This window comes from Dioscorea cayenensis, chromosome 12, assembly GCF_009730915.1.
Source record: "Dioscorea cayenensis subsp. rotundata cultivar TDr96_F1 chromosome 12, TDr96_F1_v2_PseudoChromosome.rev07_lg8_w22 25.fasta, whole genome shotgun sequence".
Taxonomy (NCBI): Eukaryota; Viridiplantae; Streptophyta; class Magnoliopsida; order Dioscoreales; family Dioscoreaceae; genus Dioscorea; species Dioscorea cayenensis.
Genome location: NC_052482.1, coordinates 16,800,372 through 16,872,460, shown reverse-complemented (window position 1 = coordinate 16,872,460; position 72,089 = coordinate 16,800,372). Strand labels below are relative to the sequence as shown.

The following is a 72,089-nucleotide window of genomic DNA, read 5'->3' as shown; positions in this document are numbered from 1 at the left end:
GACCAACCGAGATTTATGGATTGTGATAAAATAAGATGCCCTTGTTGTAAGTGTCAAAATCGAAGGTATGAAATGGTTGATAATGTGAAGTTGCACCTTCTGAGGAATGGGTTTACTCAAGATTATCGTCAGTGGGAAAATCATATAGGCTGAATTTATATTAAAGTTTACCTCTCAAATATTACAGAAATTTCTTCGATAATCCAATTCATGTTTTCCGCTCTAATTGTTTAACAAGTAAGGTCTTTGAAAAATAACCTTAGCTCTGTCAAAGTTTTCCATATCGACAATGGTAATAATTCACGAAAGGCTATAGGGATTAACCTTTGTATGAATACATGGCAATCATGACTTTTCATTCCATACATCTTATACTTCCACATATTAACACACCTTGCCATATTTGAAACTTACCCATCCGAAAACCGAAGTTGACTTACCCATTCACAAACATCTTTTTTTCCTCCCTACTTAAGCTATAGCAAGCTATAGGATATTTCCCTGTCACTTCATTTTTCTCCAATTCTTTATGCTTGCAATATATTTTCACATCCTCTCTTCCTTTTGCATTATCATTGGTTTACCTTCCACATCCATCACAATGTCAAATACATTTTCAAAAATATTTTTTTCAATATACATAACATCAAGATTGTGGCGGATGAGATTAGTACTCTAATAAGGCAAATCCCAAAAAATACTATGCTTGTGCCATCCACTTGACTTATAAATAGGAACATTCCACTGTTCAGCACCAACTGTTATTTTCTTCAACTTTAAGTCTTCGATTTGTTTCAAAATTTGATGCCCAAAAAAAAAATAGATGGAGGTGGTGTAGGTAGGAATTGCTGATAAAAATCAAACCACAAAACTTTACCACCATTAATAAGGCTAAAAGACTTTCATTTATCCATACGATATGGACAAGCTTTTTTGCCTGCTGTACTACATCCTGATAGCATTGCAAAAGCTAGGAAGTCACTAATGGTCCACATAAGTGCAGCTCTCATATGAAAATTTTGTTTCTTAGATACATCATATGTCTGTACTCCAACATTCCACAAATGTTTTAACTATGCTATTAATGGTTGCAAGTACACATCTAACTTTTGCTTTGGATTTTTTTGGTCAGGTACAATAACAGTTAAAAATATATAAGGGTTCTTCATACACATCCACGGGGGTAAATTGTACGGTGTGATAATAACAAGCCAACAAGAATATTGCTTGCCTAATTGTCCAAATTGTTGAAACTTATTAGTAGACAACCCAAGTCTTACATTTCGAGCCTCTGATGTAAAAAGAGGATGTATGGGATTAAATTGCTTCCATGCTTCAGCCTCAGAAAGATGGCAAATCACACCATCTTTTTTTATCATGCTCTTTGCGCCACCTCATATCCTTCATCGTCACCTTTGAAGCATACAATTTTTGTAGCCTAAGTGTCAGGGGAAAATAATACATCTTTTGATTCGGTGAATAATCTTTGTGATTCTCTTTACCTCTCTTCCTGCTTTTATATCGAGGATGGTCACAAACCTTGCAACTTCTTCTGCCACTATCCTCACCCCAATATAACATGCATCCATTTATGCAACAATGGATTTTTTCGCATGGAAGACCCAAGGTAGCAACAAACTTCTTTGTCTTATAGAAGTTATCAACCAACTTATTATTAGCTAGTAATGCCTCTTTCATAAATTGCAATACAGCATCATAACACATCTTTGACATTTGAAACTCAGATTTTGTTGTTAATAATCTTGCTACGGCAAATAATTGAGTGTGCGCTTCACATCCAAGCCATAAAGGTTCTTCTATTGTATCAAGCATGTCATACAATTTTTGAGTTGTAGGGTTTGGCATTTCCTCTTCATTTGCATCATAATATGGATCAAAGTTAGGACCAATTGCATCAATAATCATGTCCCTATATGAACTTGATCCTTCCACATCTTGTAATTTCAAAGGGTTGCACAAAGTTTTACTACAATTTGCATATACCAAAGGTTCCCCATGACATAATGTCTATTTTTTCAATTTGATATAACTATTCTTATTTATAATTTAAATTCTTGCATCATTTAAAGAAGAAAGTAATTAACAAAGCCAAGGTTGAAGGTTCAATATGTAATGCGTACTTAGTTGAAGAAGCATCAACTTTTTGTTCATATTACTTTGAGCCTCATGTGAACACGAAGATAAGAAAAGTACCTCGTAATGATGATGGAGGAGAGACTGAAACATCTGAAAGTCTTTTATCAATATTCAGTTTTCCTGGTCGACCATATGGCAAGCAAAATCAAGAAGTTTGATTGATAAAGAGTACCATCAAGCTCAAACTTACATCTTATACTAAATGGTGATGAGGTTGTTCAACAATATGTCAAGTATGCTTCTCTACTTCAATTTAATTAGAAAGAAAACTTTTAGTTTCTTTTTTTTAACCCAAACGTTTTCGCCTTTAAGGGATTTTTGTGGAAGAGGTGGTGGGAAATACACCTAATATAACTAATGCACAAGTTTATGATAAATTGGAAAAATGAATTTGCTAACTAGTTTAAGATTTATGTAAGTCCTAACCTTTATATATTCTTCTTATTTATCAATCTTATTATATTGATTTCATGTCTATTAATATTAACAGTACATCTTATTATGTAGGAATGAGATCCTAATAATAATGTGACCAATCAAATGATGAAGGATCTCGCAACTGGGCCTTTAAAAGTTATGATGACTTATCCATTGTATTTCACAAAGGGTATAAATTCCACACAACTGAGCGTGGTACGAGAAGAATGACAATAAATAGTGGAGTTTGTGTAAAGGGTTCCAATTACAATGCAACATAATATGATTATTATGGTCATTTGAGGGAGATTATAAAATTAGAGTATCCAACACTCCCAATAAAATTAGAGAATCTCTTTCCTTAACGAAATCTAACATAACTGTATATTTGAATTTTGACACAATATTTTTTATCATTTTTGTGGTTATATTTTTGGCCTTTTGTTTTTTTGAAAATTCTATGTATATAAATAAATTAAAAATATTTTACAAATTAAAAAAACTTTGATGAAATCTTTGATAAAATTTTAAATTAAATATATAAACCATGTAATAAATGGATATAGTGAGGAAAGAGAACTTTAAAAATAATATAATGTTTGGGTCCAAAAGTGGATGAAAAAAAAAGAAACAAAATGAGAGAAAAAGAAATAAAAAAATTGAATCTTTGTTTGGATGATTAAATTTTAGTGAGAGAAAGAAAATTAAAGGTTATTTAATAAATTTTGTTTGGTTAAAGAAGAGAATGAAAATGATATATCATAATACCCTTGTTAGAAAGTGTGGTTCTATGATTAATAATACTTAAGGGCATTATAGTATTTTTAAAGTTATAAAAATTTTTGGATGTTTTTTCTCCTACTAGCACCCCAAATAGGGGCCAAAATTTTGAAAGGTTTTGGAATGTTAGATTTTTTCTTTATTAAATTAAAAATATTTCTTCAAACAAGAGGAATTAGTGGGACGAATGAGTCTGCTGGGGGAGTTGTGGGCAGGTGGGGTTTCGCCGGGGCAGGAGGCCACGGCGACCGCGGGGAAGACGGTGAAGACTGGTAAGTTGCAAGTGTCTTCTGGCAGTGTTGCGGACACCAAGTACACGAGGAAGAGTATGACCTACTCTGAAGCTCTCAGCTCGTCGTCGGAGGATCAGGACAGTAAGCAGGTGGTGCCAGGTGAAGCGCAGAGACAGATTCAATTTCGCACGGGTGCTAAGCGACCCAGGTCACCGACAGATAACTCGTGTGGACGTTGCTTTCGGATGACCCACAAGACCGCTGACTGTAGGCACCAAGTCGTTTGCCTTCGCTGCTCGGGGGTGGGCCACATGGCCACGAATTGTAGGGTGGATCTTCGTCGGAGTCCCAAGAGGAAGAGGCTCCATGTTCGGTCTAAGCATGCGGTAGAGGAACCTGTCTTGAGCCGGCCTGATTCCCAGCACGCTCTTGCTCATACATCTCTTAGATCTCGGCATGCCGGACCGTGGAGAACCTCGTTGTCGATCCCTCTTTCTCCGGAGATCTCAGAGGTCAGGGAGGAGCTGTCCAAGGTGGTGGTGGTGACGCTGCTCTCGGGGTTTGTCACTGACAAGGCTTTGGAAGAAGTGTTGCCGTCGATCATTAATTGCTCTCTCGCCGGTCCATTAACTCCGGTGAACGATATCACCTATCTGATCCCTCTCTCTTGTAGGGTGGAGGTGAAGGAGGCTTGTAAGTTGGATATGGTGTCGTTCGCGACTAAGGATGGTCGATGTTCGGCGAGACTTACACCTTGGTCGGCAGAACTTGGCGCGACCGAGCGCGGATCCGGGAAGGTCAATGGATCCGAGTGTGGAACCTACCTCTCCATGGGTGGTGCTGGAGTGTAGTTCTGGAGGTGTTGAAGACCGTGGGGGAGCTGGTCTCGCTGTCGCAGGAGTTTAAAACCAATAAAACCTTCATCTAGCCCTTGGTCCGACGGAGAAAGGGAGTTATCCTTCCTATCGAACTCGACCTCAGTTTGGGCATGTGCAGGTACCAGGTTCTCCTTACTGACGACAACGGCCACCACCCCAAATTCCGGCCGGAGTTAGGCCGTTTTGTTCTTCTGAAGGAGCGACGTGGTGAGGAGCTGGGTGACCATGTTCCGCAGAAGAATGATCAAGGCATCAACTTAGCGGACAAAGGTAAGCGACCTGCGATGATGCCAGACCTACGCCAATCAGAGGGGTTGGTTGAGCGTTGCTCCCACCCTAGGACTGGACCTAATACTACGCAGACGGTGAAGGAGGGCCGGGAGTCGAGGCCGAGCGATGAAGAGGTTGATGGGAGGGCAGTTGCGGCATGCGTTGCTGCTGCGAATGATTCTCAGAGGTTGGTTGAGCATGGCTCCCATCTCAAACCTAAGGTTGGATCTCGGGTGGACTCGACGGTGGTGGTAGAGCCGAGCTCCCACAGCACCGGTGAAACGGCGGTGCCACGACTGTTGGTACGCGAACCGAAAGTCCAACGGGACTCTATAGCTCGGACCGGCGGTCGTTCGAACGCGGGTACGGGGACGGTTCGAATGGACAGGAGGTCGCTGGGGAGTGGCTCGAGACGCTGCGGTGTCGATAAGTGGGTGGTGCGCAACAATAGGGGACTAGTCAGGGGTCCGAGGTTGTCCAAGACACGTGGAAAGTTAAAAATGGGGATCTCGTGATTAAGGATGCTGGTGTGCATGGGGGTCTCGTGCATGGAAGTCTCGTGCATGGGGATGACGTTGGACGGAGGTTCATGGATCCGTTAGCCATGGAGATCAGGCCTAGAAGGGAGCTGGGCTTGGATTCTTTTGAGAATGTGAGAAGCTTGGACCCAATCTTTTTGTGTGAGTTGGGCCGCACGATGGATCATTCCCAGATGGTGGCGCCCTCTATTGAAAACAATGTCAGCTCTAATTCAGGGGATAGGCCTATTATTGCTAATAGGTTAGTGGATCTTGGGCCTTCGGATCTTGGGCCGTCGGACGAGGCCACTATCCTGGTGGAGCCGGTTCAGACTGGGCCGATTGGGCCTATGGATTTGGTTTTAGAGAACAGTGGTCCTGCGATGGGTGTTGCTTCACAATTTGATGAAGAAGCTACTCAAGGGCAATTAGTTGCTCCAGTTTCGGTCCCCCCAGAGGGATTTCAGTGGAAATTTCTTACGGAACAGTGGGTTCTTACACCAGTCTGCATGCCAAAGGAGGTTGATAGAGGGGAGGAGTGTAATGATCATGTATCGGAATCTGAAGAGATGGAAGAGGAATATGGCTCAGATGACTGCATCACGTAGTTTCGAACGATCCCTTAAGGAGATACTTCCAGGCCTAAAGGTGGGAAACTCTTCTTCAGTTGAGGATACTTTGGTGAGTACCGAGAAGAGCGAAAGATCCAAAAAGCCGTCATCCAGATGGAACGAGGAGTCGGGTTTTGTGGTAGAACCACCGAGATCAGCTAAGAAGAAACCTCTTCGCGGCGAACTCCCTGAAGGTACGCACTCAAAGCCCCTCCTTATTTCTAATTGGTCCAATGCTCAGTTAGTGAAATATTGCTCTGCTTGTGGAATTATGTTTGATGCTTTTGCTTTTTATGAGGATGCTTGCTTAGATTATATTCGTCAAGTAGAGAAGCACCGTGCTTTATCTTGTGTTATTGCTCGGGGGAGGCGAAAGTGAGACTCTGTGAGGTCCTGCGATCACTAATTAGTTTGTCATGAATATTATATCTTGGAATGTTAGGGGTTAGGAAGGCCCTGCGAAACGCTTCCTAGTTAAAGATTTTTTGAATCTTCATTTTGCGGATGTGTGCTGTTTACAAGAGACCAAGTTGGTTTCCATCACTGCGGCAGCTTGGAAAGAGATAGGAGGACCCCGTTTAGATAAATTTATTTTTCTCTCGTCGGTTGGTGCTTCAGGAGGAATTGTTATTGGGTGGAATAGTGTCCATCTCATTGGGTCGGTTGCTTCGAGGGGTGCCTTTTCGATTTCTGTCGACTTTGTTTCCAAAAAGGATAACGTACATTGGAGATGTACCTCGGTTTATGGACCTAATGCGCGTCATTTAAAGGCCGAATTTTGGGAGGAGATTCGACGATGTTGTCCCGCCCAGGGGGTCCCATGGGTGGTGGGCGGTGACTTCAACGCTATTTTCTCCTTGGGAGATAAGTGTGGTGGGCCTCCTAACCTTTTGGATATCCGAGATGCGTCCTCGTTCCTTAATGATTTGTATCTTTTTGAACCCCCAACTTTGGGTAGAAGATTTACTTGGTCGAACGGGTAAGTTAACCCCACTTGGGTGAAGCTTGACAGGTTTATTGTCAACAGAAAGTTGGCGGAGATGTTCCCTAAACTGATCCAAAATTGCCTTCCTTGTCTTGGATCGGATCACGTTCCAATTAGACTTGAGGTGGGAATGCACTGCTCTAATCCTAGGCCATTTCGTTTTGAGCTTGCTTGGACTACCGTGGATGGTTTCGCCAATTTAATCTCCCAGTGGTGGAACAGCTACAACCCGCATGGGTGCGGGGCGTTTGTTCTATCCAAAAAGTTGCATTGGCTGAGGGCGTGTTTTGTCCAAGGAGAGTTTCGGTTCCATTAAGCTGTGTAAGTTAGCACTCCTTCATGAGGTGGAACTTCTGGATATCATCAAAGAATCTAGACCTCTGAACTCTGAGGAATCCCAGCGGGAGCTCGAGATGTTGGGTAGGTTGGGTGAGATTCGCAAACAGGAGGAGTTGTACTGGAAACAGAGATTTAGATTGCGTTGGCTCCAGGAAGGGGATGAAAACACTAAATATTTTCATTCAGTTGCAAACGGCAGAAAAAACACTAACTTTATCCCTTCCATCAAGGTGGGGGAGGATGCTTACTCGGAGATCAAGGAGATCGGGAAAGTGTTTGAAAATCGTTTTTGTGCATTATTTGGTCACCAACGCTCGTTTCGTTTTAAGGTTGACCTAAATAGGCTCTTGTTTAATAAAGCTAGGGTTGATTTATCTCTTTTGGAGCGTCCTTTCACTTTGGAGGAAGTTAAAAAGGCGGTCTTTGACTTAGGTAGTGATAAGGCGCCGGGACCTGATGGGTTTCCCCTGCTATTCTTTAAAACATTTTGGGAGATTGTCAAAAATGAGGTTTGGAAACTGTGTGAGGATTTCTACTCTGGGAGGGCGAACTTGGAGCGTATAAACTGGGCTAACATTGTTCTCATCCCTAAGGTTTCGAGCCCGGCATCCCCTGGAGATTACCGACCGATCAGTTTAATTAATTCCTCTCTAAAAATCATTTCCAAGATTCTTGCTACTCGACTTGGTACGGTGATGGACTCTCTGGTGAATCAGACTCAGTCGGCCTTTCTAAAAGGTAGATGCATTGTAGACAATATTTCTACGGCTGAGGAACTGTTATTCAGTATCCAAAAAAGAAATTTGGTTGGCCATGTACTTAAAGTGGACTTTGCTAAGGCCTTTGACTCGGTTGACTGGGATTTCCTGTTTGACTTGCTGAGAGTGAGAGGTTTTGGATCTAAATGGTTAGGGTGGATCCAAACTATTCTCGAGATCAGTCGAAAAGCATCTATCCTCATTAATGGGTCCCCTAGAGGATACGTTAGATATCGGTGATGGTCTTAGGCGGGGGTGACCCGTTGTCGCCCTTGTTGTTTGTTTTGGTTACGGATGTTCTTAGTACTTTGTTTGAGAATGCACTGAATTCCCATATTTTGGTTGGAGTTCCAGTTGGGGAATTTGGTAGTATCTGCAATCTGCACTATGCGGACGACCCTCATCGATTCGACCCATCTGGTGGGCCCGAAGATCTGAGGATTATTAAGTTGATTTTGTTGCTATTTGAAGGTCTTTCGGGGCTAGAAACCAATTTCGCCAAGACTTGTCTTTTTTTCTACCATCATGAACCAGCTTCCAGATTTGAGGGCTGCGAACACCTTCAATTGCACCGTTGGTTGCCTTCCGGTTATTTATCTGGGCATTCCGATTTCCGGTAGACGGCCTCGTAAACAGGACTGGAAGAGCTTGATTGATAAAATAAAAGGTCTTTTATCTTCTTGGAAATCTTCTTATCTTTCTATTGGTGGCAGGCTTACATTATTAAATTTGGTTCTTACTTCCATTCCGACGTATTGGATGTCCATCTTTCGTTTACCCAGATGGGTCATTAAGGACATTGATCGGGTGCGCCGGGATTTCTTATGGTCGGGCCCTGACATTGATATTCCTAGGTGCCGACTGGTCGCTTGGCAGCAGATTTGTCGCTCAAAGGAGCAAGGAGGTTGGGGCATTTTGGACTTATCCGCGTTTAATATGGCCCTCCTGGGGAAATGGAGGTGGAAATTTTTGACTGACTCAAACTGGTGCGGTGCGAAGGTGATTAAATTCAATTATAACTTGCCTTCTTGGAACTCGTTTGGCCTTCCTCGAGGCAGGGTTTCGTTCTTTTGGTCCGGGATTCTGAATGGTTTAGCAGCATTTAATGGGTGCATCACGGTTAATGTTTACTCTGGGACGGAATCTTTGTTTTGGAAGGATCGTTGGCTCAATGGCCGGGCACCTATGTACCTTTGGCTGAATGAATTTTTGGCATCCTCGAGGCAGAATGCTTCAATGCTTGAATTGAGACATCTTCTTAATCGGCAACCTTTTGTGAGTGATCTTGAGTCGGTGTTGTTTCCTGCCAGTCGGAACTCTCCTACTGGTTTGGATAAGGATTTAAAGCTTTGGAGTTTGACTGCCAATGGTTCCTTCTCTGTCAAATCCTTCTATGATCGACTGAATGATGGAGGGCTTAGGTGCTCGATTGCTAAGTTCTTTTGGAAGGGACCTTGCCCGAGGAAGGTCAATATTTTCAACTGGCTGGTCTGGAAGGATAAAATTCTTACCCTTGAAAACTTAGCTAAGCGCAGGTGCAACAAGCTTCCGACTGCTACTTGCGTACTATGCCACGAAGCGGTGGAATCGGTGGATCGTCTTTTTCTGCAATGCAATTTCTCGTTGGAGGTGTGGACGCAGCTTAGTAGTGTCGTCCAGTTGCCGTCGCTTCCACATTCGATGGCGCTTTTGTGGGGGGATTGGCGGAATGCCTTGCGGCCTGTATCCCGCATGGTTGGGGACGGGGTGATTAAAGCTTTTGTGTGGGCGATTTGGCTGACAAGAAACGATGTTATTTTTTCTGCTAAATATGTGTGCCCGCATGCTGTTCTAGTTAGAACTAATCACCTCATCTTATCATGGTTCTCTGCAGCTCCAGAGAGATTGAGATCGACGCTTGGGGATTCTATTTCCTCCATTCGGCGCAACTTAGAGTTCACGGGACCTCGATCCCGAGGGCAACGATACCTCTTACGTCCGAGGAGACCACGGATGATGTCGTGGGTAGTGCTTTTTTTTTTAGGTCAGGAGGAGACCCGTTGTTCCTCCTTTTTGTTGTTTTCTTGTGTTCCACAGCTAGTGGACGCATCTGCTCATGTATTCGCCTTTTTCTTTATTGAATGGTTTGTGGTTTATCCACTTTTTCAAAAATATTCCTTAACCTTTCCTCTCATTTACTTTCACTTCTGAGCCTCAATCCAAACCTAATATAAGAAAATTATTTATTAAAAATTGTTAAAAACAAAAGGAAGATAGATAGATACAAGGGACAAAGATAATTTATTTTGTATGTGTATATATATATATATATATAATATTTATTATCTATACATTTATTTTAAAACGAAAATAATCCTCCAAATTCCCCTCACCTGCCCAAGTTAATATCAATTTTTTTTAAAAAAAATAATACTAATAAAACAAAACGCATGCAACTTATAAATATTGAATACATTCAAATTAAACGTGTTCTTCTATTCCCTCCATATCTCGCTATCAAGTCTCAGTCCTACGAGCTCCTTCTCCCATGACTTCAACCAACAAGCTCCTCCTACCCCATAATCTGATCAGGTTTGTGGCTTAATTGGTTTTCCAACCTCCAATGTGAGGTTCTTTTTGGCTTTAGATTTGTTAAAATACTATGTATACATATGCATGATCTTATGTGACAAAGCATAGAGATTGGTGAGGAAGATGGGGGATGTAGATAACTTCATCTCTTGTTTATTTGTTTTTTTGTTTTTTTACTGTTGAGAGATCGTTTCTTGCATAAAGATTGTTTCTTGAATTTCATTTTTCTTGCATTTTGATATATATATATATATATATATATGATGTTCTACTTTTTTCTGTCATAAATTTAGAAGATGATTAGGTGCCTTCTTTCCTTTTTTATTGTTGAAAGATTGTTTTTTGAATTTGATTTTCCTTGTGTTTGATATATATATATATATATATATGATGTTCTGTTACAGAAAATGGTGAGCTCCTGAAAGATCTCAAGTTTTTTCTGTAATAATTTTTTAAGATGATTCATTACCTAGTTTCTTCTTCTCTTGTTTCATTTTTGCCTTTGTTATTGTTGAAAGATTGTTTCTTGAATTTATTTTTTCTTGTGTTTGATGTAAATATATATATACACGATGTTCTCTCGGAGAAAATGGTGAGCTGCTGAAAGATCTCAAGTTTTTTCTGTAATAATTTTTTAAGATGATTCATTACCTAGTTTCTTCTTCTCTTGTTTTATGTTTTCCTTTTTTATAGTTGAACGATTGTTTCTTGAATTTGATTTTTCTTGTGTTTGATGTATATGATGTTCTGTTGGAGAAAATGGTGAGCTCCTGAAAGGTCTCTAGTTTTTTCTGTAATAATTTTTTTAGATGATTCATTACCTAGTTTCTTCTTCTCTTGTTTCATTTTTTTCCTTTTTATTGTTGAAAGATTGTTTCTTGAATTTGATTTTTCTTGTGTTTGATGTATATATGATGTTCTATCAGAGAAAATGGTGAGCTGCTGAAAGATCTATAAATTTTTCTGTAATAACTTTTTAAGATGATTCATTACCTAGTTTCTTCTTCTCTTGTTTCATTGTTTCCTTTTTTATTGTTGAAAGATTGTTTCTTTTTTGAATCTTGTTCATCTACTATGTGGTGAGTAATTTAAGCTATGGAGAATGTGTTCTCCAGTTTTTTTATCAAAGGAAAATAGTGTTTGACCTTAATGTGTTTGATCTTTTTAGTTTTCCAAGTCAAATTTTTAAATTTTATTACTGTTTTCTTTTTACTGTTCAGCAGGTCAATAAATAGAGAGTCAGCAATGAATGTTTCAGATCTAATGAAGCAAATGATTGACAAAATTCAAAAGATTGAACCAGATCATTTCCAAAAGATTGTAGGACTTGTGTTCTTTCTCTGTCGTGCCGAGGAAATGATGCAATGTGCCTTAGACTCAGACATGTTACATACTAAGATAACTGAAATTAAGGAGATATTGTGTATTCCGACGACAAATGCTGATCAGGACCAACTGTTAATGCCCGAATCGAACAAATTACCCGTTCAGAATTCTAATTCTTTTGGTTATGCATTGGGTCAAAAACAGAGCCATAGATTTGGTGCCAACCGTGAGAGGTTAAGTTATAGTTCGACTGGTACCGATCATCAGATTTATATTACATTCCAGCCAGACAATACATTCACTGAACTGGATTTGGCTTGTTACTTTAGGTAACTGTATTTAATACTATTGACTTAATTCATGCCTACTGGGGAATTTTTACTTATATCAGCATTTTGTTTGTTTTTCAGTCAATTTGGAACAATTATGGACGTGAGGATCCCTTCTCGGGAGATACCTCTGTTTGGGTTTGTGACCTTTGCAAATTCAGAGTCTGTAAACAGCATTTTGTCCAATTCAAGAACACATTACATCTGTGGCAGTAAAGTTATTGTCAAGCAGTGCAAGGATAAATCCACGCTTGAAAAGTAAGTGTATTTATGTTTTGTTTCATTAACCATTTATTTGAAAGTTCATGCTTCTCTTTAAATTGTCTTTGTTGCAGAGAGCATGCTGAGAGAGTAGATAACTCAACATTAAATGACCCTCATCATGTGCAATTGATTAATAAACTTCCTCCAGGTCAGTCCAGCACTGATTCAATTTTTTTTTTTTTTATATATCTGGCCTCTGATGATTTTAAACTGTTACTGAGCAGGTGATATTTTCTACTAGCCAACACAATCTTCCACAAAGGATAATGATTCTGCAGGTTTTTCAAAATCAGATGACAAGAGCAATTAGCACACGATAAATTCGGCAGATTTTGGGCCTTAATTTTTCAGTATTAAATACTCTCAGGTTTAGAGTTGCATATACATCAGTTCTGTATGTCTTGAGGCTCAAAATACATGTGTACATACATACATACTGCTAGTGGGTTGTGTTGATGTTTTGCTACTGAGCAGTTAACTCAGTTCTGTATGTTTTGAGGGTCAAAATACTTGTGTGCATTCATACTGCTAGTGGGTTGGTTTTAGTGTTTTGCTATTGAGCAGGGATATCAATTCTTTATGTTGAGGCTCACAATACATGTCTATATACATATTACTAGTAGGTTGTCTTTTTTTTACTGTAAAAAGGCCTTATATGATATCCTATTGCTTCTTTATACCATTGTCATTGGATATATTTTAATTTTAAAGTGAGCTTAAACTTGGTTTGGAATTTTTTTTCTTTTTTCTTTTTAAAAATAGACTATTTATTATACTTCTAATACCAGGGATATATAGAATAAAAAATTAAATGGTATTTTTGAAATCTCTTTTAATATTTGTTAGGTGTGGGACTCATGTCAACTTGAATTTCAAACTAAAGACAAGGTATAGAGATAGATGATGATTTTGTGATATATATATATATATGTATGTATATTGGTGCCAACTTGGTTGTACTAGATATTTTTTTTTATTTTTTTTTGGTACTTGCCAAAATGACTGCATTTGAATTTTTCTTTCAACCCTTTTTTTTTAACCCAATTTAAAAAATTGCTTTTGTTTTTTTCAAAACTTATTTTTTAATAAAAAAAATTCAATTATATTTAAAGAAGGCCTTAATATTGTTTTTTTTTTTTAAACTTATTAATTGCTATTGTGTTTTTGCGTTGGCACTGCTTTATTTTCTCATACACTATGTAATCGGATTGCTCTCTCATACACTATGTAATCGGATTGCTCGTCCACCTAAGCTTTACTTATTGATTGATCAATGCATGGTATTTGTTACAATGCAAGCATATAAACAACGTGAAAAAAAGATATATATATATATACACACACACATAGCAGAGACATATATTTGAAGTAAAATAAATTTATTTTATAAATATTTAAGACCGAAAATGTAAAAGTAAAATAGGTGCAAAAATAAGTGTATAACTTCTATAAAAATAAGGAGGTAATCCTTCATTATCCCATACTAAATATTCATAGTTAATTTAGTTTTAAAATGTTTGTGTGTGCACATAAAACAAAGTTAGTTATAAGCGAGATGTGAAATTCAAATCCCAATAGATTAAATTATAAAAAATTTAAAATAAATATGTCTTAAACAAATTAAGATACAAAAAGTTTTAAAAATATACAAACATACTTTCCTATTCAATAATAATAATTATATATTTTTAAAATCAATTTTATAATAACAATAGTAATTTAAAAAAATGGGTTTAAACAGGCACAACCCACTGGTTCTCATGTGATTTATGTTTGAAGGAGACTCTAGTTTGAGTCCCTCAAGTCACAAATGCACAAAAAAAACATTTATATTTCTTTTGAGGTGATGTGGCAGCTTCTAAAACCATATAATAGAGGAAACTAAATAAGTTATTATATTATAAATAATGGTAATAATTTTGCTCATTGAGTTTTTAAAATATGGAAACTCCACTTGAAGTCTCCGATGTAGAGGTCTCCATTGGGCCGGGCCAGGACGGGCCAAAATTTAATTATAATGGTATCTATGCTTGTACTGTGTACAAGCCCACCTGGCCTAGTTATTCGAGCTTATAGTTTTGTCCCAAATGCATCCATATTTTTAAATACATAATTAAGGCCCGGAACAAACCTTTCCCTTATTTAATTTTTTTAATTAAAGTTAAAATTAAAATTTATTCAAAGAAATAAAGTTTACAATTTAAAAAAAATTTAATAATAAATTAAATCAATGAGTTTTTATAGAAAAATTAAATTATAGTAAAATTTTACACCTTTAAATAAAGGCATACAAATAAATTCTTTAATTTTATAATAAATAATTATTAATAACAAATTTATTTATTTTATTGATACATAAATCGGGCTGGACTCAGGGCTAAAACTCATGCCCAATGCCTAACACATTTTTTTAGTTTTTTGTCCAAGGCCTGAACAATGGGCCTAATATTTTTTTTCTAAATAATCTCATTTTTGGGAAAGAGACTTTGGGTTTTAGTGGCAGGCCGCCCCTTGGACAGGTCTATTTTAATGCCCACTGGCAACCAGGTGGAACCCATTCATAATTTTTAAAAAACAAGAAAGCCGTTGTAAGTGTTATAATGGTAAATTTATTTAAATTTTTTTCTAACTTAGATCTATAAATCCCTTATTCATTTTCCAAAAAATAAAAATAAAACTCTTTCTCCACTTTTCCACTCTTTTTAATTTGTACTTTAGTAGAAATACTCCCGATCTTTACAAACTTCAATTTTTTTTTAAGTAGGGCGACAAGCACCAACCCTCAGGGGTGTACATGTGCGGGGAAATTGGCACACATCCTCACCCTCTTGAAATTGGGGAGCACGGTCAGGGAGAATCAAACTCGCGTCTCTCCCAAATGAGGGGACATGGGGTACTGCTGGGCTACAAGCCTGTTACAAACTATAAATTCATATAATTTTCAAAATAATTCAATTTTCCATACTTGTTTTTCCAACCAAATATGTAAAATTTTTACTATCGCCAAAGTTTCCAAAAATCTTCAAAGTTATCTAAATTGAGAAAATTTTCTTTACTTTAATTCAAATGTCCAAAATCAACAAGTTTTTTATATATTTATCCCATGTATTCATAAATGTGTTTTTTCAATCTGTGCATTGCAAATCAACTCCAATCAGATTTGGTTAAGTATATTTGGAAAAAAATTTCTACAAAATAAAAATAAAAATTAATGTTTTTCACTGTAATACTTCTTCTTGACTTTATTTTATTAATTATTAATATTGTTAATTATGTAATTTTTTCACTCTCAAACTCTATTAAATTGTTTTCTATTTCTTTCTCAAATTGACAAAATATTTTTAATTTTTTATCAACCAAGAATTAAATAGTTTTAAAAAAACTAGTAGTAGATTTTTTTGTGGAAATCCATATAATTCTTTTAAAATATTTTAAAATGTATTTAAATATATAATGGATATATTAATGAATTATTTTTTATTAATAGTTTTCTTAAATAAATATATTTATGATCAAATTTATGTTGTGAATAATTGAAATGTTTTTGGGTCACATACTTTAGTATAGCCACTATAAGAGATAGTCTAAAAACATGAGTGTTTAATGGAATGGTGAGGTAGCAATCAAACTTTTGGATATTTCAATAATTAAGAATCCCTAAGGAGATGCAAGTAGAGAGAAAGGATCTTGATGTTGTGGGATATAGTACCCTCATAAAATGCTTTGTGAAAACAATTAAAGTGGATAAGAATCTAGAAAAGATTTCTAAAGTAGTTATGCTAGTCAAATTTTTTTCAATAATTATTATTGTCTTTTGTTCTATGGTCTATGGTCAATGGCCTTATACTTGCATTGTTGGTTTAGTAGAAGGAAATAGAAGGATTAACACTCTCTCAAACAATTTTTTGACTAAAGTAAAGACCCGTATCTATTTTGATTTGTTGTTTACAATTGTATTTTGTTTTCACTAAAAGAATAGTAAGTTGTTTCCACAGTCTTGTTGTTGACTAATCCAAAAGGTGTTTGCTATATAGCTGAAAGTTAATAATTTAACTAGTCATGGAAGCATCTATCACCAATTTTTCTGTATCAAGCCTAAAAAAATTAATCACTTCTTGCATTTTTTGGCTGAATCTTACTATCACTAGTTTGATTCACAGGTATGTCTAAGCATGAGTTGGCAAAAAGGTGCAGTATAAGGTTCGAGTGTCCAAGAATCTTATGGGGCGTCCATTTTGGTGTAAGTCGGGGAAGTCTCCCCCTACTTCTAATGTTCTTTTGTGCTGAAATGGGGAAAGTGAGCCACATATAAAAGCCTTTTCCCCCCATTTCCAAAACTTCTTCTGAAGAGGGAGAACTCCATCTTCCGGTGGATCTCAAGAACCATAAGATCTCTCCCTCTTCCAATGGATCTCAAGAATACATGACGTCATCTCGGTCTCTGATTTCATATCAGTTCAGATCCCTCCCTGACAACCAAAATCTCTCTTCCGGTGGATCTTGAAAAGGGCTAGCATTATCACTAGGCCTCCGATTTCGTAGAATTTAGATATTCTCCATCTTTCTCAGTTCTCTTGGATTCCTTCTCATCTAGGAGTTTGAAAGGCCCTCTCCACGTTAAAGCCATCATTTTTTGGGAGTTTGAGCAATCGCTAATTTAAATTTCTTATCTTGTGAGGTTCTAGAGCTCGTCTTCTTCATATTGTTCTTCTTCTTTTGTCCAATCGTGTCTCAATTGAAGTTTTGCAGGCTTCTCTCATTTGACTTTGCTCAAATTTGATATTTAGATTGTTTTGTTGACTTAAATGCCATTTTTTTTAATTATTATTTTGATTTTGATGTTTTGACGTTTTCTCTTGGTCTTTTAGCCCAATTTCTTGATTAGCTGCCTTGAATTTGTATCTTTTGGTGATTCAAAGCCTCCATTTTGTCTTTGTATACGGCCAAATTTCTTAATCGAAATTTTAAATTTTGAATCTTTTGATGGCATGGGGCTTAACCTCTTCTTGCTTGCTTAAATTTTGTTGCTTTTGGAGTTTTGAGGTCTCTCTCATGTGATTTTGGTGAATTTGGTTGGGTTGCTAATAAATCTTGCACCACCGGTTGCTGAGAGGCCTATTCTTATCTTGATTTGCTTAAATTTCTTATCTTTTGGAGTTTGAAAGCCTTCTTTTATTAAATTAGGCTATCTTGTAATTTGTAGGCCTTGTTTGATATGAATTTCCTCAAATTTTTTCTCTTTTGGAGTTAAAAGGCATCTATTGAATTTCTTGATTGGATTGAATTGTCTGAAATTTCATCCCTTTCTCTTGTTTTTGTTTCTTTTTCATCTAAAACATCATCTGTCATAGAGACTTAAATGTTTTGTTTTGTTTTTGTTTTTTTTTTTATTCTAGGAATCTTTGATCCTTGGGAGTTAGAACTTTAGATCAACGTGGATATACTTCAATTGAACACAAGTGAATATCATAAACGTTGGTGAAGCTATAGTGATTGGAGCTACTTTATCATTATCTTCCTCAACTTTTGCTCTACACGTATACTCCCATGACTTTAGATTAATGATGTTGTCAATTCCTTTCTTGTGTGTGTGTGTGTGTGTGTGTGAGTGTGAGAGAGAGAGAGAGAGAGAGAGTATGAATTTGTTTAAGTTGAAAAATTATTTATGACCTCAATGGTTCAGGGCTTTTGAAGATGTCTTTATTTCTATTACCTATTACCTTTTCTTTGTGTTTGAAAGAGTGTTTGAAAGGTATTGTATGGAATTTATGTTTATTTAACATTATTATACTTCTTGTATGGATTTTGTGTTGTGTAGTCATGAACCAAGAATTATCCTTTGCTTATGAATTAATAAAAATAAAATTATACATAAAAAGATAAAAAAAAATTATATAAATTATAAATATTTTAGTTTGTAAAAATATAGAGTCTTATTTTTTAATAATAGTTTTATTTAAATCTAATTATTTTTTTGTAGTTCCTCTACATTCGTTGTAAGAAATATGTTACGGAAGTCCTTCCAGAAGTGACATCACTTTCATTGAAATGAACAACAAAAGTGGGAAACTAATCACACTTCATGGAAGTGGCACTTCTTGCAAAATAAACACAAGAAGTGATGGAAGTCATAACACTTCCACTTCCATCACTTCAGAGAAGTGGCACTTGCACACACACCCCTCCACCCCCACACACACACTCACACAAACGTTGAACGGCCGATTAACCAAGTCTTTGGGCATTGCAACAATTTTGTTTAGTTGTTCCTACTGTCACTACATATTGGTCGTATAACAGTTTGTATAAGGCTTGCATTATTAATGCAATAAATTAGTGAATCCCTGTTATTAGTTCACATAATATATTTAATTTTATACACCTTTGTTTTGCATTTCACCGATTCCAATAGATTCCAACAGTGGTATTAGAGCCTAGGTTTTTGTAAAAGAAATTCAATAGCTACTCAAATGGATACAGATAATCTTATCTAGCCTTCCATTCCTCACTTTGATAGTCACTAGGATCATTGGTGTATGTTATTGAAAAATTTTCGGAGATCCAAGAAGTATTGAAGTATTGTGAGTTTAGTTGTAGAAATTAGTAATAATCAAGGGCGGAGCCAAAAAAAAATTAAGGGAAAAGGAAAAAAATCAATATGAAATTTTTAAAAAAAAACTAACTTTATTCATTGAAGTTACTCTCTACACTCTTTCATGCTATTAATATCATTTAAGATAGAAATCAAAAACTAAAATATAATAGCAAATTCTTTCTAGTGAAGCAATATTAATCTCTCTAAAGTTTGTTTATTTATTTTTTTAATCTTTCTAGAATGAACTTGAAAACTTAGAGTTTTGACATAAGGGGTTGTTTGGTTAAGGGTAATATCACATTACCCCGGATCTTGGGATGTGGAGAAGGTAATCTTATATTATCTCATTTGGTTATATAGAGTGGGAATATTATATTCCCGAAATGTGATAACTTGACCAATATTACTGGGAATGTGATTACCTACTCAATAAGTGGGTATCTCATATTCCTAGTAAAATGTGAATTTTTATTTTCCCGCTATACACTTCAAATTTAATAAAATCTCACAAAAATTATCTTTCAAAACCTAACCTCCGAACTTGCCTTCCTTCTTTTTGAGCAATTTAATGTTTAGATGAAGATAAAAATTATTTGAGATTTTTTTCTCAAATATAAAGTTAAAAGAAAATTTTATATTTATTTAAAATAAGTTTGGCTTAATTAACATTAATAAAAATTAACTCTATTAAAATTAAAATTTTAATTTTTGATAGTAACAAATATTTATTATTAAACAATTCTGATATTTACTTCAAAATATCATGAACTTTGTTATATTTAACATTTATAAGATAATGGTATTATAGTAAAAAATAATTTGTTAGGAAAGATTCTCGGCTAACTAATATGGAAATGTTATATTCCAACCACATTACAATCCTGTCAACCAAACAAAAAAATATATATACATATTCCCATCAACATGACTTGGGTATCATATTCAAAATAATTCTAGTGATAATTTAAAATTATGTGAACCAAACGACCCCTACAAAATAGATGATGATGTTTCAAGATTAGATATGGAAGGAGTTTCAATATTAGGAGTGGATGATGATGCACTTTCACTAGTTTTTAATGATATAATGCATTAATAGTTGATCTCTTAGACCTATCAATAATTTGTGAATAAGAAATTAAAAAAAAAATTACATGCTTTCAATTACAAATAAGAATTAAAAAATCAATATAAAACTTACATGATATAATAATTTGTTATGTTTGAACAAATTAAAAATTTTTATCGGCAAGCAAAAGGCTGGTGAGGTTGTGATGATTCAATGCCCATAGAACTCAAAATTTTAATAATTGAGTTGTTTAGATTTTAGTTAAATCTTATGTGGAAAAAACCCTCCCTCTTAAGTTTTCAACTATATATCCTAATGGCATCCGAATAATAATACTTATATATTAATTGTCACCAATAATTTTCCTAATAAATGAAAAAGCATTATATATAAAATAAACAAATAATCTATAAATTAAAAACCGTTATATATGCATATACTACCTAGGATGAGAAGGTATAAACATATTGATGGTATTTGCCCATAATATGGGCATATCATTTTCTGTATCAATCTATTTTTAGTACCTATGTATGTTTTGATAACTAAATTTATTTTGTATCCGTATATATTTAATGGTTCCATACATTTAGGCAAAATTCAATAAGGTTAGACGACAAGCATGTTCTCCTATATATGCGAGGTTGAAATTCTAAGAAATAATTAAAGACAATTGTCTTTAAAAAAATTTTATTTTTACCATAGTAGAATTTAATTCATTCACATAAACAACAGATCATGCATGATGAGAATATAGATGGGTTGAGAGATTAACTTAAGACCCATCATCACATCTCCACATTTATAAAATAAATAAATAAACCTACAAAAGTGATTCTTGTCAACGAAAAAACACAGCAGAAATATAGTCCCATGATTTGGTTTATCTAGAGAATTCTCTAGTACATATCAACTTCATGAATGCAATTCATTCACATGCCATTGGTTCTTATCCGGCTGGAAAGGCCTGCCTTCAGGAATAGGTACTCCCTTTCTTGATATTATATATCATATATGTCCCTGATCTCAAAGGGATGCAAAACCAGAAGCATGATCCTTTGTTAACAGTCTCATCTTCAAGAATCCCACAGGACACAAGGCATTGCTTGGCTTCATTGTTCAGTGCATGGATTTGGCTGTCAGGGCCATTTGCGCAATCGATCACTTCTTGATGTGTATGAGTCAGAAGAATGTAGCCGACAATCCTATGAGCATTCTCTGGCTCAAGCTTATGCAGCCTTCCATAAAGAATCTTGGCACAATCTGATAGTTCCATTCTAGCCTGAAATTTTAATATATATATATATACATGACCAGAAGACCAAGTAATTAAGTGTTCATATATGCAGAGCTACGAAATTACAAAGAACATGCAGAGACCTATTTCCATAAACCACAAAGCACACAGAAATCACAATTAAGGAAAAACAAAAAAGATAAAAAAAATATATAAAAGAATTATTTCCACACATTACAGACCACGTAGAAATCACATAACAACCAAATTGTATACAAGAGAGATCAATGAGCTGAAGTAGTGATATCTCAAACTATATATGGATGGGACAGTTTTAGATCTAAGGAAAAGGATATTCAACAAAGAATTTATTAATTCAACCAAACGTCACATGAGACAAGAATCAAACCGAGCTATAGGGCACTGGTGAACTGTGAACGAACATTATTGCTACAATATTTATATAATATTCTATAATTTATGTACAGTACTGTTAACACAAAGATTCGACTCTAAATTTACCATTCACCATTCTTATGCCATTTCACTACAGAGATTGTTTTTATCTTTTCAACATTAATTAAAAAAACTTGTTATCCAAAAAAAACATCAATAAAAGAACACCACAATAATCTGACTTTTAATATTAAGAATCCTTGAGAGCATGTGGTATTTTAATTACACAATTAATGGCGGAATTGAGAACTAATACCTCTAGTAATCCGAAATCTATTTCCTTGAAGAAACCACTAAAACAAATATCCTGGTTCCTCTCTTTGGCTATTCACAAAAAAGATAAATTTGAGATTTTGTACTGGCCTATATACATATATATAATCTTTTCTATAAAAGATTTACTCAACTTTTAATTTTAAAATAGAACATTATCTAAATATTAATTACGATTACATAGGATTATAATAATAAAGTAATTCAATTTGAATTCAATTCTAAATTAATATCATTTCAAACTTAATCCAAATAGGTTCCAAACTAAAAAAAAACTTCACCTTTTGCAATGAAAAGACATCCCACTTTAAAAAATAAAACTAAAAAAAAAAAAATGTTAGAATTAAGCTTTATATTTGGCATCATCTGACATATGTTAATGTGACAAAGCATGATGAACCTATTTTTGGAGGAGTTATTTTTTTGACAAGACAATCAACTTAGAAGATCTCTTGAAGTACAAACAAAGACAATATGGAGGACAATCTAAAGAAAAGCACAAACTATATTTGGCAAGGAAAGTTAATTGAAGACATAAGTTATTCAAGGACATAATTGAAGTTCAAGCTTGGATGAATGAAGATCTTACTTGGAAGATATTGTTGAACCAAACTTGAATGAATGAAAATCAAGTTTGGAAAGAAGATTTTTTGTGCAAAATGAGTAGCTAGGCCGCTAAGAAAGACAAGGGCGGGCGTACACAAGCCTTAGCGAAGCAAGGGTGGGCCCGTGCACATATGGGTGTTGGGACCACCCGCACACAACCACTATTCACACTCCTAGAAATATGTCATCGCCCATGATTTAAACTCTCAACACTTGTGAGGCTTTTTATGAGGACCCGGCTACCAGTAGATCACTTGGTAGTTGGTAAGTTTGGAAAGAAGATTTTGAAATTTTTTGAAGACCTCTTTGTGAGATGGAGACCCGCCTTGGTGGGTGTGACCCTCGCGAGAGGGACTTGTTGATATGATGTGAAGAAGCAAGTTAGTTGCTAGCAGGAAGTGCTTGGGAGGAGTTTATTGCATCGACTTGGATTGGTACAACCGGGAAGGCTGTAGGCGTTGCAACGGAAGCTAAAACTTAGTAAGAATCAGCAAGTGGGTCGGTTTGTAATTAAGCTTGGTTACAATAAGAGTTGCAACGTCTAACTTTGGAATGTGTCTAAGTTAGAAAGCCACGGGGATTTTAAAAGAGGAAGGCTCAATATTTGGGAAGTGAAGACGTCCTGTTCTGAAATTTAGGATGAGACACCAGAGAGAGATCCTTAGGTAAAGGGAGAGGGAGAGTGAGCATCGGACAATCGAGATAGGGTTGTTCATTACCTTTGTAAGGATGAGTTGAGAGTTGTACTCCTTGTTTCCCCCTTCTTTTAGTAAAATATTATCTCCGGGCTTGGCCCCCAAACGTAGACAAGTTGTGTGTCGAACTGGGTTACTAATTCGGGTGTCTCCTTTCTCTTATTTTTTATTATTTTGCATTATATATGTGTTCATGCTTACATGAGAGATTGAGTGATAAACCAATACACATACATCCCTCCGAACTAACAAAAAAAAAAATCCAGATAACTGTTACAAACAACTGATAAGAGCAATACTCTTACCTTTGTAGTATTGAAGAATAAAACCACTCCAAATGAAGGACTTTTGAAATCCTAAGATTTCATGTTAGTTTCATCATTTGTTCAAAAGGACAGTGTCAAGACAAACAGACCATTATTGTGTTGTTTGGGAGTGTGATAGTGGGCTTTCTGCGTAACTCCTTGGAAGAGAGATATATAATTTAAATTTAATTATTAACTTTGAAATCGGTAATTTTTTTTAATAGTTTTTTTATATGAGTTCACTAATATATTTTGATGTGTCCATAAAAAATCATATTCAATGATTAATGGATATAAATATAAAAAAAATTACATTTATTTTTAGACAATTTTAATTTTTTTAAATTTTTGGATAATAATATAAGAAGATTTATGTTTATATTTTATATGATTTAAATTTTCAATTTTTAGATATCAATTAAGATATTTCTCACTTTTATTTATTCAAAAAAATATAGATGCCTATGAATCAAGAGAATGAAGCTCGTGGTATCAGAATGAGAGACATCTAAATATGCGTCCAAGTAAATAATTAAATAAATAAAATATATGAAAAAAAAGACAAACACAGAACCTAAATTAATAGTAATCTTATTATTTCTTTATTTCATTGCAAAGATTCTATTGTATAGAAATTACATACCAATTCACATGGAAATACATCTCTTTTGCATTAAAAGAAATTGGCTATTGTTCAAATTGAAATGAAAACACAAGGAGTATTAGGAAAATTATAAATTTGGCAATATAGTTCTAAATCAATCATAAATCTAATAAAATCTTTTAATTATTAAGTAACTAGATGAAATAAATTGCAAAAAGACCATAATCTCAAAGCATATCTTTTCCGTGAATCCTTAACCAATATCTATCTCGAAGAGTCTTTGAAACCCCTAGAATTTTAAAAACAAGTGAACAAAAAATAGAAGGGAGGAAAAGAGGAGGAGAGAGACGGAAAGGGAGAAAGGACCGTGTAGATGGGGAAGGGCGTCGGCGGAGTAAGAGAAAGAGGTGTAAGTTTGGGAACTTGAGTGTCGTGGGATGTGGTATACTATGATTATAATTTTTATTTCTTATTAAGGATAATTTAGTCTTTTAGTTGTGTATACCACAATAGAATTTTTGTACCGAGGTTTTGGTGGTAAAATTTTTTTATCCATTTATAATGAATTTTGACATCCTCTTGTGCTGTACTCTCAGCTTATATACAAATCAAACAAGGAATAAGAGAATTTGTAATGTGTTATAACTCAAAACTTTTAGTATCAAACAGAACTACAAGTCACAAACCAACTATTGGCTTTTAACACTTAAAAATAGGTCAATGAAAAGTCCTTTTTGAAAGTTTTAACCCATTTAACATATTGTTGAGTAGGGGTGTAAATGAGCCAAGCTACTCGTGAGCTACTCGAGATCGGCTCAGTCAATGATTGAATTCGATTCGATTTTTCACGAGCCGAGCCGAGCTCGAGCTTCTCGTTTACGTTATCGAGCAGAGCTCGAGCCCAAACATACTCAACTCGTAAGGCTCGCGAGCCTAAAAGAGCTTATATATATAATATTAAATTATTTATACATTAATTACAAAAATATATAATTATATAAGTATATTAAATTGCTTATATTATATATATATTATCCTAACTTGAGCTTAAACGAGCCGAGCTCGAGCTACTTGAGATTTTTAGCGAGCCAAGCTCGAGCACAAAAAAAAAATGGCTCGAACGAGCTCGAGCCTTCAAATAATGTATTCGAGCCTGGTGATACTCGGCTCGGCTCGTTTACAGCCCTATTGTTGAGGTCTAATATAAGGTGGAGGTTTGGTTTGGTTTGGTTTTTGAGAATCTGTTTTTATGCTCACAAGCCAATTTTGAACTTTTCATTGTTTTGACATTTTTCACATATTTTGAAAATATGTCATCCAAAGTTTGTTGTATTCATCATTTTTGCATGCATGGGCCATGTATGGTACGGAACAACATATTTTTAGCAAAGAGATTGGGCTCCATAATATTTTCCGATTTCACGATTTCTACACAACAAACTCTACCATATCACATAAATTAGATATGCTAAATTATATGATCATTGCATGAAATATCCATAGAATAGTGTGAAGAAGCAGAAGCATGTCGACATAGTGATCTTGTTGATGTTGAAGAAACTTTGTTGATGTTTTACATGATCTTATCTCCTTCATCTTTATTTTTTTTTTTAGTTTGATCTTTCTCCTTCATCAATTTTCTCACTTTTTTTTCTCTCATGTTTTTCTCACAAAAGTTTTTCTTACTCTTAAGATTTCTTTCTCCTTTCTTCGCTTCAACCTTTTTTTTAATTTAAAAACAATATATAAATGTAATTTTTTTTATTTTTATTTTTTATAAAAATATGCATAAACAAAAAAAAAAAAATTAACAGAAAATAAAATTTCAGAATTAGAGGCACTAATCTCAAGGTTAAATTCCATCTTTAATTTGCTATCCAATGATTGCTTGTTTTTAGAATAAATGGAATTGTTAACATCAAACGTGGGTCAATGGTATCAAATTTGGGGCCCATAAAATGGATAACGTGCAACCCTTCATATTGACCAAGGGTCATTTGTATCTATGGAAATACACCCTAAATCACAAAATAAATAAATAATAAATAAAATAAAATAAAATAAAAAAAGAGTGGAAGGGGTCTGTATGCAAAAATAAATAAATTAATAAAAAAACAACATATTGTGGAGTGGAGGGACTAAAGTGACATTGTATGCTCCAAATAATTTCAAAAAAAAAAAAAAGTATGGATAACTTATAATAATTATAAATAAAAAGAACATTACAATGGTCTGAAATTTTTTTAGAATTAAAAATTCTACAAAAAGTTGAAAAAGATTAGATTGCTCTCCAATAAAAAATTAATTGGATAAGGGGGAATCCAAAGTCTCTATCTTTTCAAAATAATTATAAACCAAACCAATATATATATATATATATAAAAATAAAAAGAAGACAAACATGAATAAATTAATCAGAATCATCAACATTGAACAATTCATTACTTGCCATTTTTTTTTCTGAACATATAAATGTACAGATTCATTTGCTATGGTTTAATTTTGCATTGGCATCAACCATGTCCATTTGTCACAAAAGTCTAAATAAACAAGATTCAATGTTCATTCACTATCAGTTCTAAGTTACTGCAGTAAAAAAAAATTAATAAACTGTTGCACCTGTACCTATAGAAACTTATATTTTTTCTTGTATAAAATCAGCAATACCTTGACCAAAATTTGCAAGTTTCATTGAATAATTTGAGTATGAAGAGCCAAAATGACGATGTTTGTATTTGATGTATAGCTGAAAAGAAGTAATATTTCTTCTTGTTCTAATGTGGAGATGTGAAGGGACTGTCGGGGAGTTCAATATGATCACTGCAAAGGTGAAAAAGAATACGAAATGTTAAACTTTCGAACGGAAAAAATACGATAGTTGCAGAAAGTGACATTTGAAAAAAATGATATATTCAATGCCACAATCTAAAGTGGAAACTGGATTAATTCATAAACAAATAGATATGATTGAGTTTTAGTGGATTCTAAAGAAATGCAACACGAAATCAAGATAAAGACATCCATTTCTCGGCAACATAATTCAGTCAATTGGTTTATATCACTACTAATAATTTCTCTTCACTTACAAGTCTTGATCGATGTGGTTATTCCCGGTAGATGTTGCTCTAAAACCAGTTGCTGTGCCAGGAGAGCTTAAATAATCTGCAAACAATAGTAATTAGTTCCCAAATAAAACTTTGGAAAAATATCTGCCAACACTGAAACATATATTTTACCGTCGGAAAATTTGAAATCTTGCAAGCTACGACTAAAGCGGATATTTGGTGTATGCGTCACAGGGTTTAGCTGCAGGTTGAGTAGGTGTCTTCGCTCTTCCTCTATTCCATGTTCATGTTTCTTCGATGCCCAGCCATGACTGGAATCTTGATTTACCAAATGATGTCGGTACTGCAAGATGGAGAGAAAAACTTTATATTAGTATTGTTTTTTATAAGCTATCGACATGAGAACAGATTAATAAAAGTTATAGAACAAATGGTACTCACTAGAATTAGAGTCGGGAGACTCGACATCTGATTCAAAAGAATGAGAAGGATTGTAAATTGGATGATGCTCCATTCTCTCCATAGCCCTTCTACAGTGTAGACAATAAACCAACAAGAAATTCATAAGAGACATGACGAAGAAAACATAGAAGAAATTGGAAGCAAATTATTAATTTTCGGCGAAACATATGCATAGTTCTTTGATTTTCAGATTCGAAGGAAACTTCCAATTCAAAATATGAATTATAACTATGTTAATTGGCAGATGAACAATTGCTGAAAACAAAAATTACTTGCTGTCAAGTACAGAGGATGAACAAAGAGCAAATGCAGATGAAAAGAGGAACATATACTCTGCCTGTCATTTAGCTTTGGTTTTTCTTTATAAGGCTTAACTAGAATGCGTGACCCGCAAATAAAATGCGGGAAACCCTTCGACAAAATAAGTTTCACAGTCTCAGGGTACATGAAGCTCACAAAACCGAACATTCTCTTCTCCTGACGGGGAATCCTCACATCACGAACAGGTCCAAATTGACTGAAAAAAGAAAGAAGCATAAGTAACTTATAATTATGTTGATAAAACACAATTAGAAAAAAAAAAGTTGGTCACTTGAATTTTCGACTGAAAGGTTTACTTGAAATATTTCAAAACATCTTCCTCGTTGAATGTACTGTCTGCAGGGAAGGTAAGATAAATCTGACAGGACGACGCAGCTGCTTCCAGAAGTTCATTCCTCTCATTTCTCAAATCCATATATCTCAAAGCATCTTCGGATAGCACCACCGAGTGTTGTCCATGTGGTCTGAACATTCAAATAAAAAAAACAGCAGAGTTCAAAGATTACGAATCTAAGCAAAAATACAATTCCATAATTTGCTTTGTTGAGAATTCAAGTACCTATCAACGAGACGAATGCCGTTCTTTAATCGACCAAGCAACTTTGTCAAGCTATAGCCAGCCTTCCTATGCCGTTGGCTCTCAGTTTGATACCCGTCCGCCTGAAGAGGTTTGCCGTATTTTTCCTGATACAATAGTGGCAATGAGGCTATAGAAATAGGCACCCCGTTCCTCGATAGCAAAAGTTCTCTTATCTCCATTTCTAACTTCTCAAGCAATCCAGAACCAAAAGCATGATCTTCATTAACCGTCTCATTAATGTCGAGCCCATTACTTCGCGAGAATCCATCAGAAATTTCTCGACCATGAAAGTACCTACAATTGTTCCCATTCCTACAGAATCCCTTGTAGTAGTAATGGCAAGGTTTCAGAGGATATTCATGAAGCCCAGAGGCCAATCTCAGTCCACTTCTTGGACCTAAACTACATGCCAATGCCGCATCCTGGTAGAGATAATGGCTTGAATATTCAGGCTGGTCCTCTATTCTAAAATCGACAGATGAAGGATGTGCAAGAACCAAATTTGGCATGGCCACTTCTTGTTGTTGCTCAGAAGCAACATAAGCATCCCAAAGTGGACTTGGAGCAGCAACTCGGAGGCTTGATGAGGAGGAGAATGGTCTGGAGACAGTAGATGAAAAAGGCACATATTGACCAAAGATCGAGTGATTATGAGGTTGAGTAGGACTTGAAGCAGCAACATTGACAGACGACGCAAGGCATGTCTTGGCCTCATTGATCAGTTCATGAATTTGGCTATCGGGGCCAATCGCATAATCGATCATTTCTTCTTGTGTATGACTCAGAAGCAAGTAACCCATAATCCTCTGAGCATTCTCCGGCTCGAGCTTTTGCAGCCTACCAAGAATAATATTGGTACAACTAGAGATTTCCATTCTAGTCTGAAATTTCAATAAACATAACCAGAAGGTCAAGTAGATGTTTATACAAACCTAAGTAATTACAAAGAACATGAAGAGAAGATCAAGTAGAAGCACATAAAGAACTATTTCCCCAAACAACAAAGCCCACACAATAAAAAAACAAACCAGATTGTAAACAAGATTTAAACAAAACAACAGAATAAGAACATAGGTTATAAAATTGCCCTTCTGAAACAACCAACCTCAAAGAGGTCAATGAACTAAAGTAGTGACATCTCAAACTACGGATTGGACAACTATAGATCTATAGAAAAGGGCTTTCTCTGCTACGAAGGATCATTGTCATGAGCTTTAGATTTTCATTCAAAGATTGTAAATGGTGAGAAACACATTTAGTACTAAAAAAGAACACTGAACAGAGACAGTCACAAAGAAGAATGTACACTAAAATTAGCGTCAGATAACTACATATACTTGAAAATAAAAGAAAATTTCTCCTCTTTAATAGAAACAAATGGGGAAGCATATCAATTATTACTAATTTTCCACAACCAAACTCACCCATTTCAAAACAAAAAAGATCATACTTCTCTTCTCACCTTCCTTTCCAAAACAATAAGACCAAAAAAAACAAAAACAAAAACAAGAAAAACAACTTTTTTCCACAAGAGTACGTCTCAAAGTCTCAGTCTCTCATCTTTTCAAACATCAATAATAATAGAAAAGAAAAAGAAAAAACCACACAAATCAGATTATTAACAGTAAAAACTTTATCTTTTGCAATGAAAACACATCCTCCAACTTCAGAAAAGAAAAAAAAAACTGCAGAAACACAGTTCAGAAGACTTAAAAACAACATACAAAGAACAAAACTTTACCTTTGTTGGATTGAAGAATAAAAAACCACTGCAAATCAAAGACTTTTGAAATCCTAAACTTTCATATGAGCTTCATCATTTGTTCAAAAGGACAGTGCCAAGACAAAGAGGCCATTAAAATACTTATTTGTGTTCAAAACAGAGGTCCCAATATGGCATGGTATTTATATATATATGGTACAAATTTCAATATTAGTAATTAAGTTTATTATTTAAAAAAAACTTTATTTTGCATAATATCAACCTATAAATAATGTGGCATTTAATTGACAGAAATATTACTATAAAATGAGAACATGGGCATATGTAATGAATTTTTTTTTTATTGTACAAATTGAAAAAAAAATATTATGAAAAACATGCACAGAAAATAAATAGGGATATAATTCACTTATATTCAATTAATAAATGAAAATAAAAAAATTATTTTTGTAGAATTTTTCCTTTAATATATACCTCTTTAAAATTGAGATACATTAGTATTTACCCATCTATCAAGCCTGCCTTTTATGTGTTATAAAAATTTAAAAAAAAAATAATGTTTCTATGTTTTATATATACATAAAACCTAATAATTTTCTTCAATAGTAAAATAAATTAAAGAGAATATCTAAATATTTATTTCTATAAATGCCTCAAATAGTTTGCCCATTGTTGGAAGCATAAATATAAATATTATACTGTAACTCTAATTTTATGCTAACATCATGATTATTGTTAATTTCTATTAACTTCATATAAAATATATAAATAAATAAATAAAATTTATAATATTGGTTTACTATTTAATTAAAAATTATTGATTTTTTTGAGAAAAAAATCTCATCAAGGAAGCTTTTCCTTTGTAGTTTTCCATCAAATGATACATATTGTTAATATATTTGTTTATATGTTCTTAAGCTATTTATTTACTTTCTTATTTTAAAATAAAATATATCAATAGATAGATGAAAAAAAAAGAATGCCAAACATGGAAGCTGAAATATCAAAATGAATTAAATTATTTGGAATAACCTAAAATATTCAAAGAGAAAAAGAGGTAGAAATCATTACCTTACAATAAACGAAGCTTTCTTCTCTTTAATCTCACCTTGATATCCTCTATTTTTTTGTATTTCTCATAAAATTCTCCAAAAAAAAAAAACAATTATAAAATTATAATTTCTAAGAGTGATGAGAATGAAAGTTGTTAGAAAACATAACTATTTGTGTGATAAGATCATAAAATTAACAAAATTATTTAAAAATTGAGTGCTAGAGATAGAAGTAGTTCTATGTGAAAATATTTTAAGAGATAATAAATGAGATGATAATAAATTTCATTTTAAATTAAAAAAAATTACTTCAATTTTTTTATCCTTATTTTGTGTTTTTTTTTTTTTATTTATGAAATTGGAATTTAAATTAATATATCAATTTTTACCCATCTTTTGCTTGTTAACTATATATTTAGTCCTCTAATAATTTGAAATTCCTTGAAAAATTATATATCAAGATTAACTAGTTACATAATTCAAAAATAGATGAAAAATATTGAATATTTTTTATATCCTTTACTTATATATTTTTAAATATTTGAAGGTTATGTATTTCTGTTTTAATATGATTTTTTTTATTTCAAAGTTTAATCATTTATAAAATTTATTTATATTTTGAAATATATGTACTATACCCTCAATAAAGATACTTGACTAGAAATTTAAAAATTAAAAATTAATATACTACCAGAAATTTTTTTTTTATAAAAATTTCAAAACAAAACAAAAAATTGTTAACATTTGAAATTAGCAATCCCTTTTTTATATTACAAATATTAAAAATAAGAAAGGAAAGATGTATGATATGATAGCCTGATTCTTATCATAACAACTTCAATCATCATAGTTTTGGATTGATATAGAACTCTACAAGAAAACAAATTAAAGAGAGAAGAAAAGGAGATAGAAAAAAAAAACCCTTAAATAAGATACAAAGACTAGCCACCTAAATGACAATGAAATTAGTGCTTATCTAAATAGAATCACCTTGTCATTTCTTGAATTGCATTATTAGTTTTTAAGTCACTTTATTAGACTCTGTTAGCAAGTTCTCATTATTTTTAATGTTATCATGTACCAAATAAAATGAGGGTATTTAATAATGTAGATTGATACGTTGAAATGGATATGTTGCATGATTTTGGTCTAAGTAGTGTTTATTCCTTGTCTCTTTTATTATTAGTGCATATAGAAAGTTATTTTGACATAAATTGGATCTTTCTCATGCATACCCTTCCAAAAGATGGGAAATTACTTCCAGACTTTAACAAACCATTTTTATTTGCTTATGTACCTTTTTTTAAAAAAAATAATTAAAATTTTTTATAAAAGAAAATGAGTGATGTTATATTATGAATAGATTTTCTGAATGCTGAATAAATTTTTTGAATGGCGTGATATTAAATTGCCATACTTATCAACATCCAAATCATTTTTTTATATAAACTTTAAATTCAAACTTTAAAAAAATCTTAATTCTTAAAATTATAAAAAACTATAAAACCATATTTAAATTTTTTTACAAATCTTAATCCCAAATACTATATAATCCTATATCCAAAATTTTTAAAAGTTAAAATTTAAATAATAAATACTAACCCTATAATAAATCGTAAACCCAGTACGGTTTAAGGAGAGAGTTTTACAATTAAAGCGTTTAAATTTAAGATTTAGATGACAATGAGAAAATTTAATTTAAAAAAAAATAAATGAATGATGTGGATATTGACAGGGATGATAACTTACATTCACATCAGTTGGTAAACCTATAAACCTATTCCGTAAAAAATTTCATTATTTTTAAAAAATTCCAAATTATACATTCTCTTCATTCATTTTAAAGAAAAAATAATAATTTATATTTTTATAAAATTTATAAGTTGATCTATATTTTATGACGGTACTAATACTTACCCACTTTATTATGTATAATATGCAAGTAAATTATTGAGCGTTCTTTCCTCTCTTTTAATAACTGACTTAGAGGTCCTTAGGCATTCACAGCTAGGTAGAAGGTCTCTTTGATTTTTTCAATGACTAATAAATCTCTACTCTTACCAATAATTCTTTTTTTAGGTGCAACCTCTTGCAGACATCAAATTAATTTTTTATTTACGGAGTATAAAAAATTCATTTATTCCTTTTTTCCCTAATGTTCCTCCTATTGGTGTTCTCCCTTCTCTTTTTCAAAAATATACTTCTTTTTATTTAATTTTTTTTATACATTACAAGCGCCCCTTATTTAAGGATAAGTCAGAGACATACATATATGAGGAATAAAGTTCAACGCCGACCCACATGTCCTCACTCTTACGTGAACATGGGATTTAAATTTGAAACTTCCCCGAAACAAACACCCAACACAAGAGATCCGGTATCAATTGACTCAAAGGCCGTTGATATATTCTTCTTTATATTATATTTTTTTATGTTTGTATATAAGTATTTTTTTTCTTATTAATATTTTTTTTTAATTTAAAATAAATTGTCTGACTGGTGGTGAGGAAGGAGTATGATTAGTTAATGATAAATATGTGTGGAGTGTAAAGTGTGGAGTGTAAACGGTGTGTTTTAATGCCACCCTATTGGTGACATGGATGCCACATCATCAATGAGCGGAGGCCATATCATTTGAGAAGTGTCAAAATCACCGGCACATCTTACACAAAAATAATACTATTTAAACTGAATAGATAGACCAAATTAATTATCCAAATGACATGGATGCCAAGTTGAAGTTGGCATCCATGTTAGCATTCAAGTCATTCTTTATCCCCTCTCTTTTTTAAAAAAAGATTTAATTTATTTTATATAATTTAAACCTTTAATGTTTTATAATTTTTAAAATTTAGTGATTTATACTAAACTATAAACCTAATACCTTAAAATCTTAAACTCAAATACTATAAAATCTTATACCCAAAATTTTAAAAACCTAAATCCTAAATCCTTAACCCTAAGAAGTAAATCGCAAACTCCTAGAGATTTGCAATTTATAATTTAAGGTTTATGGAAAGGGTTTGCAATTTATTGTTTACACTAAGGTTTAGATAATAGAAAAATATTAAGTTTTTTTTTATTAAAAAAAAAAGAGAAAGAAAGAATAATGTGGATGCTGACATAAATGCCAGCTTGGCATCCACGCCATTCATACTACTAATTCAACCTAAATAACATTATTGCTCATACAAATATAACAATATCATTTCTTTATTTGTTATTTTTTGATTTATTAAAATATTATCATGCCTTTTCCGTAAAATAAAATTAATAAATTATATTTCAGAAACTCGTTTAAATTTGTAAAGCTAATTAAAGTTTACAAGTATCATCATGAATTAACACTTATCATTTCTGAAAATTCTAAATTATTTTCTTGCACTTACTTTTTTTTTTTTAACAAACTTTAATTGGTTATTTAATAATTGAAAATCAAAATATTTTACATTATATTTTCATTAAAATTTAAACCACTGTAACTGAATGTATGTTCATATGGTCATGTGATAAAATGTGGCCCATAACCCATATGTTAAACAATATTGGCCCATTAACTTCATGGCCCAAGTCTCATGTGCATATAATTTTATAGTCTTTTTCAATATATATATATATATATATATATCGTATGTATATACATTTGAAACCAATATTTTTTTGATAAATTAAATATTTTGATAAAGTGAAATTTTTCTGTTTTAGATTGGGTTAAAGAATATGTAAATTATCTTGTTATTTTTCTTATACACAATAATATTTAGATATTATATACAAAATTCAAAAATAAGCTCTCAATTAAAACCATATATATATATACACACACATATGTACACACTCCCTAGGATGAGAACATATGGAGAGATTGATCCTATAATTTATTTATCATAAATTAAATTGGACTTTTTTAAAGTACAATTAAATTTAAGCTTTTTCATAATATATATACACACACACATATATACTAAGAAAAAACAAAGGAATATATTCCCTTGCAATCTGAGAGACATGATGGAGATTTGGGTAGTGCTTATGCTTTTTATTTATACCATGATTTCCACTTCATGAAAATATCTCATGAATAAGATTTCTGAATTAATGCATTGTCTTTGTATGTTATTTGTGTTCTTAGATTCAATCTAAAATATCAATTATTTATTGTTTTATGCTTAATTAATTTAAAAAATTAAGTTGATATTTAGTAAAAATTTTAGGCTTTTTTTTTGTATACCTCTAAAAGTGCAGTTGAAAATTAATATTTTTGTTTAAACCAAAATCGTGTACCTCTCCAACATACAATAAAATATAAACAAATAAATAATTAAACTTCATTGTTAAAATTGAGGAAAGGATGTTTATATATCAAATTTCTAACCCACCTTAAAAAAATCCTCAAAACAATATTGATTTTTTAATTATGATATATTAATAAGTGCTTATGGATTCATAAACATACATATTTAAAAGATAGTAATTATTGAAGAATAATTTCAAATCTTAAGATTGATATGAATACATTATACCGGAGAAATCATGCAATTTTTTCACCACTTTGTAATCCATAAACATATGTTTAGGAGAATAAAGATGGCTCAACAATAGATAAATTTTCATTTTCCATTAATACCAAACTTTTTTTTTTAAACCAATAATAAACCGGTAGTTCTTTAAGATCAAAACATAAAAATTATAAAAACATAAGAACTATATATAAAGTTATAAACATATACAAGTTGATCTACATCAGCTATAAATGTACTAATTAATTTCAATATACAAAATGTTAGAAAAATGAATTCATTCTTCTAGGCAAAGTCACAACTCTAATTTTGTTTTTTCTTATATTTATTTATTTTTAAATTAATGAAAAAAAAAATCACATTTCTATAGTTTGATTTTGAAAAAAATATCTGATAAGTAATTATCATAAGTTGTTATTTGACCAAGGTGATTGTTATTCATAAACTTCCATTGTTTATTTTTTTGATCAGTACAATCCAACCTAATGCACTAAAATTAAAGATTTGAATAAATTATAACTTTAAAAAAAAGGAAAAGAAAAATCAAAGAATTAACACCTTAAACCAAAGCCCCTCAAATTTATAAAGATGAACACAACTGAAAATTCCGGCCAAATTGTGACGATGAGAATATGTCATGATGACAAGATTAATTTCTTCATGTCTCTTTCAAGCTAAAATAAAAATCGTTTAAAAAACAAAATAAAGAAATTTGTTACATAGATACCCTCACAAACAATGATCAAAATATGTACCTTGCAATATATATCACCAAAATTCTTTCATAAATCATTTATTATTATCTTAAGTGATGCTTAATTAAGGGTGGAATAAATTTATTTACGTGAAATAAAAGTTTTCCAATTTGAATTTGTGTTGCTAAAAAAAATTTCAAATTGATTTAAATTGTTTAGGTGCTTATTGTGTGTGTATATATTAATATATATTTAACACAAACACTTTTAGCTTTTTAAAATCTAAAAATGTTTGATTGCCCTCGTTAAATCATGATCTAATTGTTACTATTTATAGAAATGATGTTTAAAGCTACTCTTAATTGATGTGTTTTCTTAAAAAGTATTAGATATTATTAGGTGTTAATAGATATTGTGCACGAATAGACAATGACCATTGGATGCAAATCTAATAATTTTTGACAGGTGTCATTAAATCATGATTTAAATGTTGTTATTTGTAAAAATGATATGCAGATAATACGATTAGGTACTATTAAGCATTATTAGATTATGTGCACAAATAGACATTAGATGTAAATCTAACGGCGGTATATAACATGGCGTGTATATATAAATATATTTATGCATATATTTATTTATTTGTTTGATACTTGCTTGTAGAAATGAGGCACACGAGTGTACCGACGTACAAGTCAATTGAGAATTCATTCTCACCCAAAAAATGTGATTGTCTTTGAGTCAAGATATGTGACCAAAAAGGCTGTTCTCTTGGAAATGTGAATTTTTTTAATAAATGAGCTTGAAAATTAAACTTCTAAAACCCTAGACAATAATGCCATTCAATGGCAACAAAGTCAAACCACTTTGACTCTAATTATTGATTGTCCTTATGAGTACATTATATCAAACAAAAAATAGGTACCATGCGCTGGCATCTTCAAATCATTGATATATTATATATTTCAATGTTATATTGTACATATGTTTAGTGATTTTTGTGTAATTTTTTTCTCAATGAATTTAATGTTAACGCTGATTAATATGACTCAAATGTTAATAGTTTTGTATGAATTTTTTTTATATTCAAAAATGATATGCAAAATAAATTTGTATGTAGTTCTATCAAAATAAAAGTTTGAGTAAATTAATAAAAAAATTTTTGATGAAACAAGTGAAATGTATTATTGATCGATGAATTGTAACTAAAATCAAATTGAGTTACTAGTAAAGAATCAAGACGAAAAAAAATATTTTTTTTTTAAGATTAAGGCTACTAGTTGTTTAATTTAATGCATTCTTATTAGTTTCATATTTAATCCTTATTTATTTATATTCTTTTATTATCTGTGAATTAGAGTTACTAGTTATTATAATCTGCTAACTTATATTTTTTTAAACTATTAATATCTTTTATTTCTTACCTAAGATCTTAATGATGGTGAGATTGTTGAAGCTCCAACAAATCAAACTATATTTGATTCAATTGATAAAATTAAAATTTTAAAAATATATATTACAACCATTTAAAAATAAAAAATCTTAATTAAAATTTCCACCATGAAAAGGCCGTTCACTCGAGGGAAATGACTTAAAATGAAGCAGCAAAAAAAGCTTGTATTTCTCTGAAATGATTAAAAGTTAATTATTATTTTTAATAATTTTGGTGTTCAATTTAGATGAAGCCAAATAAATTCTCAAATAGAAAGAAGCAGTCAACGTCCATGAGTTCCCAAAGTCAAGGCATGCAAACTAAACTTTATGGTTTGCTAATAGTTTGTGAAACACTAGACCTAGATGTCAGTGCCCTTGACTTCAATACCCTTCATGGCTTCATGTCTTCTAGATAGTGCCCTTTTGCATGGAAAAGAAGCCAACCATTCCACCTCACAATGGGTCCACAAAGAGGACATTTTCAATTGCAAACTATCAAATGATCCATTGGAACCAAATTACCAATAAAATTTTTTATAATTAGTGAGAGTTTAAATTTTAGGTGAAGGTATATTTCTGAGAGTGTAAATAGTGGTTATGTACGGATAATTTCAAAGACTCATGCATGCAGAACCTCGCTCTCACTGGCTTCACCGAAAATTTCGTGATGCCTGCTTTTCTTAGCTTCAGACGGACTTTATTTCGGAGGAAAAAAAGGGACATTCTCAATTGACTTCCTTGCTTTTAATATTTCTTCTAGAGATGGACAAAAAGGTATTTGCATGATTTTGAGTTATTTATTTATTTATTTTTATTTGGCCTTGTTGAGAAAATTGTGCTATATGATCTTCTTAAGTCATACAACCTTCCATAAACAAATTATTGCGGGGGAAGTTGTGAAGTTGTTTTTGCATTTGAATATGTGTGTTAGACAATGATATATTAATGCAAAATAGTGAGTATAATAATAATTGAAAATAAAGTTGATGTGAAAGATGATATTGGGTTTGAATTTCATTTTGAGATTTGAGAAATTAGATCATTTTCATTTTGAGATTGAGAAATTAGATCATTTTTGTTTGGTTGAAATTGAGTCTATTTTGAAAAAAATTATTAGGAAAAATTTAATTTAAATATGTAAACATTAATAAGAGAAATAGTTGTCTATGTATTAATAAGTAAGTGATCGATATGTATATATAAACAACATATATATTTTAGTTGAATACGTATTTAAATTTCTTTCATTGCTCCAACCAATTCAAATTATTCTCACTGTTTTAGTAGTAATGCTTTCAATTATCTCTTGATGGGTTTAATCTTGGTATTTTAATATAAACCAAGAAATAAAGCAAAATATAACCAAAATAGCATCCAAGTGCCTTATATCAATATTAAATTTTATATCTATTTTATTCTCTAATTTTACAAGGAAGAGAATAAGTACTACTAACATCACCAATAATAAATAAATAAATAGTTCTTGCAAAAAAAATTTGCTTATTTCCAAATTTCTCTTTTATTCACATATATTTGAGAGTATAATTCTTTATTTTTTTTTTTACTTTTCATTTTTAAAGTCAATGCCGAACATCAAAGTCTCACCAATAATAAATAAATAATTCTTGCAAAAATAAAATAAAAAAATAAAAAATTGCTTATTTCCAAATTTCTCCATTATTCACATATATTTGAGAATATAATTCTTTTTTTTTTTTTATAAAGTCAATGCCAAACATCAAAGTCTTACAAATCTTTCTTTTGAAAAAGAAATCATTATATATTATTTTAAAAGGAATGGAAATAAAGAGCAAGGCATTAATTAGGTATTGTGTCCATTTTTCTTTGGCTCATTGTATGTTATTAGTAAACCATCGACCCCCAGAGCACATAGTATCTTATCCCTAGTATTTTTTTACTTTTGTTAATTAATAATCTCAAGTTTTATATATATATATATATATATGATAAAATATGAGTAGGTGTAAAATTACTATTTTACTATAAATGTGCCTTCACTCTACGTGAGCTAAAATTCTAACTGTCATGCTCAACAAAATATAAACACTTGACATAAGAGATCCGGTGCCAATAGATCAAGAGGTTATAAACACATATACTTATATCAAATAAATAAATCTCGAACTCTTTTTCAAATTTGCAAGTTCATAAGCATATATGCCATTTTTGCACTTTAGGTTAGAAGTCATACTTTAATGTCACAACCTTTCAATCCTTTAGGATAAAGCTTTCATTAGCCTTTACATGACTCTTTAATCTTTGTGATAAGGTTATAAATTGATTGATGGGAAATAAATTGCTATAAAATAAAGTACAATATATTCTTTATTTCATCAATTTTTCCCTTTCATTTCTTCTCAATATTATTTTGGTTTTCTAAAGTAAATCTAACATGGACTACTCTTTATTATATCCTCATAGGTCCAAAACCAACATTGACTAAGCTATATCATAATGGAAATACAGTAATGATACCACTAGGCAAGAGACATTTAGTTGTCATGTTTGCTAAAATGTCAAAATCATACTAGTTAGACGCAACAATGCATCTAGAGTTTTTTTTTTTTATTGGGTCAAGTCATTTTTGTTCACATGATTATTTTCTATTATTCTAACAAAAAGCAATCTCACTAAGTATTAAAGCAAAACAATAAAATTATAATAATTTTATGTCACACTATGGATGGATTATTTTTAAATACTTAAATTTATCATATTATGAGGAACTTTAATTACAGTTTTGATTAGTGACAGTGAAGGGCAATAAAAAAAGAGGCACTCACAGGTGTTGTGAGATCATTGATCCCTTTACACTCAAGATGATAAGGTTTGTGGGACCTAATGTTGCCCTAAAGAGAGATTCCCACTATAATCTTTGTTTCTTCTTGCTTTCCAACTTGTGTCCATTAATTTAATATATGCTTTGTATTTGCCTATAGACATAATTCAAATACTAAAAAAGTGATTAAGAAAGATTCCTTGTTTTAACATTTTATATCTTCACATTAAATGTTGATATTATTTCTTTTTTTTTTTTCTTTAATCATAAAAATAAATCTTAATTCCTTGTATATATTTCTAAAAAAACTTAATCAATTTAAAAATCGCAACAATTTTTTTTAAGAGGTGCAAAACATAAATATTAATAGAATTTTATTTATTCACGTCTCTTTGTCTTTAAATTATTGGGGTTGATGTATGGTATGCAAACAATATGAATTCATTAATGACTCTAATAATAAGAAATTATAACTATATAAAGATTTATTTTTTAATTATTTTTCTCTGTATTAGAAATAAATGCATTGTCATTCCAAAAAAATTATTGATTAATTTTGTAGGGAAAAAGTTCTTTTATGAGTAATCACTTAGTAAAAATAAAAATAATTCTATTGTTGTTTAATCTATGCGTTTAATTATCATTCCCATGTGTAAACCATTGCCATAAAAATAACATATCAAATTGTTGAATGTTAAATATTTTATGTACTTTTAAAATAATTTTATCTATAATATGTATATATAAATTCAAATAATATTAAAATTCCCAAATTTTATTTTTCAAAAAACAAGCAAAAGACACGAAGTAGTGTTAATAATAATGGTGATACATCACCACAAATAATTCTGTCAGAAGAATTTTTTTTAAAAAATTAAATATTTTTTTTAAATATTTTTGATTTTTTTTTACAAAGGTGCAAGTGTACAAAAGTACATTAATTATGATGCCTTAATGACTTTTTAAAGATTGATCATACGAGGTGAGCTAATATGTGGGGTGATAAAAATCTGTTATATACATCCAACATGATATATCACATATCATAACTTTACAATAATAAATTTTTTGCCAAAAAACTTGAAAAAAAGAGAATAAGATTTCTTCCACAGAAGATCTATACTAGGACCAGTAAATAGTTTTACTATAGTATGCAAACACAGGGTTTTAACCCCCATTTGCCCATACACTGCCAAGTAATTTATCACTACACTGAGCAAGTGGCGGCAATGATAAAATTAAATATGTTTTACCTTGTGTTTTATTCAGGGATGGAACAAAGACTTATTGGTAGGAGGGGCTGAGGGAAAAATATCAAAGAAAATTTATTCAATATAACAAATGTTTACAATACAAAAAATAGTGTGACAATGTAATATTTGATTAAAATAACTTATTTTATTATGCATTTTGCTATGTAGATATAATATTTTTTTTACACATTTTGTTTTGTTGACTTAACACTAAACCTTATTTAATTATACATATATACATGGTGATATATACTAATGTGTAATGTTTGATATTCTCAATATTACATCTCAATAATCTCATTAAGGCATTTAATCAAACACGTTGTAGTCATATCACAAAAATTTACCAATCATGTTCTATATTTTTCACCCAAAAATTTTATACATTCATTCTAGTTTACATTAAAAAGCAATATATGATCCATTAAAGAAAAAAAATACTAATATACTCACTATTATCTCTAACCAATGTACAGAATTGCAATGATGCCAATTCAAAAAATTTTTAGAATTTAGTTTAAATCTGCTAACTGCCTTATCTCCTTAGTCCATAAAACATAATCTTGCTGGACCACAAGTCTCACACACAACACAAGTCCACCAATTCTAATTTCTAAACATAATTGATTTAAATATGTGGTTGGATCCCAATGTAATCGGTAGAGATCACAAAGCATTAAAAACAATCCAATCCAATGCCACATGGATTTCAAATTCTCATTTTCGAGTTTTTCTTCCCTAACAAGCATACTTTAAGGAGAGGAGATAAAGAGTCGTTTTGAGAGCTTGACCCTTCAGCCTTGGGGATGAAAGAGTTACAATTACAGGCAAAGAAACTATGGGCGATCGTGAATGGCAAGAGGGGCTGATTTGGGGTCAAAATAACGGGATTGTCAGAACCAGGGGGTTGAAGCTCCTGCTAGTCCCCTTGGTTCCGTCCTTGATTTTATTTATTTATTCATTCATTTATTTAATTTTGTTTACTTATTTAATAAAAAAAACCGCGGAACCGCGTGGGTCAAACAAAGTTCAAATTGTTGACCGAACAATATCTCTCAACCCTCTGATTCTTCAGAGCCAAGTTTACAACATACCCCCTTGGTTTCCACAAAATTCAACCCTCGGTTTTGGAGATGCATATTTCCTAAACTACCCTTCTTTTCCCAACTTATTTACAATCTCCCATCTTTTTCCTACCTCATCATCAAAGCTTCACCAATCCTTATTATTTTGCTTTCTTGTAGCTATCATCATTTATTTTTTTAGTTTCTTTTGCACAAAACCCCCTAAATGAGTTTTTAATTAGGCCTACATATTTTTTTCCTAGGACCAGGATTTTCAAATTGTAAGATCATGACAAAATGAGAAAATGCACAAGAATGGGACAAAACTAAAATCATGACATAATTTATAAAAAAATTCATATTGCATGGCATATTATATATTCTATGCCTAAATATCATGTTTATACCATAGCATTATTTTAAGTTTCTTTTTATGTTTTTACTGTAATAAATAGGTTAGGTGTATTTAATAAATTAATAAAATAAAAAACTTTGACTTTTGAATCTAAATCTGATTAAGTTAGTTTTACATAAGCACAAGCTTAATTAATCATAAAAATAATAAATAACAATGCTAATCAGATAAATAATTGGCTTATTGATAGTCAATTTGACAAAGTTAGCTTAGTGATATAATTAATGAAAATTAAAGGTGGTTTACTTTCAAAGTCATAATAAGGAGTGTTGTTGAATCAAAGGGTAGTTATGTCATTTCCTTTCAAATTAATATTTTTTTAAGAGTAAAAAATGGTGGGGGAATCTTGTCCAATATGATGTGAGATGACATCATGTGTAGAACTAGTGGCATTTGTGTAATTCGAGTGTAAGACCAAGGGCAATATAATGTCAGGCCCAAGCTCTTAACCTTCAAAGGTTGAGGAAGAGGAGTAGTACTCCTCCTTTTCCTAAGGCTCTATTACTTGAGATCCAAACAGAGGTATGTTTAGCTGGAGTTTTGATCCTCAAGTTGTTATCTTGATTCTTCTCTTTTTCTCTATTGTGGTTTTTGGTTCACTGGAATTGGTGTTTGTTGCTGAATGATATAGGATTGCTTCAAGGTTACAGTTTCTTCTGTTCTTGTCATTTTTTTTTTTAATAAAAAAGTTTTCTTGCTTTGTGTTTTTGGGTAAATTTGGAGAATAGTTTGTGAAATTGTTGTCAAAATTTGAGCTTTTCTTAGGAGTTGTTTGTGTTTCTTGTTTTTTTTGCTTTTGTCCCTTGAACAAAGAGTTTGGAGTGGCAATTAGGGTTTATAAATTTATGGTTTGCTTGTTTTTGTTAAATTTTTTGAATATTTTTGGTGTGTGCTTTACTTTTCATGATTGTAAAGATGTGTGTGTGTGTGTGTTTCTTTTGATAGATTCCTTGGTATAGGTATGGCAAGTTGTTTTCACAACCCTTTCTTGTAAGAAAAGAAGGTATTTGTTTGATAGGGTCATGTTCTTTTCAGGAAGTAGGATGAGTTGATTTTGCTTTGTCTTTTGTCTTTCCTTCAATTTTGGTCTGTGATACCAAGCAGCTTTATATTGAAGTTCATGGTGTCTTTGAATATTAAGTAAATATGTGTTCAGACGAATTAGATTTGGCTAAGATGTGTAGGTTGTCACCGTCCTCTTGAAGGTTAAATAAAACCTTACATATGTGGTTTTGAAAAGGATCTTGTCAGTTGAAGTAACATGTGGTTCTCGTACATTCATGTTTCATTGTTATCTGTCTCTGTTTAGAATCTCAATCTCATCTTAAAATCCTTGCGATTAAATAAAACCAATGTAAGTGTCAAATCCTTACATATGTTGAAAGTTTATTCTTATTGCATCCTTGATGTTGATTTTTGGAAAGAAAAGATGTGGATCTACCAGCTTTATGTGAGATTGGCATGATGTTAGACTTTTAGTTGCATGAATTGCAGACATTTCCTCATCTTTTCTAGCATTACTTACATTGGATTGCTTGTTATGCTCACTAGAGCATAAAACTCTGCTCATAATGTCAGAAAAACTCTGCAATTTATTTAACCAAAGTATAACTTGTATTCATTACTAATTCGTGCTCTGTATGAAGATTAGTATGATAATATTTGTTACTAATTCATGCACCAGTTCTAAATGTGCTACAGATGGAGTATTTTTCCATAACTGAATTATAACTAGTATTCATTCAAGAAAGAAATCTGGAATTCCCACTGATGCCATTGCTCATCTAATCTTATTGTTTTGCTGCTTCTTCATCCTGCACACAATATCTCTTGCAGATTGAAGAATACACTCCTGTCTGAAGTTATGAACATATTCAAAAGAAGAAGCTAGAAGGCAATTGTATTCTCTGCGGCAAGAATTTACTGGTTGAGAACAGGAAAGAGACCAGAAGATTTAGTTTGTTGTCAATAATCTTGCTATTCATGGGAGCTTGACATGATAGCATCTCATATAAAGCACTCAGCTGGTTATAAATCTATGCAAGCATCAGACAAGCACAAAAACTTGAAAAAGCCTCAGCAATCATACTATCAGCAAAACTCAATGTCTTTGAGAGAAGTACACTCCCAGTTGCTTCCTCCAAACTACCAATCCTTGCGGAACAGTTACTCCGGTGATTGCTCGCAATTAAAAAGCACTGTCCCTCAGACATCTCATGAGCAGTACTGCACATTAGAGTCCTTTACATCTGCAGGCTATACAGTTCATACCTCTCCATCGACTCTTAGTTACTCTCCGTCCACTGAGAGCCCTGTATCACAGCAAGATTGCCTATCAGACAACTACGGATCTCCGATAAGTGTTTCATGTATAACCGAAGATCCGATTGATCTAAAACACAAACTGAGGCAACTAGAAAATGTGATGCTGGGGCCTGGCTCGGATATAATCGATAGCTTTGAGGGCACGTTCAATTCTCAGCTTATATTGGAGCCTGAGAAGTGGAAGCAGATACTGGAAATTCCCCGAGGAGATCTGAGACAGGGGCTTATCGCTTGTGCAAGAGCTTTAGCAGAGAATGATATGCCGGTGGCCGACTGGCTGATGACAGAATTAAGGCCAATGGTATCGGTTTCTGGCGAGCCACTACAGAGGTTGGGTGCTTACTTGTTGGAGGGCCTTGTCGCAAGGTTGGCCTCATCTGGCAGCTCAATCTACAAAGCATTGAAGTGCAAAGAACCTGCAAGCTCCGAACTGCTTTCTTACATGCACATTCTTTATGAAGTCTGTCCTTTCTTCAAGTTCGGTTACATGTCTGCAAATGGTGCCATTGCTGAGGCTGTCAAGGGTGAAGAAAGAGTCCACATTATTGATTTCCAGATTGCAATGGGTAGCCAATGGGTGACACTAATCCAAGCTCTTGCTGCAAGACCTGGTGGCCCTCCTTGTTTGAGGATTACCGGAGTCGATGACCCTGTATCAGCTTATGCCAGGGGAGGTGGTTTGCACCTTGTTGGAAAGAGGTTATCTCGGCTAGCAGAGTCATGCAATGTACCATTTGAGTTCAATGCTGCTGCAATATCTGGTTGTGAGGTAGAGCTCAACAATCTTGAAATCCGGTCAGGTGAGGCACTGGCCGTGAACTTCCCGTTCCAGTTGCACCACATGCCGGACGAGAGCGTGAGCACGGAGAATCACCGTGACCGGCTTCTTCGTCTTGTCAAGAGCCTTTCTCCAAAGGTGGTGACTCTGGTAGAGCAAGAATCCAACACTAACACAGCTCCATTCTTCCCACGCTTTGTAGAGACTCTTGACTACTACACTGCCATCTTCGAATCGATCGATGTAGCTCTTCCAAGGGAGAACAATGAGCGATCTTGCGTGTGTGTGGAGCCAACACTGCTGTGCGAGAGCTATAGCAGTTGACCATTGCATTGTGTGAAGGTGCAGAACGAGTTGAGCGACATGAACTTCTTGGCAAATGGAAGTCCCGATTCACCATGGCAGGGTTCACCCCTTATCCATTGAGTCCATTGGTGAATGCCACCAGCTGTAAGCTACTGCTTGAGGTGTCTACTGTGAGAAACTATAGGCTTGTAAGAAGACGGCCGTTGCCTGCAATCTTGGTTGCAAGAACAGAGCCTGAGGAGTGTCTTGTGCTTGCGATGGAGATGCTGTGTCCTCACTAGTTTCAGGCTGTGCCACAGTGAATTCTGGAATCCCTTCCTTGATTGCTGTATTGTGCGAGTAGTCAATACATATATAAGGCAATAAGTATAGTAGGCATATATGTATATGCTTTTGCATCTCTCGTAGTTTACTAAAAATGATTAAAAAGTAGAGAGAACTCTTAATCTTGGTTTGATTGTAACTACTTTAGCTGAAGAATCTGAAGTTGTAAACTTGTAAAGCTGAAAGCTTGAGATGCATCATGCATACATTGTCAGTGTAATCTAATTTCTGCTAATAATCTAGTCCCATTAATTTATGGTTTCTGTATTTGGTCTTTCTGTATGTTTATGAGAATATTTTTATTCTTTATGATTTATGATTTATAGATTGAATGCCATGATAAAGTTTCCTCATTCCTGTAGATATGATGATGTGGCTACATATAGAAGTCAAATGCTTTGAATTGAAAAGGTCTCATGCTTCTGGGAATCTGAATGTGAAGTGAAAGATCTTTTGTTAGACTTGAGAAGAAGCACTTAAGCTTAGTGTTTGATATTAGAGGATTATTTTAAATTGTACAATTTTATTCTTTAATTTGAATGTTGATTGAGTTAAAAAATAATCAAATATTAACCGATCAAAGATTTTGAAGTTGTTTGTCATAAACTGTTATCATATATATGCTAACATAACAATATTGTTTGGGATGATAATATATGAATAGTTTGTGCATAATGATTATTATTTCATCCAAATATAGTACGACGGATTCATTAAATTTAGTGATTTAAAATAATCTTGTCTAAAGACTAATCTAGTCATTTAAAATTTCCTTAATTACTTCATAACTTGAAACTTAGATCTCTATTGGATCAATTAAATTATTCAACTTGTCTCTACTCTCTATCATGCATTCTTTGTTTATTGCTTGAAAGTCAAGCCACAATGATTATCATTATCTTGCTAAGTTATCTTCTAATGATTATGTTGCATTTTTTAAGCACTAATTTCTTCTTATTCATCACTAACCAACATCATTCCCTAATTTACATATGTATTAAAATTGTTGTACATTGCCTTTTTTTTTTAATTTTATAATAAGTCACAGTTAAAAAAGCTAAACATCTTATAAATAATTTATTTCAGGATTGAAAGTCTATGATCAAAAGACCATTTTTATTATTAGTAAATCATCGACAAGAGCTGTTTTCCGAGTTTGCCAACTCGGTAATTCTTGTACATAAAACAACTATTTTAATCCAGAAACAATTACAACAGTTGATAATTGATTAATATACAGCTAACACTGAGGCCAATATAATCTTGTTTTTCAACATACAAGACAAGACTTTCCAAAAACATGATTCCTGCTGTTGATTTTGCAGTAGCTAACAAACCATCCATCAGCAGAAATCATGAGGAAAAATTATGTTACAATTATACAACTTGCAAGTAACAACACTGATTTGTGCTTAACTCTAATGGAAACCAGTTGAATCACCAAAGACGAACTTTTTATGGACCCATAACTAGATTTCCTGGGTTCGGGAAATACTGGTTTGCCGCATGGTTGATAGCTGGGGTATTGAAAGTGAAACCTTCCTCCTTGTCTTCTCTAGACCGATACAAGTTATGACTTGAGCTTCCATACAACATCGGCATTGGAGTTGCTTGAGCCACTGATTTGTTGTAATCTGACATGGTGAGATGCATTTGATTCTGGGTTTGTTGGGTATCTGGTGCATGGAGTTTCTCATTGGATGAGTTCTGTCTTGGACTGATGCCAACACCGAGGTCAAGGCTTAATGTGTCTGCTTCATCAGATTGGTTGTAGTGATGGGAGATGGACCTCATGTCACAGGTTCTTAATATTCCGTTCAAAGAAACGGTCATGTGACTGTTCAGAGTGTTCATGCCGGCTCCAATCAGGGGCGGGGCAGTAGTTTCATGGCAGCTATTCCTTGATGCAGGTACATCATGGTTGTGTTTACCCTCGTATGTGGTTATGACTGCTTTAGGATCATGCGAGGCTCTTTTCAACGCCATGTTTCCTTTACAGGCACCCGGTGATGGTGCGGCACTTGTGGTAACTCCTGCCAGTGAGACTAGGTTTCGCTCATCTACTCTCATTCTGCCTCAGCATTTGCAAAAGTTGTTTCAAAAGCTACTGTAAATAACTTAATGCAGTAATGTAGGCTAAGATTCTCAGCATCATGATCACACCAAAAGAGTTAAAATTGCTTTTATGGACCTTCCAACTCATCCAGCTGCATCTCTAAAGTTCAAGTGGACACTAACAAAATCTGCAAAGTTACAGCAACTAATCACTTTCATCTCCAGTATAAATCTAACATTTGAGGAAAGGCAAGAAGTATATCTTTCGGAGAAGAAAAGTACAAGTTTGTTTAGGAAGTGTGCTGCCTGGTCAGATAGCATTAAATGGAAGAAGAGTGAGGTACTTAATTCTAAAAGTCAAAGCACAATTCTAGTAGCTGAGGAAGACACATACGTGATTAGTTCCCTTTCTACCACTTTCTGCCTTCCATGCTACGCCCACCTGTAAACGTCATCTAGATATCAACTCTACTCTTTACTGTTTGCACGACTCACCGCGTGGTCTCACGCGTTTAACTTTACCAACTTGTGTTGCATCAATAATACCCATGTCTTTCTTCCTGAAGATGATAATAAGAGAGAAAACATTAATTCATATTCTGGCAGGCAGCTCTAAAGGCGCCTGTTACAGTATAATGGGTGGAATTCTCTTCTTCTCACCATCACCTGCTTTAGATTCACCGGATCATCGCCATCAACACCATCTTCGCCGACATGGCTTGGACGAGCACCACCAATTTCTGCATCTTCATCGCTTACTGAGAGACGGGAGAGCTCGCGTCCATTAGTACATCGTGCAGCCGATAAGTATATGTTGTCCGTGCAGCATTTGGCAACACTGTTTCTCATATATTGGAAAGAATGATAAAGATATGACTAAGTTATGAATGAACAAGTATACATAGATAATTTATTCAATGGTGCAAATGCAGTGGAAGAATACCATACCTTCATCATTCACCAAAGAAGAGAATCCATCAGTTTTTTCTTCTCCTTGGTTTAAGAGAACTGAACCAATGGCTACTCTACGATTAGGCTGAGGTTTAGGATGATCATGATGACCTTTATAGACAACTTCTGTAATCTGTCCATCATGAGAGCGCTCTAATTGCTTCTTCATTTGACAGTTAGGATGTGTGCACTTGTAATAGCTCCTGGGAAATTCACTTCCTTTAACATGTTTTTGACCGTATTTTCGCCTGTTATATCCATCATCAGATAGCTTATCTGCTAAAGCTGAGGGCATGAGACCTGCAGTGCCATCTGTGCTGTAAAGGCACCAACTCTAAACTATCTGAATCCCTCAGCCTCTGGGTGCTGGCAGTACTGACGGCTTTTCCTGCAGATGATACGTTCACTGCTACTGCACTGCTCTATAGATGGACCTGGACCTGTCACATTATGTCTATTCAAGAGAAAGCTGTATTCTCAGCTTTCACACCCTATGAAAATTGGGAGCCTGACCTACTGCTGTGGAGTAGGGGTGACCTTTGATGCTCATCGCGTTTCATGCTGTTGCGTCAAACGCAGAACTCCTGCGAAGAATGTCCACACCAATAGATGTCCTGGCACATAAGCAATACATTCAGGGCCAATGCTGCATTGAATACAGCATGCATGCAGAAAAGGAAGCATCCTGAATGATAAGCAAAATCAAAGCGAGATTGAGCTCAAGGCTCACAAAAGAATGTCTTTAGGCAATTGTTAAATGCTCCAAACCATTAACCAAATTGAAACATTTTTAACAATATGGCTAAGTATTTGGCTCTAGCGAGGATGGCTATAGAAAACCTATTTCACATACCACATGCAGAAAACAGATACATTGGTTCATGGATTAGGATTTGCCTATGCTATAAATAAAGAGATCCCAGGCAAGCAGGATTCAGAAAATCAAATAGTTTCTAAAGTGGCTTAACCCATTAAACTAATAAGTGAATATTGCATGGAAATGGGTGCGGGAGTTATATCTAGACATGTTTTGGGTGTCTTGAATTATACGAGTGCACCGTAAACATTATATTGTATTCTACTTTTTTGATAAGTTTGTGACATATATTCAGCTCAAAATGAATAGAACATCCTCCTAATCTACTGTTTCTATATCCTTAACTTTCTGGCATTTCCAAGCATTCTCCTCATTTTCTTTTCAGTAATATTAGTTCCCATGTATAAACTCCTAATCAGAAGATAATATCATTATTGTTGATCGAACCAAATAATAAGGTTGCTACCAAGTCAAAACTGTTAAAAAAAAAAAATGCTATTTTTGTATCATGCATTAAAAGTGGGGACAATATGCTAAATAAAGATCAATGGGTACACATAATTATCAAAAAGTTAGTGGTAAGAGATAAATAATTATAATCTCTGGGTTTATATGTAAAAGATAAAATAAATTTGTATCTAAAGACTATTATTATGTACAACACCGGAATAGTGTCTTCAATTTTTGAGCTTCACAGTTGATGCAACCTCAAGAATTTGAAAATCATAACCCTTACTTAGGGAGTGAAAAATGAGATCATTTCTGCAACCCTTTGGCCAATCAGCATCTATTATCAAAGGAATGTAGAGTGCTACTATATCATTTTTCTCTAAGTATTATACAAGATAAAAGAGAATTACCGATGGTGCCAAACAGGAAAGGTTTGATCTGGTATTGGGTCTGAATTCAAAACTTCCAAAGTGTCCGTCACCTTCAGATTTATCCCTTGGAGATGATAACATAGCAGAATTAGCAGGACCCCTTATGATAGAAGGCATGAAGAAAGTCCCTGTGGTTGGAGAAGGCTCTGCCTGTTCACAAAAGGGATCAGAAACTTCAGAAAGTTAATCCTGGCCAAAAGGGCATTGAAAGAAACCAGGACTCAATAGGGCGACGATGCAGCAAAAGACTTCATGATCTCTATATTATCAGGGTACATCACAACTAGCGATAAGAGCAAGAAGAAAGCTGCCTAGTTAGAGCAGTTACAATAATATAACTTGTGAAGAATATAAACAGTTGGATAATACTAAGGACAAACCACCATACCAGCCTAACTATTGCCTTACACTGCAAAATTTACACTGAAGAAATCTCAATGAGTGGATCTCATGCTTCCAAACTAGCCATCACGCCTACCATCAGTATAGAATTTCTGAATCTAGAAAGTAAGAATTGCAGATGAGCTAGGCATGCACACTGTACGCCACGTCGTCAGCGACACCATTAGAATATGACACACAGCTAAACTGGCCAGGAGAATCACTTGAGCTCACAATGTCGATCTGAAAAACAAACAAAATCACTTAAATAAGAATAATGTTGAGCTCTTTACCTGTTTATAGTTTTAATCTCCATATCTTGATCTTATTTGGAAAGTTCTTTGCACGTGGCATGACGTCCTTAACAAATTGCTACAAATGCTTAAAACCCAGTCAGAAAGGCATAAATCTTCATGATTATTACCCACCAAACTCTCAAGGAAGAGAAACACAGCACCAGTTCTTCTCTCTAAACTACTCGTAGAAAACAAGCCTCCACGATTCACCGAATAAACCAGCATTCCAACCATAGAAACAACAAAACCTCTCTAAACGCACCGTGTAGCTTCTCCCAAATGTCATAACAAGATAGGCCACTGAAGAATAAGGTAAGAACCCACAAAGAAAAAGGCATCGTGGACATGCCTTTCAATCAAAACAAAATAAAACAAAATGGAAGGTTTACAAAGGAAGGCATATTCGGACAGTTCAATAGGTAGGTTTTAGTGAAACTCGCAATCATATTTGTCTCAATAAAGTTCAGACCTGAAATGAGTAAAGTAGGCAATGGAATCTCATTACCAGCCATAGCTAAGCCAATCCACCAAATTGTTCAATACAAAAATCACAAACCTAAACTTTTTCAAGCACTCAAAAAGAAATCTATACGCAAATGATCATTCCTTATACAAAGCAAATAGAAAATACGCCTAAACCCCGTGCACTATCCATCAAAATTCAAGCTTTAAATTGTAAAACAGTTACATTTAGCAACTTTAACTCCCCACTTGCAATAACCTAACATCAAGTAGAAGCACAAAGAATCAGTATTTCACCAACGTATCACATTGCACAGACTCCAAATCAAGAGAAAATACACAAATCTATAAACACTTAGCTAAACATTGCAAAAAGCATCTCAAGAGACGATTAAACCGTGAAACAAGAACACAGGAAAGGATCATAATTAGCGAGTAGACAAAACCCCAACCTTCATGTTGGTGAGTAGAACCGGGGACTCGAGGAGCGCGGAGGGGCTGAAGCCAGACGGGATGGTGAGGCGAAGGGACCGCGAGATCGGGAGCTGCGCCGGAGACATGGACTTGTATTTCGCCCCTCCAACACCAGAACCAGCTGGAACCCTAGGATCAAGATGGCCTTCCCTCCTCGTCTGGTCCTCCATCAAAGGGGCACCATTTCCGGTGCCGAAACCGTCGAATCGCAGCTCCTGTGACGAGGAGATTCGATTGCGGAGCTCCATCGGAGGGATCTCCGGCGCTGGAGGCGAGATCTTCGATCATTTGGGGAGAGAGCGAGGGAGGAGTGGAGTGGGAGGAGGGTGGAAGTTGAGGGCGCTCGGCCTTTGCATCGTCTGAAGATGCTTAGAATAGCGCTCTGACTGTGTACCATGATATTATTTTCATCTTTCCTAGAATTTATATATATATATATATAGCCATTACGTCCCCAGACTTTGAAATCTGGGATACGTCCATACATGACGGACATCGGCTCATTTCTTGTCATTACTGAACGTAGGAGCCGCTGCTCTCTGCTACGTCGTAGATCCAAACGCAGCTTTTGATTTAAAACGTCCCTGAGATTTCCAAATCTGTACTTACTTGTAATGATGTGCGTTTATATATATATACTTTATCTTTAGTATTCGTATCTTGTAATCTATAATTTTTTATTTATTTATCATTTTTTAACACTAAAAAGCACTCTTATGTTAGAATTAAATATAAAATAAAAATAAAAAATATATAGAATTAAATATAAAATTTTACAAAATTTTATAAAATAATTAAATTTTTGGTATATAGATTTGAGTTAATCCATCAGTTATGATAAAGATAATCAAATTACGAATTTTGGATAAATTTTTTGTCATTTCTTTATTTTTAAATGAGTCAATGGTTGATGCGTGAGGTGTTGATTTTGGTCCTAAATTATGGAAATAATTGTTCATTTTTGGTCTTTTAAAAACACATATTTTTATATTAGCATTTGAACAAGCTATTACACAATAGCTAGTAAATATTTTTATAAAATAATATATCACTGTTGTTTTTTAAAGACCAAATGTAAATATTGAGTATATTTTAAAGAGTCAACTTGTTGCTTGTATCCATCTTGATATTTGTCCATATTTAATATATAGATATATATTTTAAAAATCAATTATTTATTATTAAAAAATTTTAGCCAAACTATGTGGGACAAGTCGTAGTACTTTTATGAAATATAAAATATTAGATATTTTTCATGTGATTATAATGCATATGATTTTATTAGTGGTAATCACGGTAAAAATTGACTGTAAATATCAATAAAAGCACAAAATTTACACGGTGCAGGTCTTAAAAGTGCAATTCAGATACTTTGAAGGGCATATAATAAAAAGCCAAAAACTATGGGTGTGTGCCCACACCAATTACAAAAATCCAAGGACTAAATCATAAATACAAGCTACATCATCTTCGTGACTCACGTGCCACAAGGGTCCTAAAATTTTCAAGGCAAAAACCCACAGTGCAATTCGGATATTTTCCAGGGTATATGGGAAAAAAAACAATAAATAATTTCTTCTAACTAATGAAAACCCAAGGACTAAAACGCAATTTTATCTACCCGCTTCCGTCCTCTGTTATCCACCGCACAAATGCCTCGAGATAGGGTTAAAAACACGATCTCATGGCAACTGTGTGGCAGATCGGATCGGATCAAAATCAAAATCCCAACGTTCATCTTCTCTCGCCTTCTCTTTGCTTTCATCGATCTCGATCTCTTCTCCTTCATCGATCCTGTTTTCCTCCTGTTCGCTAGGTTTCAAGAGCTGATTGGAGGGTTTGCGAGGTTGTTTCATCAATGGGTTTCCCGATCGTGGAGGTACTACCGGAGCCGAGGTTGGATTGCAGCTGCTTGCGTGGTGATGTCTTGATTGATCGATCTTAGGATCCGGATGGCAGCGCACGGCTTATCTCATCAATGTAAGTCTTTTTTTTTTATTGAAGAGAATTATTATTCAGGTTTTGGCTTTAGATTGATGTTTTGATTGTTGTTCTTGATCAAAGATGAAGAATTTAGTCTTTCTTGTGTGTGATTGAAGACGATGATTTAAAATTATGAACCAATTTCTGTCATTGAAGTAATTAAAATTGGAATAATTCAAACTTTTTGGAGTGCTTATAAATGTATGCAAGTTGCCAAAAAGCGATCTTGTTCAGGTGGCTAATGGCACCATTTGAGGTGTTGTGTATTATGTAAACTTTAGGTCTTCCATAATGAATAAGATTTGCGTAGGAGATGACCAATTTTTTCAGAAGGCCATATTCAAACAATATGTCTGGAGTGACAATAATGCTTCCAACCTGAAATTCTCCTTTCCATTCTAAGAGATTGATAGTCGCTTGTATTATAGAGAATCCTTCAGAACATATGCAGGCCTGAGTTCCTAAATGAGCTTGGCCTTTGTACCTGGTTAGGCAAAAACTAAGTCCTTCTTGCCTAAGAAGTGTTGATGCTGCCATGTCTTGCAATATTTCTACTAAGTTAATACTCTTGACATGCTTTTTAGAATAAACCATCTTCATTATGATTGTTTTTATTGGACTTAAAACCTCTGGGAATTTCTCATATTTTTCTTCTTTTTGTATACTTCAGTTTCCCATTCTTTTTTCCATATTTCCTTTTCAATTTTCTCTTTTCCCCATTCTTTTTCTATTTTTTTTCCAATTTTTGCTTGTGATCACTTACCTCTCCAACCAATATCTAATTGGTATGTTGGAGCTCTAGAAATGCATCAAGCTATCTTGGCTTTAGGTTTGGATCATTTAATTGTTTTTTGAGATTTTTAGAATGGATGTAATCACATAACTGGGTGAGAATTTTTGGGAAAGAGGGGTTATGTTTGTTTGCCCATAGGTTATCTATATAATTTCTCTCTTAGTAATCTAACATGAGACTCAGGGCAAATTAAATGACAAAGAGGAGCCGAATGGGTACATGTTTGGTTTTTTGGGAATTGGGTTCTGGTGCTCGGGAAAGTTGAACTTTTCTTCAAAGACTGCTCCATCATGTAATAATACATATTTATTAGTATCTTTCTTTTTATATTAATTTTCTAGGTTAAAGTTTCTTAGTTGTCACATTAGCACATAACTCAAAGGAACTTACCGGCTTTGTAATCCCCGTTATGGCTAAGCGTATGAACCAACTAAGGTTTGGTACATGGGGCTTTGCTCCCACATTAGGGAAGATACAGAGGATCCTACTGGTTTTGTAATCCCCATATATCACAAAGCGTATGGACAAGCAAATGGATTATACTTACAGTGCTTATCATTATTGAAAGGAGAAATTTATAAATTATGGAGGTTTTTCTAAGACTTGTTCTAAGAAAATACATCTAGACAATTTATTTGCAAGACTATTATTTTTTTCCTTTAATATGTTCAAAAATTATTTTATAATTGCCATTTAAAATTCTATCCTTAAATGCTAACCATCTACGCTGGCTAATCCTTTTGCTATTCTTGTTTTCAAAAAACTTAACTATAGCTTCACAATCTCTTCTGACTAGAATTTCTTTTTTATTAATTAAAAATAATCTAAAACTATCTAATATGTATCCTACGGCTAACACTTCTTGGTCTATACTATGTGTTGGCTCTGTTTCTTTATACTTTCCACTATTATAACTACAAATTACTTCTTCTAACTTAGATGCATACTTATTAGGTTTAGCTTTAAAAACTGCTCCCCATCCTAGTTTGCAACCATCCGATTTTACAATTAAATAATCACTATCTAGAGGAAGTTTTAAATTTAGTAAGTTTCTAACTACTTCGATTTTGTCAATCTGTTTATTATCTTCTATGTTAAACTGCTTAACTCCTATTGATGTACTTTTACTGTATAGAGGTCCTACTAATTTTCCTAGGATTTTAATAAATGATCTAGCATAATTGACTAAACCTAAAAATTGCTGCAAAGTTTTAACATCCTTGATTGGTGGCGTATCTAAGATCTTTTTAGCTATATGAGGTTGTAACTTAATTTTCCCATTACCTATCTCTATTCCTAAGAATTCTATATTGCTTCTAAAAAACTGCGCTTTTTTACCGCTAATCACTATCCCATATTTGAAGAATTCACTAAGAACTAGTTTTAAATCCCCAACGTGTTCTATCTTGCTTTTACTATGTAATAGAATGCCATCTATATAAACACAAACAAAGTCTCTATACTTACCAAAAACACTATCCATCTTCCTCTGAAATATACTAGGTGCATTTTTTAAACCAAAAGCATAATAACCACTCAAAATGTCCTAAAGGGCGTGTGAATGCTGTCCATTCTATGCTATTAGGGTCCATCTTAACCTATCAAAACCCTGATTTACAATCAAATTTACTAAATACCATACTATTTTTGATACTATTAATAAGTTCTGATTTATCTGGGATGTTATATGCATCGCCTACTGTATTATCATTTAACCTTTGATAATCCATTACCATTCTACTTTTACCCTAACTTGTTCACTATGTTTATTGACTATGAAAGCCGGACTCCTATGTCTAATAGTACTTCTACGTATTACCCCTAATTTTAACAGTTCATCTATATGCATTTTATAATCACTAATGTTTTCATTTGTTGATTCTATTTTCTTATATTGGATTCTAAATTCTGGTCTTTCAATTCTAGTTTACAAACTATCTTATTCCTATTCCAGTGTTTTCCCCTGCGATTTCTTCTTTTCCTAGTTTACTTAAAATGTCATCTATTTCTAAATTACCAGATGAAATTAAATTATAAATAAAGACTGGATCTACTAATTGTCCTAATGGCGGTTCTAGTGTTAATTCATCAAACAAACTATATTTACTAAATTCTTCTAAATTTTCTCTAACCTTATCACCACAAGGCTTATTAGGGTTACAATTGTTGCAACAACAAAGTGTGGGGGCTCCATTATGTTCCTCTAATATTGCTGACTTAAAGGGTAAGAAAAGAACACCTAAGAAACTAATTCCTAAGGGAGTGATAGTACATTCATGGAAACAATTAACTAAAATATTTAATCCTATTATGAATCTAGTTTTTCGTAGTTGAAAATCTCTTAAACTAATGTTACCTTTAAAATGTTGATAATTAGTGAGTACCCTACCTTTGAAAAAACTAATTTTACAGGGGGCCAATTGTTTTGTATAAGTAAAAAGTTTTTAATCCATTTGTTCTGCTTTGTATTATTGTTCTATCGGTAATGACTTAATATATTTTAAAGATATTAATTTTCTGTCTAAAATTGTATTTGAACATCTTGTATCTATTAATCCTATAATATCTAATTTCCATTCTTCTATTTGTAATCTACAAGATATTTTTATACTATAAACTGGGGAAATGGCTGAGTGTTGGGTTTCTATTGGTCTATTTCTTCTAATTCTTCAGATTCCTTTATCAGCTTGCTTTCTTCTATTACTTTTTCGACCAATTTGTTTTCTTTCATTACTTCTTTTGTAGGTTTAGTTTCAGTTTGTTCTAATCTATGTCTCTCTTTCTGTTATCCTATTCATACTAGCCCGAATGACTCTTTATGTATTTTTAACTTCTTAAGTAATTTATGGATGATTTAGTAGGATCGATCTATCTAGTTCCATTTTCTAACCTTTCCAATTTTTCATTTAAATCTCTTACAATGTTTTTCTAAATAAAGGATTCTTAGTTCCTAGGTTTCATACCTATTTATTCTATTATGTTCTATAGACGAAGATTCAGGTGGTAATTGGTTCTTGTTTACTAAAACAAAATTTGCAACATTCTTTAAGGCAAGAACTACATCTATATCTTAATTTTAAAGCAGGATATAAATTACAAAAAGTACATGGCTTATCAGTACTTCCACTATTTTTAATCCAATTATGATCACACTCTCTGTTCATCTAAAAAGATCAAGTTTGTAAAATTATCCAAATTTAATTCTAGTCGAAATGTTATCTAGCTGGGGCAAAATTTGTAGTTCTTTATATTTCTTGTGAATAAGGGTTCTTAAAGGATTTGGTAATTTCATAAATAATTTATCTCCGATTGTCTTTTCATAAAAACATCCTACTATACAACTATAGTACATAAAATCTAATAAGAAAAGTTTAATATAAGATTGATTTTTTATTTGTATTTGTTCTAATTTTCTAATGGCCTCTACTTGTTGTTTACCATAATTGGCATTTGGTGAATCTCCCAAGAGTAATAATCTAATCTTATTAACAAAATTATAGGGATTATCTCCGAATTCTAACTCCCTAGCAAAATCTTCTATCTTATTTAACATATCTACTATACTATTTAGCCGAGGATTATCACTATGAACTATATGTTTAAACTTCTTATAAAAGTGGCAATTCAAGCTAAATTCTTCTATCTTATTTACTGTCCTATTATTAGCTCGGGGTAATGCTAAATCCAAATATTCTATGTTAAATTCCATTAAGTATAACAAGCTTCTATACTCTTATATTTATGAATTAGTTTTTTTTCCATATAGATAAAGTCTCTAAATTACTTTTATATGTTTCAGGGTCATATATTCTCCATTTAATGTATACCCTATGTTTTGTGATTACATTATTAACTATTTCTATTTGTCTAATTTCTACTAAACTTTCTGCCCTTTGTTCGAATTCTAATTTTACCCTAAGATAATTCTTAACACCTTCTAATCAAACTGCTTTCTTGCTCTTAATTTGCTATTCTAATTTTATAGTCTTAATGATTAAAGTAGATTTTATTTCTACAGGTACCGTAGTAGAATTTATTCCTGTGTCTACTATATATAAATTAGTAGGGAAAATAGTTATTATTATAAGTCCTTTTGGGTTTCGCTACGACAATAACCCATGCAACTAGTAAGGGTATTTTTAGGATTTACTTTAAGTATATATCTATATGAGTTTATATATGAGTTTATAATAGCTATTATAATTAACCTTGTGGGTTTCAACCCATGGATATAGTAGAATTATATAACTATATTAGAAATATATATCTTAATAAATATAGTCAATATGTTTTAGAAATAGATTTAAATAATAGCATGATTTTATATTACCAGTCAGATTTACTCTACCATATTCTAAAAGAGATTAGGAATAGGTATGAAGATTATGGGCTATATACTAGCACTGAACATTTAGGTTTTAATTTAGAATGATCCTAGGCTCCCCTCCTATAGTCCATCATTGACTTTAGGTTGGTAGAAGTGGACACCACCCTCCCTCTTCCCCCCCGGGCCCCGGGACCCATGTTTGTGTTGATTGTGTCTAGTAGAGGATGTGTAATTCTTGGACATGGATATGTAACTTACGTGCTAGGGCGATGATGTATTGACTTGAAGATGACGTTTGGGAAAGTCCTTACTCTAGATGTTCAGCACATGACAAACATTAGGAGGAGCTTGGTTAGTGGATCAATGCTTATCCAAATTGACTATAATATTGTGTTAGAAGCCAATCCTCGTGTAATCTGTAAGGGAGATTTGTTTATAGGAAAAGGCTTTGTATCTGGTTGTATTTTTAAACTAAATGTTTGTAAACCTTAATATTTGTGATTCTAACAGAATTCTCACCATAGTTAGAAACGGTTACTTTATCACCTTTATCGATGATTACTCTAGGTACTCCTACACATACCTCATTAGATCCAAAGTTGAAGTCCTTGGTAAGTTCAGGTTTTCAAAGCTAAAGCCAAAAACCAATTAGGAAAACCATTAATATCCTCTTAATGATTGAGTCAGGGAGTATACCTTTAATGCCATGTCTTAATTTTGTGAAGAGAATAGTATTATCCATGAGTTTACTACTTCGTATACACACTGAATCCAATAGAGTTGCTGAAAGGAAAAACACGACTCTAATGGCCATGATGAATGCCATTTTATTAAGTTCTGGAGTAACCCAGGAGTTGTGGGGGGAAGCATTACTCTTAGCTGGCTTTATTCTTAACTAAATCATTTTTAAGGATTTAAGCACCATGCTTTATGAACTTTAGAAAAGAAGAACTCCATAGCTCGATTACTTTAAAGTGTGGGCATATCTAGCAAAGGTTAAAATTATTGATCCTAGGACTAGAAATATTAGTTCTAAAATCCTTGACACAGTATTTGTAGGCTATGCTCTAGATATCAATGTTGAAAGGTTTTTAGTAATCAACTCAAAAGTGAGTGAGATTGCTAGGAACAACATTATTGAAGTTAAAGATATAGTCTACTTTGAGAATATCTTTCCTTTGAAAGCAGTTGTGCATCCAATTCCTTTTGTGCCTCTAACCTCTTATTCCTCTTCTAGACCTGATCCAACTTTTGTAGAAGAACCTAGTAGAGTAAGAGAAGAAGGATTGAGAAAAACCTAAGGGATGTTTTCCTGACCTTCATGATTAAGGATACTCCTACCATATATCAAGAAGTTATGGCTTCAGTTAATTTTGTATTCTAGAAGGAAGTCATAGATGATGAATATAACTCAATCATGAGTGACGACAGTTAAATCCTTACTACTCTAACCATTAGGCTAAATGCGTCTTTATGAAGAAACTAAGACCTAGTGTATCCATTGAAAGTTCAAGGCTAGGTTAATTACAAAAGGGTTCAAGCAAAAGGAATGTTTGTGTATGTAATACCCTGAACCTGTGGATAACTGTTGGAAAATATATTCAGGGTATTACTACAGTGGTAGTAAGATTTTTCTACAGAGTAATCTTGTTAAGAAACCCCAAGTGGAAAAATTAAGGACTTAAATGTAAAAGTTTTTAAAAGATTTTGGGTTAAAGAGTAATAGAAAAAGGATTGATATGAAATGTTTATGGAAACCAAGACTGAAAGGTAAGGCGGTAGGGATCTTTTTGAAATACTGTGTTATACTTTAGGAACCATTGGACAATTTGTGAGGATCTTTAAACAATAATATTTCATAATTCAGGGACCATTGGTGAGTTTTTCAGGGACTGTTTTGTAAGAAATTATATTTTGAGGGACTAAAAGTGAATTTCGGCTGAAAACTTAAGTTATGTATGAATGGATGTATATATATTGTGGATTTGGTGAATAAAATGATGGATTTGAGTAGAAATAATCATGGTTTGTTGTTGATTGATGATGAATGCTTGAAGTTATTTGAAAAAATCTTGTATTTGAGTTGAAATTGCTTGAAATGGAGGATGAGATTTTCGGTTTTACTGTAGCGTAACACCGAGATTAGGGTTTGGTTTAGTTAATTAAGTTGATGATTATGATGATTAAGATGTTAATGATGATGGTTAGATTGGAATTGGTTGAGTTAGCCAAGTTGATTTGGTTGGATCAAACCAAGTTAGAATTGATTTGGTTGAGTTGAATTGAATTGATTGAGTTGGGTTTGATTTGGTTGAGTTGGGTTTGATCAAATCAAGTTGAGTGTGGTTGGACTTGAATGGTTTGGTTGAATTGAATTAGTTGAAGTTGATTTGGGTTTGGTTTGGATGTTGGGCTAAGGGTTTTGGGCTGAACCAAGTTGGTTCAATATATTTTGTATAAGAATTGAGTTGGTTCAAGGCTGGTTGGTTTTAATTAAACCCTGGTTCGAGTGAAATTGAGTTTGGTTCGAGTGGAATTGAGGTTGGTTCGAGGTTGGTCCCGAATGGTGCTAGCTCAAATTGAGTTGACTTAAGTGCGATTGGAGACCAATTTGATTATCTGATGTCGGGGTTTGAATCGATTGGAGTGAGTGGGCCCGATAGAAGTCTATTATTGTTTCTTGTTTTCTTTTTTTATTTAAATGTGGTATTTATTTTTTTATTATATTATTACATTAGGGTGTTGTTTTAGTCTTGGGAGGGTTAAGGTCATGAGGAACTCGAGGACACAGGAGTGAGTTGGTAGTGGCTATTATTTTGAAATAACTGTAATGGATAGTATTTTGGAAATAAATGTTTAAGTATTTCATTTTATCGTGTTTAATTTCGTATAAGGTCGAAATATACTTATATTTATTTTTCCCTACGATGTGCCATGATAACCCGTATTGATACACGGTTTTGTATAATTATACGTGTTGTGAATAATGAAAAATACATGTATATGTGATTTAATTATTGATTACGTATATTATTTTTTTGGATGGGTATATATGCTTTGATTTTGGAATGATTTGTGAAATCATATCTGCGTATTAAAATGTTTTTTCATCGACAATATTTGTGGAGCCGGTTTTCATTCTGGTATAGGAATGGTGTCCTGAATTTGGACTTTTTCTAGTATTATGCATGTATTGATCTTGTGAATGTTTGTCCTGGATAAGAATGACTGTGATATGATTTACTCTGATTTGTATTATTCTTTGCATTTACATATTGGTTTGGGACGATGTGGCGGGACTAAGCTAGCTGAGTAGTAGGGTCCCCACGAGGCCGACCTTTAAAGGTGGCGTGGTGGACGCAGTATTGATTTCTGAGGGGCGGTTCGGTGGGAGCGGAGAGCCGAGCTGGATATTCATCGGAGTGGCCGAGTCGCCGGCACGGTGAGCCCGATGGGTCAGCGATGAGGACATGAGTTCCTTGGCGGCTCGAACCCTAGCCGACGACCACGGCGAAGGTTTAGAGAGTTTTTCTAGACCATGTTATCTTTGGGTGAGTGTTGGGTATTGCTTTATTTTGAATTTGAGATTTATGTTATATTTTTGAATTGTGATGAGGACAGTCTCTCACAAAATTTGTGTCTTCTGAGAAAATCAAATTAATGTTGATTTATGTTGAATTTATATTTCAAGAGTTCTTTAAAGATTGTATTTTTGCTAGAATTACGGTATTTTTGGAAAAGTTGGAAAAATTATTTGAGCGATTGTATTTATATACTTTATATACATCTGTATTTAAGTTTTTTTAAAAATTATTAAGCCACTACCGACCAGCTGAATGTCTTTGTAGTGCTGGGGAGGCGGGGACCCTAGATTGCACTGATTGAGTATAGAGCTAGTCGGGGTTGAGTCCAGGGATTGCAGTGGGTCCTTTCCTTTCTTTTCTATTTATTGTTGTTGTGATATTATAGCGGTTGTACCCGCAAATTTGAGTAATTATATTTGTTGTATTTATCTATTTGAATCCTGTAGTCGGTGTAAAAATTATAAATTGTGATTTGTAGGTTTGATTTTGTTTAAAACAGGGTGTCAGTTTCCAGTTAAAAGGGAATTTTAACTGATGGGTGCCACATTTACCTCGGTAGAAGGGGTGGGTGTGACAATGTATTACGTTGATATCCATTCTCTGTTGCTTGCACTACCACCATTAGGACCCAATAGCTCTTGTTTCTATTTCCAGTCTTAAAATCCATCAAATGGATGTAGAAACTGCCTTCTTGAATGGTAGTCTAGAAGAAGAGATTTATATAGAACAACCTGTAGGTTTTGTTATCCCTGGACAAAAGAACAAGGTCCGCAAACTTATGAAGTCTTTTTATAGTCTTAAGTAAGTGCCTAAGTAGTGGCACACTAAGTTTGACTTTACAATTATCTTTTATGGTTTTGCAGTAAACAATTATGATAGGTGTGCTTACAACAAATTTGTGGATGGTAAGAGTGTCATTGTTTGTTTTTGTGTGGATGATTTACTTATATTTGCTCCTAACATGAACCTAGTCAATATTGTTAAGAATTTCTTATATACTAAGGTTATCATGAAAGACTTAGGAGAAGCTAATGTGATCTTAGGAATCAAATTTACTAAATCTGTATCTGTTGTTGCTCTTTCTCAATCTCATTACACAGAGGAAGTGTTAGAGAAATATGGGTATCTTGACTGTTAGCCTATTGCCACTCCTTATGATCCTGGTGTTCACCTTAAAAGAACAAAAGTGAACCTGTTGATCAGGATCGCCATACTCAGATCATAGGATCTATCATGTATCTCGCAAATAGAACCAACTTGATATTACATACGTTGTAACTAGACTAAGCAAATACATTAGCAACCCGAATCAAGAACATTGGACCACTCTTGAGACGGTTCTTAGATTCCTAAAGAGTATTATGTTATATGGATTGAGTTATACTAGTTTCGCTAATGTGGTTGAGGGATATACAGATGCTAACTGGATATCTGACTTAGTAAATCTAAAATATACCTCAAGGCAAGTATTCTTACTTGGAGGAAGAGCCATCCAATGGAAATTGGCTAAATAGAAGATTAATTATAGGAACATCATGGAAGCTGAACTAGTTGTACTTGACTTTACTTATACTAAAGTGGAATAGATTAGAATTCACTTTTGATATTCATATCACGCCTTCTTGTATGACTCATGTTGCTATTCATTATGATTCAAAATTTGCTAATGAATTATGCAAGCATGAAAGTACTAATGATAAAATGAACTAGTATATTTAGATCCATCATAAGTCAGTGTGGAGACAATTGAACCATAATGTTGTGAGCAGAAAATATATAAAGTCAGAGCTAAATCTTGCGGATTGCCCAACTAAAGGGCTATAGAGATAAATGATAGCCGATGTGTCAGAAGGAATGGGCCTTAGCCTATAAAGGTTAATAATAATATTGTCACTACTTCTTTGAATGGAGATCCCATGATAGAAATTTCAAGGGAAAATATCTGATTGATTGACTGAGAGAGCACAATTTCCACTAAAGATATATTCTCACCACATTCCTAGGGTGTGTGCTTTCATGTAGTGGTTTAAGGGTGAGCATAGCTCTTAATGATATCAAAGGCTATTTTAAATAAGATATTACACTACAGATCTCTTGGAGATCTCATGTGGAAATAGTTGTCAAGCCACAGCTATGAGAGTATACGAGTAAACTCTTTAGTAATCTCTATGAAAGAATTTGGAGCGCATGGGCATGTAACAGACCGACCTTGACTTTGCTCAAGTATCACATAACTTGAACTTCTGATTCAAGGGTTGTAGTTCAAGACTTAGATCACTACTATTTTTATCAATTGGAAATTTTGTTAAAAGACTAAGGTTCAAGTCTGGTTGAAAGACACCTTAGCTTTAATCTTATCAAAGCTCAAGGTTCCTTTTGTCTTTCGTTTATCCTCATTGAATCTTTGTTCTATGGCAGAAAGTCATCATTTGAAATTTGATTTCTTCATATTAGTTGGTAAATTGCACATATTCATACACTTTATGGTAATGACTTAGGTTGTGGGTGTTGTGAGGGATTATTGGATCTATATCAGTCCAAGCCTAATGCAAAAAGTGCCCAAAATCCACTTTTACACCCAAACCTAAGCCTTTTGAAGTTCTGAGTATAAAGTTTAGTCCCACATCAAAAAAGAAGGAAGCTTTACACCAACTTATACATGTTTTCTCTCTTGCTCCATTGAATTAATGTTAATGGGCAGGTTTTCTACACATGTGCCCATGTGCACTGCCCGCTTGACCAGTGGATGATCCTCACTCTCTTGTGTGTATATATGCTTGCATTAGGATCCTAACACACAGAGTGACGGCGGTGTATTTTGCACGCAGGAGCCGAATTTGGTGTGACGCCAGTGCACTGCATGTCTAGTACAGGCTTGGACAGTTCATCTCATCTTGATTGTTTTCATTACTATTAATTACTATTTTGCACGCTCTAATCGTATTTACTTTGCTAACTGTTATTAACTCTGATTTCCATCCAAAGCTCTTTAAAGTCAGATATTCTTGGGCCTAACTGAGTTAACCACTGCACTTTCCATTTGGGAAGCTCCCGAAGGTAACTACAAGAAATCTGCAGTGAATTCAATTCCCTGCATCTTACATGTAAAAGTCTTGCAAATTGAGGTTAATTTGCACGCTACCAACAGCTATCATTACTGAAACAGATGAACAATGTTCTATCTTGCTTCCTAACTCATCTAAGAAGTTTTATGCTTCCCGAGTCGATCAAGATGTGAATTTTAGTTCCCACTGTAGTTCCTGATAATCTCATTATACTGCAATCATAATGCATAGGCAATCCTGTGAAGGAATTTAAGGAGATTGAGGTACAGTACTATCTTGCCCAATTTGCATAGTTCCAGTGTAAATTTCATGATTAATTTCTGCTGTTCGTCACTATCAAGTTCTTCATCTGAACACACATCAGTTAGAGGATTGTTTCTTTTTGCATTCCTGGTGCACACTTGTCATTGATTACGACAGGGACCTCACTCGCTCTAACTCCATAGCTGCGGTTGTGGGGAAGGTTTAGTAGAAGTATATGAAAGCTAGAGAATGCGTCTCACGAGCGATGTGGGACTATGGATCTGAGTTAACCACTACGTCCCAACACCCCCACAGGCCCGCAGCGGATGTGGGACCCAAGATCCTAGCTCATCCAAGGCACAGCCCGGCATCGACGTGAAACCCAGTTCTGATACCATGTTACATAGGGACCCACCACCCTAATTTCTCCATAACTGCAGTTGTGGGGAAGGTTTGGTAAGGGTATATGAAGGTAGAGAGAATGCGTCTCACAGGCGATGTGGGACTATGGACCTGAGTTAACCACTACGTCCCAACAGTCATCACCCTATAAAAACAAAGAACGTTATCCCTTTCATCATCCATTTCCTTACTTGAGATTGGTCTCGTAGTCTTTCCTTGAAATGTTTTAGCATTATGGAACTGATTCTTAGGTGTGGGTAGTAACCCTTCAGTGTCATTTGCTTCATATTTTTCTGAGTTGTAGTGAATGTGGCATTAGATTTACAGCTTTCTCTTGACCTCTATTCTTCTTATTCACTGTTTCAATGGTTAATTACTGCAGCTTTGCCAAACTCACTGCCTGCTGTAATGTTCTTGGTGCAAAATTCTTGACCAGTAACAGAATTTCATCATTTAAACCACTGAAGAATGTTCACATTTATGCAAACAATTCTTCAGGTTTTCACCGGAAAATTTTGGAAATTCGATCCTAGTAAACCTAGGTGGAATCACATGTCTACCACTAGAATCACCCGCCAATCTAGGGTTCGATGAAATACTATTCTGAGAACTATCAATAAAGGAAGCTTGGAGGCTTAACTCTTTCATCTCCTTAGCTTTCTGAGCTCGAATTCCTGAACTCTTTACATATTTCTCTGAATTCTCCCTAATCAAGCTTCACATTAGTTCTTCAAACTTCTTGAACACATACAATTGTATCTCCATCTTAGGGTTTTGAATCCTGAGCTCCAACCCACAGCCAAGAATCACCAGCACTGATACTAATATTATGCAAGATTGGAGAAGATGAACAGCTAACTCAATGAATCAAGGATAATTTAGTGAGAAATCCTCTAGAGGTTCATCAATCAAAAATCAAATTTCAGAGAGGAAGGAGTAGGAGAGAAGAGACGAAATTGGGAGAAAAAGGGTTTGAATTTTCCCTCTGAATCAAGTTTAATCATGGTATTTATAACAGCGCATTCCCTTAAATAGAAGGTGTGGCTTGTTGTTGTACATTCAAATGATAATAGAGAAGCTGTGCACCCTCTCTTCTATTGTCTACACTAGTGACAGATTGACAAAAGAATTCATAGACATACAGACATAGATAAAAAGAACTATCAAGATTCAAGATTCAACCATGACAAAATTAGATAAACAATTACCATAGTTTTTCAGTCAAACGAAGTGCCGACTGGAATTTTATCAGAACTTAATCTCATGGAAGTGACTAATCCAGTATCCAGATTCAGCACATTCTTATAAATTCATGACAAGGTAAGAGAAATAATTTCCATAGTTCTTGCAATCAAACTGTACAAATGATGTTAAAGATTTTGGGTGGGATTTTTTTGCAGGCTTAAACTGTTTGCCTAAATTCCTGGATGTGGTAATTGATTGCAGTGGTACTATATTTTCATACAAACAGTTTGGTTTAGTCTTGCATTTTTTTTCTGCTGTTGTATAATTACTATCACCTGATTTTATGACAGGAAGACAAGTGTTACTTCTGATATAACCCAGTCAAATCATGGAATTGAATTTATTCCTTTAAATGATTTTTTTGGTCACAAAGTTAGTTTGAGAGTTATATCATAACCTTCATGAATGACAGTAAGCTTTGTCAATCTGGACTTCTTTTTGCATACATACCCCTGTAAAATCTCATTATTGTACATAATTTTTTGGTTTTTACATTTTGGATTTAGAGGGGTGCAGATGCAAAAGGATAGCATTATTATTATATATGTTTTGGCATGGTCTTATAGATTGATGCATTTGTTCAGAAAGGAATGGAAACATCTGAGAAACAGAATGTCTAAAAATCTGGATCTGAGATGTTGAAATTCCCATCTGTCCAAATAAACAAATGCAAGTTTCAATTAAACAAATCTTGATGTTCATAAATGACACCAAACTTGAGGATTAAAAGCTTGCATTTCTCAATGAATTTTTCCTTCCAAGTCTCTGTTCTTCTGATTGGAAAACTCATTTGTTTGATATTTATCTTGTTTTATAAATGATAACTATTACTTTTTTGTGTAGATGTAATGATATATATATATATATATATATTAATGAAGTCACTCAACTACTCAAGTGACTAATAGTCCATATATATTGACTAAGTTTGCAAAAATGAACATGAATTTTATAAATCTATATGTTATCATATTAACTAGTTTGCTTTTGATTTGCATCTAAAAATGCGGGGGCATCGACTAATTGGTTTATTTGTAATATACTAGCACATTTGTAGGTGTTTTTGGTAAAATTAGAAATGAAAATGTGTTTACGAGAATCTTGATTTTTCGAAAATTTATCGATTGATTGTAACATGTTCATATGCTTGCTTTGGTCTTGTGTTTTTATCTTTTACCGGCTTGTATTTTTCTTTTTTAACTTTTGCTATAGTTACATTGCTTGTGATCTTTGCCATTATTCTTTGATTTTTTTTGGATATATATAAAATGGATCAGTTCAGAATCAAATTCCATCGTAATCAAATTTCTATAGAGATAATGACTACATTCCAATTATATATATATATATATATATTAGATTGAGAATTATACATTTCTGTTAGATTTTTTATTATTATTTTTTAATGCCTTGCTGTGATTTTGTTGTGTTAAAGAAAAATAAATCAAATAATTGGTCATGAAAAACGAGAGAACTCAATGACTAGAGCCAATAAAACTTGATTTTATATAATTACCCTTAAATGACTTTTTTTATTTACATAAACACTGCTGTAATTTAAGGATTATTTTGCATTTCATACAACTTATAAATCTCTGAAAGGTTTAAGAGCCAAATAAATATAGGCAATTTTTTTTTCTTTTTACATGCATAATACGGAAGAGAGTATTCGAAATATAATTATGTTAAAAATATAAAAATATAAAAATTGTAAAAATTGTAAAGCAACTATTAACTACCTTTATAATAATAAGAGAGTTAATATTTCATTTCTTTTAATTAGTCTTTTTTTTTTTCCATTGTTCCTAGTTTTTAAAGCTACAATTTTTTCAAAAAAAATATAAAATGAGCCACCTTAGTTCTTCTTTTATAAATAAAAACATAAATTCATAAGATTATATATTTCAAAGCTTATGTATATAATTTTTTATACTGTCGTAACTAATGCAAGGTTTAATTGGAAAATTTGAGATTTCAAGCACTAATGATAAATGAGAGCAAACAATATGGGCTTGAATGGCAATCTTTCTTCAATAATATATAGACATTTTATAAGTGTAAATATATAAAAAAGAATAAACATATATGTATATATATAGATATATATTTAGGATTTAAGTCATCTGGGTACGTACACAAATGATTGTTCACCATAGGTGTTTATTTACAACTGTTGGATGATGATCCATCCAATGGCTATTATTTATATAGATATTGTGCTTATTTTCTGTGCATGATTATTGTATAAATTGTTTGGTGCTATGTCAAACTATTCATGAATGAATTGTAGCCGTTGGATAGTAATCCAACAATTCCAACGGGTACTATGGGCATTTCTAGATTTGATATCTAAGGACGTCTCTAGCATAGTGTTTGGATTCAAAAGTCGAAGGAAAAATAAGGGGAGAGAATGGGAGGGAAAGTGATGGAAAGAAAAGGACGGGTTCAACTCTCGTTTGGGTAGACAAATTTTATGGAGGGAAAGGAAATGAGAGTTCTCTAATAAACCTTGTTTGATTATGGAAGGGAAGGGAAATGATATATAATAATATGATTTACCAATTATACTCTTATTATTAAATAAAAATTACTTATTTCTATTTAAACACATGCATTATGAATATCTCGATTAAATTCACATTTTAAGTAGATTTTTTTAATAAATATTAAAATTATTATTTTGATTTTTATTTATATACTTTAATTTTGTTTCTTCTCAAATACAACCATTTATTTT

At 33.2% G+C, this 72,089-nt stretch overlaps 3 protein-coding genes and 1 long non-coding RNA gene across 7 annotated transcripts; 2 read left to right on the top strand and 2 right to left on the bottom strand.

The window, feature by feature from the left end:
* Positions 1-26,705: 26,705 nt before the first annotated feature.
* Positions 26,706-30,597, bottom strand: LOC120274155 (zinc finger CCCH domain-containing protein 18-like). Of its 3 annotated transcripts, none has more exons than XM_039280916.1 (8): positions 30,446-30,596; positions 28,684-29,585; positions 28,421-28,588; positions 28,136-28,320; positions 27,783-27,871; positions 27,513-27,684; positions 27,363-27,438; positions 26,706-27,096 (listed from the first exon to the last, which is right to left on the bottom strand). In XM_039280916.1, the coding sequence occupies exons 2-8, from the start codon at positions 29,577-29,579 to the stop codon at positions 27,051-27,053; spliced, it is 1,632 nt and encodes a 543-aa protein (XP_039136850.1). In that variant the 5' UTR covers positions 29,580-29,585; positions 30,446-30,596; the 3' UTR covers positions 26,706-27,050. The 3 variants fall into 3 exon arrangements, 2 of the variants coding, with proteins under 2 accessions (XP_039136850.1, XP_039136851.1); XM_039280917.1 differs by lacking the exon at positions 30,446-30,596 and adding an exon at positions 29,810-30,257; XR_005540711.1 differs by lacking the exon at positions 26,706-27,096 and having other exon boundaries at positions 28,141-28,320; positions 30,446-30,597.
* A 13,576-nt stretch (positions 30,598-44,173) lies between these two features.
* LOC120273220 (scarecrow-like protein 21) lies at positions 44,174-47,350 on the top strand. The gene is made up of 3 exons (XM_039279851.1): positions 44,174-44,303; positions 45,497-47,046; positions 47,106-47,350. Exons 2-3 carry the CDS (start codon positions 45,657-45,659, stop codon positions 47,348-47,350), a joined length of 1,635 nt encoding a protein of 544 aa, XP_039135785.1. The 5' UTR covers positions 44,174-44,303; positions 45,497-45,656.
* A 1,161-nt stretch (positions 47,351-48,511) lies between these two features.
* Positions 48,512-54,035, bottom strand: LOC120273219 (WRKY transcription factor SUSIBA2-like). The gene is given in 8 exon segments (XM_039279850.1): positions 48,512-49,376; positions 49,378-49,426; positions 49,995-50,008; positions 50,109-50,324; positions 50,392-50,647; positions 50,700-50,821; positions 52,059-52,247; positions 53,689-54,035. Coding segments are annotated over 8 exon segments (1,644 nt in total). The 5' UTR covers positions 53,959-54,035; the 3' UTR covers positions 48,512-48,848.
* A 1,394-nt stretch (positions 54,036-55,429) lies between these two features.
* On the top strand, positions 55,430-69,894 carry LOC120272981. Of its 2 annotated transcripts, XR_005540479.1 has the most exons (5): positions 55,430-55,690; positions 67,226-67,454; positions 68,490-69,427; positions 69,508-69,555; positions 69,643-69,894. It is a non-coding gene; the product is annotated as an uncharacterized LOC120272981 (long non-coding RNA). The 2 variants fall into 2 exon arrangements; XR_005540478.1 differs by having other exon boundaries at positions 69,508-69,894.
* Positions 69,895-72,089: the final 2,195 nt, after the last annotated feature.

What these genes read in the sequence shown, in the direction of transcription:
- LOC120274155 (XM_039280916.1), bottom strand. Translation starts at nt 29,579, where the DNA reads ATGGAAATCTCTAGTTGTACCAATATTATTCTTGGTAGGCTGCAAAAG. An exon ending in GATGTTTTGAAATATTTCAA is followed by an intron (nt 28,321 to 28,420) that starts GTAAACCTTTCA and finishes TTCTTTTTTCAG; the next exon opens with TCAATTTGGACCTGTTCGTG. An exon ending in AGATTTCAAATTTTCCGACG is followed by an intron (nt 27,439 to 27,512) that starts GTAAAATATATG and finishes TATTGTTTGCAG; the next exon opens with ATTATTTAAGCTCTCCTGGC.
- LOC120273220 (XM_039279851.1), top strand. Translation starts at nt 45,657, where the DNA reads ATGATAGCATCTCATATAAAGCACTCAGCTGGTTATAAATCTATGCAA. An exon ending in CAATGAGCGATCTTGCGTGT is followed by an intron (nt 47,047 to 47,105) that starts GTGTGGAGCCAA and finishes CATTGTGTGAAG; the next exon opens with GTGCAGAACGAGTTGAGCGA.